The following is a 61,542-nucleotide window of genomic DNA, read 5'->3' as shown; positions in this document are numbered from 1 at the left end:
GTTGGCTCCGGTGATCCAGCGAGGAGAGATGCTTCTGTCCTTCCTGCCAGAACCTGGGCCAAGCCCTGGTCACGGATTGTCCACACAAGTGCCGTGAAAAAGCAAAAGATCTTAAAGAAGCTCTGCCACGCACAAGTGCTGTCACTATCGTTAGTGTAATGCTATGGTACAACTCTCACATTCCCTTTTCTCTGGACCAGACATCATCAGACCTAAAGAATGTTTGCCCGGCAATTCTAGCAGGGGTGTTGAGAATCGCTTGGGCACCTTTGGGCAAATTAGAAAAAGGCACCCCCTCTGGGTGGGTCCAGGGCAGCTGGGCCTCGCGTGGCCTGCTGGGAGCACTGGTTCCATCTGTCAGGCCATACCTGGTGTTGCTGACACAGGGGGCATGACCCCAAGGCCTGGAAGATTCCAGAGGGGAAACGGCCTCTAGTACCCATGATGTGGTTAGTCATCTGGAACATCTTTCACCACCACTGGGCAGGGGGAGCAGACAGAGGCGGCCAGGTCTTCAGCTGGCACGGCACCGGCATGGGAAGATTTGTTGTGTTGATTGTGCAGTTTCCAGCCCGAAGGAGGCCCAGCATCCTCTGGAGGTGACCTCAGAAGTGACTGGCTTTGTAGCCCAAAGACACGGCTCCATGTAGTCTCTCTTGCCCCCTTTTTAAAGTAAACTTTTTGCTGAAGTAGAACATATACACAGAAAAATGTCCACGTCATAAATGTATATAGGCTGATGCTCTCACTCAGCCAACGGCTCTGTGAACTAGCTTGAGATCAGCTAATAAAGCAGTAACGGTCACTCGTTTCCCATGAGAAACAAACCACTCTCCCCAAGGGAAACCACTTTCCTGAAGTCTATCCCCTCTGGTTACTTTCACCTGTTTCTTGAACTTTACGGAAGTGATTGCAAATAGTCCCTAGTCTTCTATGTCTGACCTCTTTTGCTCAACAGGTATATGTTTTGGGGATGTATCCACGCTGTTACATGGAATTGTATAGCATCCCATTGTAGAAATATACCACAGTTTATTTATCCATTATACTGTTGATGGGCATTTGGGTTACTTTTCTTTTTAATTGCTTTTTTCCCTTATTACAAAGATAAACAAATAGTATAAAAATATCCCCATTTTCAATCTCGTAGAGAGGCCCCAGGTCCTGGGCGTCCCCCTGGGGGTCCCGGCATCTGGGTTTCACTCCCTTCCTTCGATGTGTAGACCCTCTCTCACCAGCATTCACACCTCTGGGCTCTTGCCCACCTGTCCCAGCCTCCATTCAATCCCCCAACCTGGAAACAGTCCCCACCACACCCACTTCCCTCCCAAGGCCTCCAGGAGTGAGAGTGGAGGCAGGGTGGGAGGTGGAGCCTTCCAGCGCCCAAGACCCCCTCCCTGGCCCGCTCGGGACTCACGCCTCCAGTCTTCCCCCTCTCTGAGGGTGTCTTCCTCCCAGCTGCTAACTGGCAGCCCCTTCCTTCCCCGCACCCACCGCACAAGCAGCTTCAGTGAGGTCCACGGGAGATGGCACCGCCCTTCAGAAGGCAACCTCCGTTGGCGGTGGCGTTTGATATCGTCTCCTGGGCTCCCTCTGCTGACACGATTCCCGTGACTTCCTGGTTCTCTCCCCATCCCCACCTTTCCTAGACCTCCCCACTGTTCTCTCCCTGGGCCTGCCCCTGAAGTGTCAACTTTCCCCTAACTTCTGGGTTCATTTCTTTTGCTGGACCTCTCCTCTCAGCAACCCCAACTATGGGACCACCTCCCATCTCTGGTGCGTCCTCTTACCTCACCCCCCACCCCCGAGTTCAGGCTTCCAGTTGGGTCATTCCATCTGGAGTTCCCAGAAGAGCCTCAGCATCGCAGGGAGATGCCTTTTGAATAACAAGCATGTTCGAGTTCAGCTTTTGCATGTGGAGATGAAGCCATCCACTGTTTTCATAAGCTAACGAGACCAATTATTTTCACAATCCTAACCATGCAGAGCCCGGCAGAACCTTGTGGGCGGGCTGCCGAGTGACGGCACCCATTCAGCCCAGCCGTGCGGAGTGGGAGGCCCCCTCCCTACCCAAGAGGGGCATCAGAAAGCCTGGCTGGGCGCCGGGCTTGTGTGTTCCCTGAAAGGGAACATGGGTTTGAGAAGCTGAGAAGACACACTGGAGAGAAGGACCGCCTGGTCGGGGAGCGTGAGCAGAGCTCAACCATCCTGCTCTCTACACCATGATGACTGGGGGGATTTGGGACATGCTTCAGGAAGAAATAGAAAAGCTAAAGCAGGGGCACACGCAGCTCTGCTGGGGAGGGCAGCTGGGCCAGAGCGATGGCCTCCCCCCGAGGGACCGGCCAGTGCCCACTCTCTGTAAACTTCATTCCTTCCTGATGGTGGCACCTTCCCCTGGACTGCAGCAATGGGAGATGTGGCCGTAGTCCAATCACCCCGCCTCCTGTGATGAGGCCCAGGAGCCTCAGAGGGGCTGGAGCGTGGCTCTGGAGAAGACCATGAGGAGGAGGAGCGGGGTGATGACGCATCACCTTCACTGAGTCACAAAGTCACAAAGGCGGACTGTCACTGACACTGCCATTGAGACCAGGAAGTAAAACCAGGAGGACCCAGTGCCATTCCCGGAGCCGTCCCAGCTCCTCCTTATCCATCCTGTCTAGTCAACAGTCACCAATCACTCGCTTCCTCAAGAGGGTCTGTGCGCCAGTGTGGGGAGAGCCAGGGCAAGGCTGCGGTAGCCAGATCACCATTCCCCTCCCTCTTGGATAAAACGTGTGGGCCCAAGCAAGAAGGCCAGAAGGTCCAGAGAGGCAGATGGGAAAAGATGAAATAGGCAAGCCCTTGGGGATTGGGTTTGAGGAGGAAGAAATCTGAGACAGAAAGATGTATCAATACTTGCACAGGTAAGAGGAACTTTGGTGGGCCCTGTCTTCCGTAAGCGGTGGGGGGAGGGGCGGGAGATGGAGAAGAAAAAGAGAATAACTAAATTCCCGGCTGCAGGAGGGGGAGGGGCTGCGGAGCCACTCAGGGACAGGGGAGTGAACGGCAGACCTGAACTTCAAGGCAGACAGAATTATGGCCTCCAGCATGGCCTTGAGATAAGGACTGGGGTCTGGGCACCCGACCACAAGACGCTGATGAAAAGGTGGAAAGCAGAATAGAACCTCATCTGAACCTGACACAAAGAAGCGGCTCCCACACGTAAGGCTTGGTTCACTTGACCTCAAGCAACAGATCACAATGCCTTTTCTAAGAGAAGGGTGCCAGGAAGCTCAAGGGGCTCAAGAAAGAGGGCTGAACTAGGCTGGGCGCGGTGTCTTCCAGTCTCTAAGGATATGTCTCAGCAGGATTGTAGTTTCCAAATCCTAGAAAACTGATTAAGACCAGGACCTGCCTTGGGGCTGGAAGAACCCGTTTAGCAAAGCAAGTACTTTCAGCAAGAGTTTTCTAAGCTGAAAAGAAACTTAAAGTAGGATTTAGATACATTGAGAGCAGGAAAGAGCTCCATGAAAGTGATGGGGAGGGCTCAGGGCGCCCAGCGCTGGGGCCACCAGGCAGTCTTGGCAGGGGGCGGCTGGGTGTGGCAGGCGTTCCAGGCCACTGTGGAGTGTGCGTGGCACTGTCGCCTAGGAGCTGTTCTGGGTGTGGGGAGGAAAAGGCAGGGGAAGAGCTTTGGTCTGTAAGAAACCAGAGTGGTTTCCCAGCATCCGTTGGCCTGATGGTCAAGAGGATGTGGCGGGGCAGGGGTGGGTGGTCCAGCAGGAGAGTGGGGAGAGTTCTGGTCCAGGCCTGAGGCCCCGAGGGGAGACCCGATGCCAGTTGGAGGCCATTCTGAGCACTGTGATGTGTGCACCCGCCCGTGCACACACGGGGCTGCAGTGCAGAGAGGCGGAGAGAGGTGCCTGAAGGGGCCGCTTCCCATCACCGTGCCCCCGCAAGGGGTCCTCCAGCAGGTTTAACTGCAGGTGGTGAGTATATGTCCTTGTCCTACGCCACCAGCCCCAGAAGCAGATCTGTTTCCAGCACCTCTTTCCACACTTCCACATGGGACCCTCTTCTAAGCAGCTTCAAGCTTTTTTGGCTTTTCCTGTTCTTCTCGCCTAGCTGCTGCACGCACATGGTCATCTGCAGATGGAAAGGCAGGCCAAGTCCTTTGCCTACCCCTCTTTACCCTGGGCCGACAAGTGTCCCAGCCCTGGGGCTGGCTCTGGCTTTCGGTCCTCACTTCTGCCGCCTTCTCTTCCCTTTCTGCCCATCTCAGCTGTTGCAGTTTTCCTTCCCCAGAAGCTGCAGTTGCTGAGATGAGAACCAGGAGAAGGAAGAGTGGCCTGACTGTTGCAGGAAGAGGGACCCCTTCCAGGGCCCAAAACTGGGCTCTTGTCTGACACTCAGAAATGAATTGTCCGAGGAGACACATGTGCTGACAAGGCAAGAGATTTTATTGGGAAAGGGCACCCAGGTGGAGAGCAGGAGGGTGAGGGAACCCAGGAGAACTGCTCTGCCACATGGCTCGCAGTCTCAGGTTTTATGGTGATGGGATTAGTTTCCGGGTGGCTTTGGCCAATCATTCTAATTCAGAGTCTTTGCTGGTGGCGCATGCATCGCTCAGCCAAGATGGATGCTGGCGAGAGGGATTCTGGGAAGTGGACGGACAGGCAGGGTCTCCTCTCGACCTTTCCCAAACTCTTCCAGCTGGTGGTGGGTTATTAGTTCCGTATTCCTTATCAGGATCTCCTGTCATAAAACAACTCATGCAAATGGTTACTATGAGTAACCGCCAGATTACTGGCCAGGGTGGGCGGTTTCAATCAGTGTGCTTCCCCTAACATGACCACCTGCTGGTGAGCGGATGAGGCCCCAAACCTCTCTGGCCTCCCCAAGACTTGGAGGGCAAAAGGAGGAAAAAGACTTCCATCCATCTGGAGTTCAACTTCCCTCCCACCTTAAGCTGGCAACTCCAGCTCTTCTGGAGTGGCCCTCCTCCAAGAGCAGAGCCTTCCTAGCCTGCAGGGGAAGCCGAAGTCCCTGTCATCCTGCCAGGAATCTTCATCTGGAGCCTTAAAAAGCCCAACTTGATAGTATCGGGCAGACGGGCAGGTCACCAGTGCCTGGGGGGAGCCCTACACCCACTCCCCAGGAGGGGGGATGAAGACCAGGATGTTCAAGTCAAATGATAAGGTCAGTAGTGTAGGGGGTGGGGCAGAGTGACAGCAGGTGACCCTAGAAAGTGGAGCTCAACCTGGAAGGTGACAGGGAGTGCGCCAGGGTGTTCAGGTGGAAGGAAAGGCGCTCTTGAGATCCCTGCAGTCCCAGGTCATCACCACCCACCTCCCTCCTGGCCTTTCTGCACCCTTGGCCCCACCGCTGCCCCCAGACCTCTTTCTCCCAGCCCCCTGCCCCCTGTGTCTTCAAGGTGGCCCAAAGGACAGGAAGCAGCCATCAGAGGGAGCTTTGGAAACCCTCAAGCTATGGCTGAACCAGATATGCCTGGTGTCACCCCACTCGTGTGAGTGTCCCCCCCCTGCTTCTCTCAGGAGCATCGTGGTTGTCCCTCCATGGCTCTTCACTTCCACACAATGGCTAAGGGCCAGAATCCAGAGCTGAATCCAGGGTAGAGTGTCACCGTCCTGGGTGTGGAGGAAGATCTTGCCTCTCCCCACAGGTCAGCCCCCAGATGCCCTCTGTGAGGCCCGAGGCGTGGGGAAAGGTGGCTGCGATGGGGTTGTTTGGGGGAGGTGTGCAACGAGGAAGCCGTGAAACACACAGGTTCCCACCACCCCTCATCTGGAGCCTGCCAGTCCCTGCCAGTTCTCCTCGTCCAACTCTTCTAGAAGACCAAGGCTGCTCTTCTTCCCATCCATCCCAAGTCCACCAGTGTGCTCTGCTGCCACTGGCTCCTGCCCCATCTTCCTGGCCATTCTAAGTCCTTCCTTGGTGATGCTTCCTCTTCCTCTTGGAAAACCCACCCCCCTCCCACCACATCCCACCCCATCATCACCTGACCCTCTTCCTCCCATCTTCATCTATCAGCAGTCCCAGGGCCTCCCGAGTCCACCACACCCCACCCACCTCAAGGCTTGAACGGGTGCCTGGCACATAGTAAGTGCTCAATAAATATTGTTGAATGAATGAATTGAAGCTCTGGTCTCAGGTTTTATCTTTGCCCCTATACTGCGCCCCCCGCCCCCGCCCCCGACAGCTCAGTTGGTAAAGAATCCATCTGCAGTGCAGGAGACCCCAGTTCGATTCCTGGGTTGGAAAGATCCGCTGGAGAAGGGAAAGGCTACCCACTCCAGTATTCTTGGGCTTCCCTGGTGGCTCAGCTGGTAAAGAATCTGCCTGCAAAGTGGGAGACCTGGGTTCAACCTCTGGGTTGGGAAGATTCCCTGGAGAAGGGAACAGCTATCCACTCCAGGGTTCTGACCTATATTATAGACTATATATATAGCCCGTGGGGTCGCAAACAGTTGGACACAACTGAGCAACTTTCGCTTTCATGCTGCCCCCGCCTTGACGATTTTAACAGCTCCTGAGGGACTTGGTCCTCACTCTTATCCACTTGGGCAACCCATCCCACAGCCACACCTTGAGCCCAGACATCCCTTAAGGGGCCACCCCAGGTTGTAGAGAAGCCCTTCTAAGCCCAGCTGTAGAAGCCGTTCTCTCCAGGGCTCATCTCTACAGCTACCCTTCCCAGCTCCCAGGTCTCCAGTTCTGTTCTTGTTGTTTCTCTACCTTGTGGTCAGTCCATCGAAAGCCCTCCCCTTCCCTTCCCTCTGGGCCAGTGCCTAGCCTGGGAACCATGTGAAATTTCATTTTCTCTAGTCTTGCACTTGGGTTCCAACGAGAGAAAAACACAGAACTGCCAGGTTTTCCCATCACAGAGGTGTAATCCACCAGGCAGCTGGGCCCCCCTCCACCACCAGGGAGCAGTCCATTCAGGAACACTTTTTCCCAGACCCTTGCCCTTAGAACATTGTCCGCAGCCCCAGCTGTGTCCCTTTCCATGACATAGCCACTCAGTTTCCTGATAAGAACCGGGGTCATCAACTCTGAATTCCCTTCCCTGGCCCTCCCACCTCAGGTTATCCACACCAATCCCCTCCCCTCACCCCCAGAACCCTTCTCACCCTTTTAGGACAATTCCTCCGCTTGGGCTCTTGGGTTCACCTCCAGCTGAGTCTCCCTCTCCCCAGTGTCCCAAGAAATTATTTCTGATCTTACCTCCCTCCCTTCTTCCCACCAACTTGCCACCTCCCTCCAATTAGCTCTAAGACCTTACCTCCACCATGCCTCTTAGCTAGCATCCTCTTTCAAAAAAGCCACTCTCCAGAAAACTTCTGGAAAGATCTTCGCCATCCGTAGATGTCTTGCCCACCCACCCCCACCCTGTCTCCTCCACTCAGGCCATTGGCCTTTGCTCCCTAGAGGCGAATGAATCTGAGCTCCCATAGTACAACATTCCCTCATCCTTCCATATTCTACAACCTTTCCTCTTCCTTTTTATCACAGAATACATATGTATTCAAATCATACCCCAGAGAGTCAAATAGTGTGACTCCCCTCTGAGCCCACCCTGAATCCCATTCTCCAGAAGAAAGTGCTCGAGCACGTGTGGGTCCTTCCAGACTTTTTTCCAAGCACAAACACGTGTAGTTTCATGTACACAAATGGAAGTTTGTTGTAAAAACAGAAATGAGGTCCAGGTGCACACACCAAAGGAGCAGATCAGATTCAATGAATGGACCGCAGTTTCCTCGTCAGTGACGCGCCACCCTCCCTCTCGGTGAAGCTGCCTTATGTCTTATCCTGTGGAGGGACTGTGGATTGAACGACGTTTTTAACATTGCAGCAGCTGTCCCTGCACGTAGATCCTCAAGAACTTAAGCATTTCTGTTGGAGAGAGTCCCCACAGGGGAACCGCTTTTTATGCTTCAAACGGCCCAGCAAACAGGTTGTGTCCCAGCTTCCCTGCCCACCCACCTGCAGCACAGGGGGTGGAGTTGGGGGGCTGGCTTTTGCAGCAAAGGCCCCACCTCCCACTTCCACCTTCAAAGCCTGTGGTTGGATTACTTCTTACCTCCTCCTTCTCAAGCCTCCTCTACCACTTCACACTGAGCCATCCTCCTCTGCCAACCTCTTGAAAGTTGTTTCCTGACTTTTCCCTGTGTTTTCCGAGTGGCTTCTTATATAATCTTTATGCTAATGGGCCTTAGATGGGTCTTTTTAAAACCCCTCCCTGCAGCCTCCAGACCCACTTCTTTCTAGGTGCCCCCAGGAACTGCACAGCCAAGCCATTCAAGTGAGCGGCCCAATGAACGAGGGTTGCACAGGTGAGTGTGAGGAAGAGGAGAGCCCAGACGGCCCCTTCCATTCACACATTCTACAAATATTTATTGAGTACCTATTAAGTGCCAGGGCGTGGCAAAAGAGGCAGGGGGTAATGGTAAACCCAGCTGGGCAAGACCAGTCTTGGAGCAGAGAGAGACATTAATCAGATAATCACACAATTTCAAAGTGTGCTAAACGCCATGAGGCAGTGGCTCGTGGAGATATCCCTGACAGCTGCCAGGTCCAAGGGGCCTGGGAAGATGGGCCTCAGGGAGGACACTGGAACTGAGATCTGAATGATGGGCAGGCTTTGAGCAGATGAGGCAGGTGGGGGACGAGCTCTCCATAATGGAACAGAAGGCCTGGCCAAAGGGAAATAAGACCCACTCCAGGGAACAGAAGGAGAGAGGACAGAGTCTGATATTTACCTGAGGGCACGGGAAGGCTTGTGGGTAAAGAGGCAGGCAGTGGGCTAAATCAGATGTGAGTTTTGCGAGATTCCTGCTCTTGACCTTGCCTGCCTTTCTAGCCACAGGAAATAACAAAAAAACACTTGTTTCCCCTGCTTGCCCTCTCAGACCACGGGACCTTGGATTCAGGAGGCACTGATGGGGGCGCAGCAGGAAGCAGGGTCTTCCTCCTGCCTTTCAGCGGTTACCGTGGTTCCAGCCCTGTACTCTGCCTTTGCAGATGACACCCGCCCCTTGACCGGACGCTCCAAATCCTCCCACAAGTCACTGGGGACAGAGAGTTAGCATCTGGGCTGCCGCGAGGGTGGGCAGGCTGGGCTGGCTTTTGACCAATCAATCTACTCTTCTGTTCTGCCAAGCCCACCTCTGGCCACCAGAACATGCTCTTCTCATCTCTAGGGATCTGTGCCAGGCAATGCTCTCTCCCTGGTATATATTTTTCATTCACTGGTATATATTCTGCTCTTGGAATCTGAGCACCTCTCAGTAGAGGCTAAGAAATGCTGATCCCTGCAGAGTAAAGAAAGTCACTTAACTTGGCCATGGGTCCCATTATCCATCTAACTTAAATCTCTCCAAATGGTGGTCTGACCACAGGCCACTCAGGGTCTTCCAGGGGCACCATCCTAAACAACAGAATGGGGACATGGGTCTGGAGCCCCCCGCCCCAGCCACCTCTCGGCCTCTTGGCCTTTTTGCCCAAGAACCACCCATTATCTACCCCAAGAGGCCAAGAGACGCCTTCCTTGTCTCCATAGGCCTCTACCCTTGAGAGATCAATCCTCCTCCCCCACACTGCCACTGAATTTTGAAATACATCAGGTGGCCGGTCTCCCTTTCATAGCACCTGGGCAATCCTGTATTTGATGCCTCAACCCCCCTCGACTAGCACAAGAAATGCCAAGGCCCAGCCAAGGCCACCTCTCTGGCCATCTCATCCCCCTGTCTGCAGCCCTCTCAGGCCCATGATGTAAGGACGGAAAGAAACAGGCCCCCCTAATCCACAGCAGCCCTGCATGCATTAGTCAGCCTCCCGTGACACATCACTTGAGTTCACCCTCAAGCTGTCCACACTGATTACCAACCACTAACCCGTGCCTTCAGAGTCGAAGGCAGCTGCTGAGAGCTGGGTCTCTAACTTTGACCTGGGAGTAAAGAGGGGAATCCCCAAGAGGGATGCAACTGTCTGGGAGACAACCCTCCTTTCTGGATTTTGGTTCTAAAAGTGTGGAAATAAGAGCCAGTTCCATTCCATTTCAAACACCTCCAATGAGAAGGCAAATGCTTCCTGCAATAACAGTACTAAGAAGTTTAGGGACAAAAATGGAGCTGAGAGCCCTTGAGGAGACTGAAGCTTTCAGGAATTAAACACTCAGTTGATTCACAGAGCAAAATGTGCGGGTGATTTCTGGAGTCCTTTCACCTGGGCAGCCACGCAGCTCTCACCTGAGTTCTCCCACCTGCACTTTGGGCCCCCAGCCAGGGGTTGCTGCTTCCTGGGTCAAAATGGGCTGAAGCGCTAGTGGCGACAAACCCTCACTGACCCCACTTCACCCACAGAACCTTGAGAATACTCTTCTCCCACCAGGGTAGCACCTGCGGATGGCTGCAGGGCCCGGGACACCTCCAGCAGCTCCTGGAGTCCAGACTTCAAGAAACACTTCCAATATTTGATGGAGAGTAGACATCACAGGGTGGAAGTACTTTTCCTGGGCATCTTGTCCACCCCCAGCTGTTCTCAGGGAGCTGTACACTACTCAGAGAAGGTAGGATGGACTTGCTTCCTCCCACACACTGACCAGGACTGGTGGGAGCAATGCCCCCTCCTACTCCATGGGAACAGGAGCTGGGCTGCCTGGCCCAGAGAAGTCAGCCACCCACCTCTGCCCAGGAATGTAAATACAAGGCCTCTGATGGGCTCCCCAGAAGCCCTGCTCCTTCCAAAGTTGAAAGCAATGATGATCTGCAAAAGAAATTGTTGAGAAACTGCTGAGAAAGTTTCTCCAAAGGACACTGCTAAGAAAAGGAGCCAAGGGACTTAGAACACTAGGAAAACCAAGTGGAAAGAGGGGTTTTTGGGGGGTTGGTCTCAGATCTTCTGATCGCTGACCCCTGACTTCTGCCCATTATCGAAGGTGTGTGTGTGTCTCTCTGAGGGCCCAGGTAAGGAGGACTTGGGCCTCCAGGCTGCATTTGGGACATGATATTTTCCAGGCCCCAGTGAATGCCTGAGCAAAGGGTCGTGTGCTCACTGGCAGGGTCAGGCGCTTGTGGGAGGGGATGGCTGGGGCTAGGGGCTGCCTTCCACAACTTACAGTTCTAGGACTTCACAGACACCCTTATCGTGGCTATGGGCAGCCACCAGCTGTGCTGGGGCAGCTATCCCCAGGGGCTTTTCTGTGCCATAGGTACAAAGGCAGTGTCAAGGAGGCAGTCAAGCTGCCTGCCTGCTGGGGGCGGGGGTGCCCACGCCTTGTGACTGAGGGAAGGAGAAGGGAGGCAGTGCCGTCACAGGACTTTGTCCTCCACGTTGGGGTGCGGGTTTTAGCACGCATTTCTGGGCAAAAAGATACCTCAAGTGTGCTTTTTAAGCTGCCACCCCCTCTTCACAAGCCTTCTAATTAATGTCTACTATGTGAATTATTTATTGGGAACAGATGTTAGTGGTTTAGAGTGTTGAGTGAAGATCAACTAATCAATTGATCAATAAGATCAATTGCTAATCAATTTATTTGAACAGGTTTAAGAACTTACTACAAACCGAACGGGAGATTTCCATGGCCCTGGAAGCCCATGCTCCCACCAATCTGTGCTGTATTTCCAGCTCACCACCCCCGCCCTCTCTAGCCTGCTGCCTGATCATTCACTTTCCCCATCCCCACCAAGGAGTCTACTCTTACTGGGATTCTAATTTGATCTGAAGAAAGAATTGTTGTCTTTCTCCAACCAGAAAAGATGAATCTCAGGCTAGGCCATTAAAATGTCCATCAAGAAGTAGCCTTAAAACCTAAACGAGCAGGGCTGCAGAGTTACAGAACCCCACGTGTACCTCCCTGAAGGGCTCTTCTCATGCGGGCAGTCGGGGGAAGCTGGGGTATGCTTGTCCCTCCAGCCCTAAATCCACAGCAAACTCAGGGGTGGGCTGGCTAAGTGCCGGGGAAGCTTAAAGCATTTGGGGGTCAGGGTGTGGGCTATAAATGATCCAAACAGGCAAAAGCCCCGTTCTCCCCCAAGAACGTATAGCCCAGGAGGTGGTCAAGTCTGCATCTCAGGTTTTCCTGCCCAATCGTGGTGAAGGAAAGAAAGGCAAGTTCTCCCCAGCGACCTGCTCTTCCCTGACTGCCTGCCCCCAGTTTGGGGGGCTACCCTGGATCTGGAATTACTCCTGGCAGGTGAGAGACTGAGGTGTTTTGGAAGTTCACAGAGATTTCCAGTCTGCTACAGCCCCATTGCATCCGCCAGCAGCTGCCCTCTGGCCTCAGTGGCTCTGCAGCGGCAGAGAAACAGTCTAAAAGGCAGACGCAGTGGGCAGGAGCAGGTAAATCCTGGCCGGACGAGCCCCTCTACCCCATGACTAATCTTCCTATCGCCCCAGCACCAATCCCACCTAGAGCCATGATCCAGAATTCTCTGATGGGTCCATAGTCTAAGGTTTTGTGGTCTCAGGGTGAGAGCATCTCCTCCTGTGAGTCCACCTTTACTTGAGAGGCCTGAGCAAGGAGGGGCCCCAGAGAAGGGTAGCTTTACTTCTATCCAGACCCCCAGGGGTAATCACTGTCTCGGGACTATGTTTTGAGGTGAGTTTCTCACTGTCTCGTATTTGTGGCTAATGTTTATCTGTGGGCCCCGCTGTAAATATTACAGACATGCATCCAGGGAAGGAGGAAGACTCTGCAGTAACAGGAGATGTGGGGGCCAAGGGAGGGATGGATGGATGGATGTCTTGGGCACAGAGGACATACAAGGACCACAAAAACAAAAGTCATCATTTCAAATAGCTGACACCCAGGTTCCATTTGACCTCATGCACAGGTAAGGAGCCTTTTTTGCTTCCCCAAAAGGCGATTTGTGGTCCTGGAGTTGAGGAGAGAAATGATCATCCCCACTTCTTCCCAGGCAGAGCTGTGAGGGGCTCGAGGGCTGGGGGCTCTGCCTCTGGCTGAAGTCTAGAAGGAATCATGACTATGACCCCAGATGAGACAGTCTCCCTTGGCCTTGTCTAGTGTTTGATTAGTTGTCACTCTCACCAATTGCAGGGGTCCCTGCAAGATGAGCTCCTGCTCCCAGGCCCCAACATAGATCGCGACAGGGACCACTGTCCAGAATTCTCTGATAATTCTCAGTTTTTTGGGGGTTGTCTAATCTTGCTTCTTATCTGCCTTTGGAAAACCACTGTCCCTGTGGGATGGGGTGCGCTGAGCTGGGAGAACCCTCTTCAGTCTCCACATCCGCACAGTGAACTCTGCAGGGCAGGTGAGGTAGTTTGCCTCAGAAGAAGGTCTAGAAAGCGCACAGGTTAACATGATCTCTATAGAAGGCTTGTCATGACACCGGGGCATGCAGCTGTCATCCACGTCCGAGAAGATCCTACTTCATAGCTTTTAAAGCCCTCACAGTACACATGAGTCCCTATGTTCCTGGAGCAGCAAGCTGTCTCAGGACATTTCGGGGATGGTCTTGTGGGAACCAGCAATGTGTGCAAGACAAAGGTTCGGCCACGCCAATGAAAACAAGACAAAGCAGAGAAGGGCACAGCATCCGGGGGAGAGGGGCCTGCCACCCCTGGAGAGGGGACAGCTACAGAGAGCACCGCGGGGTGGACACTGAAGCTGGAGGCTCAAGTCACCAGCAAGGGTACAAGACCTTCACTTTCTTTCCAGCTCTTAGATTCCGCCCAATGTCAGGACCATTTGTCACCCCCCTCAAAGACATTTCCCTTTCAATCCTGATTTCTTTGGGCCAGGCAAGCAGGCCCAGGGCTTCCTTGGCTCCTGTCTATAGGAAGCTAGCCCAGGCTGATCGGGCAGATAAGAATATGTAATCTCTATGCAATTTTTAGGGACTAGGAAGGCACCTTGGGGCAAGGGGGATTTGCTGCCAAGGCTCGTAGATAACCCAGTGTCAACCCAGAAATCCTTCACAGTCCAGCAGGAAGGGAACTTCCTACTGGCTCTTACATTCCTGAAAGGCACATCCAAGTTATCTACAAGTGTGAGCAAATGAGGCCCACTCAGGCTCCTTTTCCAGTAGTTAAATCTCATGCTGAGCCAACTCCTCGGGTACATCACGTGATTTCAATCAGCTCCCCAGTGCCTCCCCATCCAGCTGCTGATGTGGATCTTATACATGGGCCTACGGCTTGGGCCTTCAAGATACTGTAAAGATGCACTGCCAGTACCAACCAGGTGCCAGCTCAGTGCTGGGCTGCAGAGGGCCAGAGATGAAAGAGGCCATCAGGGAATCTCTCACAAGTTGGAAAATCAGGTATTGACTACAAGGGGACAGTGTCACCTTGGTGACCTTGTATGTTTCCACAGAAGCCACACAGGCAAAGTCTTGAACCACAGCTAAGCTGAGTCCTGGCCTGATGCCTTGTGATCCTCCCAGAACCAGAGGATGGAAGCCTACTTCAAAAGACCACCCCCATGCCCCTCACTTTCTCCCCAGGAAGGCTGTCATGAGGCAGTTTCTTATCACCTCTGGGTTCTAGCCAAAAGAGAGAATATTGGGGTGAAGAGAGCTCCTTTCTGGAGGCTTGTGATGAAAAAACTAATATGCAAACACTCATGTCTGGGTCAGACACAAAGATTTTCCTTCACTCTGGTTTAATCTGTGAAAGAAAGATTATTTCTCTGAGACACTTAATAGGGAACCTGCTAAGGCCCAAACTTCCCCTCTTTCTCCATTTGGCTGACAAACAAGATCCCATGGTCAGAAATGTTTTCTCAAAGGATAGCTGAGGACTCTTAGCAAAAAGCTAAGGAGATGACCGGTGCTGGGTGACCTGGAGCACTGCCCTACCCTCTTGCCTTCAAGCCCTCCCCCAAGCCTGCTACACCACAACACCCTCCCTGGTCCTCATGTAATATAACCTTGGAGTTTGTCCGTGTTAGCTGATTGAAGTTCATCGCATTTCCACCTTTCCCACCCCCAGAGCCTCTCTGTTGGAGCTGCCACTGATTCTGCTCTGTAAGCGCTCCCTCCAGCCCATTCCCTGAAAATGGGCTCCTTCCTGCCTCTTCCTCAAGCCCTCCATGCCAGCAATTCTTCAAGATGCCCACAGCTGCCCCTGCAGAGCAAGCTCACTTTACAGGAATCAAGTGGTAGGCTGGGTCATATAGACGCTTAAGAGCAATTTTAAAAGTGATATAGAGTTGGCAGGTCCCAGCCCCGAGCTCCGGTAATGTTACTGCTTGTTTTCCTTTTCAGCCCCAGATCCTGCACCTCTGTGGCGAACAGCCTCCACCCCAACAACGTATTCCATCTAACTTGATGCCTCCCCTCCATTCAGAAGCCCACAAACCCCGGCTTTAGTCCCAGTATCGCCCTTCGCCTTTGCTTTGGGACCAGGCAGTGACCAAGAACAGAGGCTCCCGGCAGCAGCAGGTCTGACAGCCCGGGAGTCGCCGAGAACACAGCCGACGGGTGGGGTGGCCCTCTCCCTTTGTGGGGACCGCGAGCCGAGAAGCGTGGGCGCCTCTCCTCCCACCGCCCAGCCTTCAAGGAAGACCCCGCGCCCCACTCCCACTTCCTCCCGCTTCCCGTCCTCGGACCCGTCTGCTAGTCAAGACCCGCTTTCGCCCCGTGGGAGCTCTGCGTGGCCCTGCCGCGCGGAGGGACTGAGGGAGAAGTTGAGGTTGACAGTTACTCCCGGGCGGGGTGAGGAGGGGGCGAACCTCGACGCCCCGCCCCTGCCCGCCTCCAACGGCCAGCACCGCCCAGAACTCCCCCGCCCGGGGGTGGAGCCGGTAGCGCCCCGCCCCGCGCCCCGCCTCCGCGCCTCGCCCAGCGCTTCGCCCCGCCCAGCGCCCCGCCCCGTGCCACGCCCAGCGCCACACTCTCCGGCCTGCCCCGCGCCCCGCCCCTCACCCTGCCACGCCCCGCGCCACGCCCCGGCGCCACGCCCCGCGCCCCGCTCCCCCCTCCCCCCGCCTGCCCCACCACCCGACTCTGGCTGCGAGTCCCCTATTTACCACTGCTGGGTCTGTACGGACCTCTGACTATCTGAACTCCTGGGCCCGGGGCTGAGGACCAACTGAGAGGGTTTCCCAAGACATCCCTGATTTCAAATATCCTGTCCCGTCGTCAGAGTCAGCTGTTCTCCCTGCGCTTCGGAGAACGGCGCCTTTCATGCACTTTCTAAAGGGCTTCAGATTAAGCTCCATAGAAGCGGTTGAGCGTCGCTGCGGGAAGGTCTCAGCTAATCCAGATATCTTGATCCACCAGATTTGTCCCTGCGTCAGAAACGTCTGGGGCAGGGAGGAAGGGGAGGGGGCTATAGAGGCCGGCCCAAGTCTTTGGCCTTGAGAAGGAATGGACAGTGCCAAGGCCGAGGCCGTGGAGTGAGCAGGAGAGAAGAGTGGGGTTGCCCCAGCCCTGCTTTTGCACCTCGCCCAGTTAGACTGAGAACCCTGCCCAGAAATTTGGGGCACCTTCCAGCCCCGCTCCGCTCTGAACGCTTTCGTTTCTCTCCATTCACCTTGAAGTCAGAGATCTCCTTAGCTCCCTCGAGGAAAAAAAAGACGCGGACCGTCGCGTTTCTCCACCAGCCCCCTCCTCCCTCAGGGTGCGGGCTGACTGTATTTCCCTCCATGTTCTGTTAAAGACAGAGCCTCCGAGAATGCGCTGCCCCCCACCCCCACCACCCCTTCCCTCTCTGGCCTTCTTCCTCACTTATCTCTTCTTCCTCAGCTGAGGAGACAGAGCAGCTGAGTGAAAAAACAAAATAATTTCCTTTCCGTCTAACCGCTTCTAATAGGAATCTGGAGGAAACGGAATTTAATAAACTGAGAGTGGTCGCAACCAACCTCTGCCGTACTTGCCCACACCCCACCCCACTCCATCATTACTTTATAATTACTGAAGACCTTTTACAAAATGTAAAGCAAATTGACTGCAGCAATTGAGGCAAGCTAAAGATGGCTCTGAAATTATACCATTGTCAGTGTAGACCCATTAAAACAAAGTTTATAACTGTCCAATGTTTTCATTGATGACCCCAATCCATCCACTTGCAGTAATCGCCTTCCTCCCCTCCCATCGAATCCATCTACGACAGTTATTACTCTCATAGAAAGTCGTGATAAATTGCGAGGGAGTGTGCCCCCAAAAAGGGAAGGAAGGTGAAATCCGTTTTTAGTTAGAGCTTGGACTTTAAAGTAGCGTGAGTTAGAGGGACTTACCTTTAAAATGCAGATGTGTGTTGTGATGGTCTGAAGGGGGGAGAGGCAAAGAGATATAGAGAAAAGGTGGGGAGTTTTCTCCAAGGCTTGTGGCGATTAAGTGAACGTGGTCCCTCCACACAGAAACCAGAAGGGCAGGGCCCCAGGAAAGAGGAGATCTCAGACTAGGATGGAAGTGCATTGCTCTTGTGTGTGGGTGAGTTAAGTGAGTGGGTTTGAATGGAGCTGCAAGGGGGAATTAGGCTGGGGCTTGAGAGGGGGAAATTCACAGCCTCCCAGATTCTTTCCTTGAAAGAGTCCATTTCAGATCACCTGAAGACAGGCTCTCGACTCCCTTATGTCACTTAAGGGAGTGTCCTCAGGGATCTTGGTAATGATAGAAAGGGGAAGATGCCTGGTGGAGGGCTTAGCCAAGTATTAGTACTGGATAATCAGGCTCGGGGGGTCCAGATAGCAAGGCCCCAGCAGGAGGACTTCAGAATGCAGGGAGCATTTGCAGTATACCAGGGTTTCCTCCAAAGCTCTTTGCCAGCTTCCTGGAGGGACCGGGTCAGGAAAGCTCATGTTGAGGGGCAGCTTCGTTTCCTGGCTGGTATACACTTGGCATTAAAAACAGAGGACAAGGAGCGTCCGTGGTGCTTCCGGAAGGGAATCAGAAGCTATAAACTAGAGACCAGAACTGATGGGATCTTTGAAGAGCCTGTATCTTAACACTTCTGAATGTTTCTATTTTGGTCAACACTTTTCTTTAAAAAACCCTGTAGATATGTTGCAGGAAGGGGGACCCCTTCCAGGCCCGAAACCGGGCTCTTGTCTAACACTCGGAAATGAATTGTCCGAGGAGACACATGTGCTGACAAAGCAAGAGATTTTGTTGGGAAGGGCACCCAGGTGGAGAGCAGTAGGTAAGGGAACCCAGGAGAACTGCTCTGCCGCGTGGCTCGCAGTCTCGGGTTTTGTGGTGATGGGATTAGTTTCCGGGTGGTCTTTGGCCAATCATTCTAATTCAGAGTCTTTCCTTCTAATTCAGAGTCTTTCCTGGTGGCGCATGCATCGCTCAGCCAAGATGGATGCTAGCGAGAGGGATTCTGGGAAGTGGACGGACAGGCAGGGTCTCCTCTCGACCTTTCCCGAACTCTTCCAGCTGGTGGTGGGTTATTAGTTCCGTATTCCTTATCAGGATCTCCTGTCATAAAACAACTCATGCAAATGGTTACTACGGTGCCTGGCCAGGGTGGGCGGTTTCAATCAGTGTGCTTCCCCTAACAGATAGACCTTGAAAGTGAAAGTCGCTCAGTCGTGTCGGACTCTGCAACCCCATGGATTCTCTATAGTCCAGGGAATCCCCGGCCAGAATACTGGAGTGGGTAGCCTTTTCCTTCTTCAGGGGATCTTCCCAACCCAGGGATTGAACCCAGGTCTCCCGCATAGCAGGCGGATTCTTTACCAGCTGAGCCACAAGGGAAGCCCAAAATGGACAGCAAGGAAGTGGGGAGCAGAAAGACCGTCCCGTCCTTCTGGTCACTAGTCTTTGAGTAGAGTTAGATTCCTCTCAAAATGGGAGGGACTGAACCTTGGGGGCCCACTGTATAAAGAAAGAAAGCTGGGTTGGAGGAACTGGGCAGCAATGGGTGGTCTGCCCCTGTTGATATCACTGGTGGCCGGCCACTGATCACAATGGAGAAACCCAGGAACAGAGGATTTTGCAAAGAGGTCTGGGCACCAGGAGTGACAAGGGAAGGAATGAGGGGATCGGAGCAAGTGAAAAGCAAGGTTGTGATGGAGTAAGTTTAATCTCTCCCTTTGATTCGTTCTGTGAATTTGCAAGAAAGGCTCCTCAGGAGTTGCCGCTTGGTCTTAATTTCCATTCCTGGTAACCCTCAGCCAGGTGCCTGCAGCACTAAGTTAAATTTTACTTAAACTATTAAATGTGCCTTCAGCGGTATATTTGCAAGCTCATTCTTCCAGATCTCAGCTTATTCTTTTTTTTTCCAGTCATTTTAAAGGGATTCTCTCAGACTCTCTGTTGGCTATGGGAATTGATCTCACAGTCCTTGAAACTTCCTTCCAGAATTCTCAGGAAATGGAGCTCAATGCCTTGTGAGCTGCTTAATTCTCTCCAGAATTAGCGTTGTCTCATAATATGCATGTTTGTCCTCTGAGCGTGGGTGAAATGCTCTGCGTGTGAAAGATGGTATATAAAATTCCACAAAATGGCTTTGATTATAATAATTATTCTCTGCCAAACCTAGAAGGGTTAAATCAAGGCAGGTAGCTGGAAGGCGAGGTCCAAATCAGAGAGAGTTTCACCAGAAGTTTACAACTGGGCTTATAGCATGGCAATAGGAAACTCACCTCCTGAGTTGGGGACTGACTGGGGCAAAGATTTGCCAAGACTTCTGACACGCTACCCCAATCTCTCTCCTGGCCCCTACCACACCGCCGGCATGCTGTCTGTCTAGAAGCTGCATCCCTGGGGTGGCTCAAACCTCAGGCTCCACCAGCACTGGAGCCACCTGGGCCTGCTTTCTGTTAATCATTCAGATTGCTCTTTCCCGGCCGCAGTCTTGCCTCAGGGTGGCCATTAAGAACGTTACTTCCTAATTTAAGCTCAAAATACAGTTCTGTGGGGGTTTAAACACAGAGGGACCTGTACTTATATCTTGATAAATTGTAAAATATCTCCCCCACATCTCCCTGTCTCACTCCTCCCGCTTCCTTGTTACCATTGCAAGTCTGGCACATAGTCTTTCAAAGAAAAAATAGAATTAAAAAAAGGAAGAAAAAAAATGAAAAGCTTATTCTTTCTAATGTCCCCTAACATTTAAACACACACACACATACACATGCACAATTATACACTTAGTGTATTTTTTCAGGGGATATGGCATCCTTAAGGATCAACGTATGATCCTAAGGGGTCATATGTTGGCCTGATTTTGTTGTCTACCCTTGAAATGGGAATATGGATTTATTTGAACAGACTTTGAACGTGACCCTGAGAAGAACTGCTCTAGCATTTGACTGGTCGGAGCGTGGAATAGAGGGCTCTCTGTAGCCGGATGACTCACTCCAGAAATTGTACCTGCTGTTTGTGGGGGATGGGGAGTTATTTTTTATAAACAGAAATCCAGAGAGCAGTTTCAACATTTATCAGTGTATCAACAAGGTTGAATACAAATTGTACCAAACTTGCCATCACTGGAGACACTCTCTGAGATGCAGCTGAGCCAGGAGGAGCCCGTTCCAGAGCACCCTGGTCTCCTTTTCCCACAACCTGACTTCCCTCCTCCCTCCTCTCCTCTCTGAGCTGGACGATGGGGTAAAGCCCAGAGCCTGTCTGGTACAACCCTGTTATTTTACAGATGAGGAAACTGAGGCCCAGAGAGGGATTGCCCTTGCCCAATCCTGCGTCCTTGACACTTTTCTCTTCTGCCTTCACTCTCTGTACTTTTCGGTATGAATAACACCAACTTTAGCTCTCTCTGGTGCCGTGGTAAAAAAAGCAGGTCTCTTTCCCTCCTCTCAAGCCCCTCCCCATCACTCCACCACTGTGAGTACTGAGGTACTGGTCCCCACCTGTGTCCTTCCATTTATCACAAACTCAGCACATGCTGCTCTTTTACCAACTCGTATCCACAAAATCATGGCATGAGAAGGTCATGTCAGCAAAATGGATCAAGAAAATGGTACTTGATAATCTACTGTAAGAATCACCTCAAACAAAAATTCTCTTCTGTTGGGATGGTGACAGGAGAGACACATTGCCACTGTTCTGCCTTCCCTTTAATCAGGATACAAAAAACTCAGTAAACATGTTATATCAAAGGCTCATATCATTCAAATCTTCCCTAATCCACTGCCTTCATTTGAAGAGCCAGCATTTTGTTAAAAAACAGTAGTGTTGTCCGTGACACTGACAGTGTATTAATTTGTCGTGTGAACCTGTCACTTTGCAAACGCTCGGTGTCCTGTGTGTGAGCAGTGAACTCTGTTGAGTTATATAGCTTGGCCGCAACTGGAAAGAACTCAGGAAAGTATATGCTTTGTCCCCTTGACTTACATACAGATGAGGAAACTGGCCCCTAACGAGAGCGCGGGACTTGCCTAGGGCCACTAACCCATAGAAGATCTGGGACTAGTTCCACGAAGTCAAACGCTAAGTCAGGATCAGCCCCCACCTCACCCCAGTTTCTGACAATGGTAGGAATGCAGGATGTTGACAACAGAAAGGAGACGTCGAGGTCTTTATACCTTTTCTTCTAAATACAAAAGGGCTGGACCATCTGCATTGAGAGGAAGCTGAAGAGTTTTTCACCACTTGACAGCTACGTGAGTTAGAGACCCAGGTCCCAGGAGGACAGCCTCTCTTTTCTGGAAGTGGGCCTGACCAGAGCTAGCACATGCGTGGAATCTGAGTTATTTTCCTCTGGCTCATCCAGACTACTCTAGGGCAGGCAGTAGGTGGTCCAACTTTGATGTCACCCATAGCAGCCAATGCCGACGCTTTCCTGGCCAACTAACAGGTGGTCACATAAGTCCCCCCAGTTGCTGGGTCAGTTGCCAGGAATTTGAGGTGTCGACAGAGAAAGATAAAGACCAGGAAAGTGTTTCTAACACAGTTGGCCCAGAGCAGAGAGTAAATTGCCAGCAACGACCTGGAAGAGGCTATAAAATGAGAATAAAACAGGATGATAATTTATGATGCACAATAAAAAGAGCAGGGGAAGCTGAGGAGCCGGTGACGGTTCATTTCCTTCCACGCCCCAGCTTTTTAACCGTGCTGAGCATTTCCTGCCCAGCCTGGTGCCCCTGCACTTTGGAGAGGCCCCCCTGTCCCTCACCCATAGCATCCAATCCCACCCGCAGGGCTCCCAAATCCTGACAATGAAACTCTGTGAGGGCCTTCTACGCAGACCTCCCAGGACTGGCTCAAGGTCACGCAGCTAGTCAGTGGCAAATCCAAGGCCTGGACCCGGGACTACCTATTTCAAGATCAAAGTCTTTCTCAAATCCCATTTTCCTTGCCAGGAATAGAAGACTTGAATTTCAAGATCTAAGTAAAATCTCTTCTCTATATCCGACGTTCACCACCCCCACGCCACCCCCAGAAAGCCCCGGGAGGCCAGAGCCCAGACCTGGCTGGGGGGGCACCCACTCTTAACTGGCCATCGAGCCTCATGGTGGACTGGGGCAGCTCCAGGGGGAGGACGCTAATCTCGCTGACGGCAGATCCTATGGGCGACACGGGGGACAGGCTGCCTCTCTGCCTTGCCCACCTCTCCCACCCCTCCGTGGATTTGGGTCACCTGCAAGTCCTTGAGCCTGTGGGGCGCCTGGGCTGCCCCTGTTCCTAGAGGCTCCGTGGGCTCTCCACAAGGGCGAGCCAGGGGCCCCAAGGGGCTTGGGCAGTCCTCTCCCCATTTAGCGCTGGTTGTGAATTGTTCCAAGTATCCCGATGCGTGGGGACTTCTCTTGTCCCGTGTAGCAACCAGCCACAGAGCACCTTCTTGGTGGGGAAGGTGGAGGGAGGTGACTGGAAGCGGAGAGGGTGCTGCCCCCACCTCATTCTGGTGACTCTTTCTGGGGGTGATTTTGGAGACTCCCCTTGGGACCAGTCCTTTGCAGCTGGGTTAGAGGTGGGGTGTGCAGGAGGGCAAAGGGCCAGAGACAAGAACTCTGGGGCTAGCATCTAGCTCCGGCTGGACCACTAATCCATCACATGACATCTCTTCAGAGAAGTCACCTCTCAGAGACCCACTTGCCTTTCCTTGCCCATCTCAAAATACCCTTGGAAAGCTCCCAGGAGATAACGGATGTGCTGGGACTTTGAAAGTCTCCCAGCCCTTGGGTTTGGGGTGCGGCAACTCTCACTGGCTGAGCAAAGAGGTCACCGACAGGCCTGAGCCAGCCACCGTGAGTCTTGAGGCTGTTTATGGTCAGTCCCCAGACTTGCTGCTGTCGCCATATCCTGGCCACACCAGGGACCTGCACCTTCTAGTATATCTCCCACCAAGGCAAGCGTAAAACTCAGGGAAAGCAAAGTACATCAGGCCAGTGTGGAGAACCTGAGGTCACTGATGCTGAATATCCCCCCGAGACCTCCTTTCCCCATATAATCCTTTCTTTTTACTCTTCCTTTTCCCCATGGTCCCTCAGAGGAGGGAGGAGGACGTCAGCTTCGAGCCCTGCTGTCCACCCGGCCTCCCTACCTTAAGCTCAAATTGTCCTGATCCCCACTCGTTCGTAAGAATGGGAGTCTCCAGGACTCCCTGCCTCCTCAGTGAGGGGCCTGTTGGCTCTCATTGAGGCTCTTCAGCCCAGCAGCTGCCCAGAGACCCATCCCAGAATTCCTGAAGACTATCTGGGTACCAGATTTGGGCAACAACAGCTGTGCTAATCCATCCCAGGAATTCCAGACTCTTCTGCCTGGCTGATCCCCCTTGTTTAACCTAGTGAACCCTTGAATCAGTTGGCATTTAAGGCTACAATTCTGTATTAACCCAGAGCACAGAAATTCCCAAAGTGATTTTACGATTGCCACCGCCAGGGCCTTGGCCAGTAGCCTCCCCTTGCTCTGCAGACACACAAGCGCCCCTCGTGCCGAACGCGTGAGTGTCCAACTCTGCTCTGCTGGTCTCTAAGAATTGTTTCTCTTTCCTCTCTCTTACTCTTCAACTACCACCCCTCTGCCACCCTGCTCCCTCACAGAGCTTCAGTTCCTTGGGTAGGTTGCCATAAACAAGGTGACAGCTATGAAGGAATCAAGTTTTAAAGTAATTGTACTCAAGGAATTTGGGGACCAGGGGAATTTCCCAGAGGAATGAAAATTAGCAGTGTGGTGACCTCTTTGGAAAAGCGCTGCTGTGTTTAATAAACCCTAGTTCACCAGGCCTGCCAGCTTCTGTTTCCATTCAAAAACATGATCAGAGGATGCATGAGGGGGGAATCCCCCAAACCCAATTATTCACCTCCACAGAGGAGCCATGCTATAAGAAACCCCCAAACCATTTCTCCTTGGCCTGGGCATATTTTTCCAAACTCTCCAAGGGAAAGGACAGGGTTTCTGTGGCCAAATCCAGAAATGAGCTTCCTGACTTTCCCTGTCTGGTTATTTGGCGTACTGACAAGCTGCCTGTTCCTTCCCATCCTCTGAAGCTCTGCAAACAGGACTATCCGGGGTCCTCCAGGTGCTGCTCCTGGTGGTGTGGGCAGTGGGGGGACGCCCCTCCAGGCGGATACCTTTGGAGATGGGTCGTGGGTGCTTCAAGCCACAGGTGGTTCCTGTCACTCATCTCCATGCAAACCGCTGGCCTCCTGCTCAAAGCCAAGGAGCTCCAGCTGGTCCCTTTTCTGCCCGCTTGCCGCCTGGCTGGGCTGCTCTGAGTCAGCACAGGCAGAGCCTGGCCGCACAAAGGCGCAGTGTGCTTGGCCGAGAGTGGGCGTGGGGCTGGTCCCCAGTCTCTGTCCTCATGGAGCTTACAATCTGGTAAGGGACACAAGACAAGGATGGCCCCAAGAAGGGAAGGGCTCAAAATCACACGCAGGGGGCCTGCGGGGACCCAGCCCAGCAGGCTCTGCAGACCCTTCTCCCCAGACCTAGAAATTTGAGACCAACTTGCCTCTGGGCTGGATCTCAAGCACTACAGGTTCCTCATTAGTGGGGCCTGAGATATGAGTCTTTCTCTCTTCGTTGACAAGGCAGGTGAGGGGCTTACTAGATGGAGTTGGCTGTTCCCCAGACAGAGTTGTCTGGCTGTTTGTCTCCCAGAGCCCACTCAGCCCTCTGTCCTCCACAACCTCCCTCTGCTATGTGCGGCCTGACAATTCTATTAATGCATTAATCCCTGCTGGGCCCGAGGAGCATTCCCGCCGAACACGCTTACGGTTCTGTCTGGGGTCCTCCAGGGGCAGGCTCTGGTGGAAGGTGGGGGGCGCGGCACGCGGCCTCCTGTCTGGGGCTGGGGTGAGGCTGGGATTGGAATTGGGTTGGAGATTTCGGTGGGAAGCAGAGTGATTACTTGGAGGGACGAAAGTGGGCAAAGCAGCTTCCTTTGTATGTCAGGCTGTGGCTGTTCTGAGGGGAAAAGGGGGTGGAGGGTGGCGCGGAGATGCAGGGCCACCTGGCATCTTTCTGCCCTACCCCGAAACTGAGTGCGCATGCATCCATCTTGCTATCTGCTTAGGGAGGCTTGTTTTTTCCTTGCTCATCATCCATGGTAAAGAGGAAGCTTAACAGAACATGGGAATGTGCTGTAGACTGCCAGAGGAATGACTAGGATTCCTTGTTGCCACCCCTCGGGGGCCTATGAGGTGTTTAGCCGAGCATGGTGTTGAGCACACAGGTCTCTCGGTGGCACCCCGTCAGGCTGGCAGCCACAGGTTTGCAGAGTGGGTCCTCCGGGTGGTCAGACAGGATGTGCTGTCTCAGTTCCCTAACTGACCAAGCATTTCCAGAACCCTCTCCTTCGAGCTGCCAGGGTTGCCTCCTACCCTCCATCTGGTGGAATTTGGAAGTCCTCCTGGCGAATCTGTCATTTGTGCAGAAATCCCAAATAGGCATCGAACCAAAGGCAACATTCAGGCTGAGGGCAGAGCCCAGAAAAGGGAGCTGCTTCTTGGTATTTGTCTTCACTCCCTTGAAACCTTCCCTTTCTTTCGCTTTTTCCAGCTCTAGACCCCTGCTCGAATGGCCCCAGGCTTTCCACTCAAGGGGACCTCGGCTGGCCTCAGTGGGAAAGTGTGAGACATTCCTTGGTCCTTATGTATCATAGAGGGAGGCATTAAGTGAATTCTGGAGTGGCACATTCATGCCACAGCCCAGCAAGGTATTAGGAGACTGTGGGTCAGGAAATGCATGTTCTCATCTTAGTGGGGTGGGAAGGAGGCAGGGCCTAGATCCTACTTCCAACTCTGCCATCGCTGAGTGGGTGTGCAGTTACTGATTGCATCCATGCCTTGGTTTCCTTCATGGTTGGATTCCAGAGCTTTTCCAGAGCCTCTTCTTTGGTTCTAACAGTCTAGGCTGTAAATAGAGTGGGATTCAGCCATTAACTTTCAAGTCAGTTCCATAAAGAATCATCTAGTTGGAATTATCCACAGAGGCCCCACCTTAGCCCCCAAGTGGGCAGGGTCAGAAAGAAATTTGAGTACCTACACTGCCTCATCCTCTTCACCAGAGTCCCCCCTGTCCGATGAGACTACACACGCATTACCGAGTTTGGTTCGCCAACGAATATGATCACTGGGACCTCCTTTTGGTCTACACCCAGCTTTACATAAAGAGCTATGGCTTTTTATATGGCATGCACTGGCATCCACTGGGCACATCTTCACACACTGCAACCCCCCCAACCCCTTCTCCATGAGGAATGTCATTAGGTTAACCCAGTCCAGTCACCCGGGAAGGAGACCGCCCTAGTTGGCACCACTGCAAGCCCCATATCAGGGTGTTAATTTCTCTGAACACTTACTTCCTGGTGGGCCTAGTGTAAAGCTGCAGGAGAAGACCCAAGGCCGGTGCCTCTGGTCAGCAAGGGGGCAGGGACGCCATCCGCCCCTCACTTATCCCCCTGCCTACCACCTACCCTGGCACCCAAGCCGCCGTTTTCCGGGCCTGGCCCAGTAACCCATCTGGGCCTCTCACACCCCACCTCATCCCACCCCAAGTTAAACTCATCATCAAGAGGGAAGCCCTTATTAGACATACATGTTGTCACCACAGAGGTGAATAGGACTAAGATTTCTGTAAAGGACAGATCTGAAAACAATTTAAAATGAGAGCATGTGATATGGTTTCTTAGGGGGACACAGAGTATTCTGTAGACAAGAAGAAGCCAGTGGGTTCACAAGATGCTTCAGGGAGCTGGGCTGCAGCCCAAGTGTGGCCTGGCCAGAGGGGTCGGGCAGGGTGGGAGAGGGGCAGGGTGTGGACCACCGAGTTTGCTATTTAGATGACTGTGAGGTTCTCCCTGCAGCCCTTTTTCCTTTCTTGGTGTCCTGAAGTCACAAGACTCCCCTGCGGTGGGCCGGAGATCAGCTGTGTGGGCTGGCAGAGGTGCGGAGGGCAGGCTTCCGTGAGCTCAGGGTGGGCCACCACCCCAGAGGAGATGACAGTGTGGGGGGGAGGGCCTGGGAGAGACTGGATAAGAGAGGGCAAACTGGCCCTGCGTGGGTGGGGCGGGGGCAGGGAGGCTGAAGGAGTGCGCGTCCAGTCCGGGTAGGAGGGATAGAAATGATAAGCACTCACAAGAGTAAGCACAAAGGGGGGCTTCCTCCCTGCTCTGCGTCCCAGAACCTGATACAGAGAATACCACAGTGAGCGTGCTTAGGAGCAACGGGGAACTCAGTCTAGAGACCCCGGCCTGGCCCCACCTGCACCTACGGTACGGACTTCTCCCTGTCGCCTGTGCCTCTGCAGGGAGGCCAGAACGCCAGCCCTTTCCAGTGTTCCCCACGTGGGCACTGACCCTCTCTGCGCCGGGGCTTCCTCCTGCCCCTCCCACCGTCCCCTGCCCCCGGGGAGGCGTCCCAACGTCCCAGCATCCCGGTGCAGCAGAGTCTGGTCCTCTTGAGGTTCTTCTTCTGACCCTGAGTGTAGCTGCGGTGCAGGTTGGGGAGGGGGCTAGTCCATTCCACGAACGGCCATTAGCCACGTGGCAGCTTCCTCTCCACGCTGCCCCTCCCCGGGGAGGACTAGAGTGGGGGCATGGCTTCTGGTGACAGAGGCTGTATCCATGGCTGAAAGCCACCCAGAAGAGGGCCCTGCTGCCTTGGGCCCCTGGCCCTGAGGTGAGGTCAGCAGAAGAGCCTGCCCTCCCTCCTGTTTTCTCTGCTTTCCATTCTCCCCAGCCTCCCTGGCCATGTGTTTGAAGAGCTTTTTTCTCTAATGGGTAACAAGCCAGGCAGGCAGCTCCTATCCCATGGAGGTGAGAGAGACCCAGTGTTTCCTTCAGTGTTTCCTTGTTCAGCAAAAATCTCAAGAAGTTGTGTTGTCCCACACGTGGGCATGGAGTCACCTCCGAACTCCCCGCCTGACTGTCCACCATCCCAGCAGTGGGGAAAACGTGACCTGCTAATTATCTTTTCAGTCTCCTGCTGAAGTCCTAAAAGCAATTCTCAGAGCTTCTCCCTGCATCCTGGCTCGGGTGAAACGAGCCCACACCTGTCCCGATGACCTGTGTGCTTTCGGAGATGCTCAGGTTCTGGTATCTTGGTCCTGGTTTTGACGCGTCATATCCACATCCTGCCTTGACCTTTCCTGAAGTGAGGGGGAGTCACAGGGGAAGGCTGAACAGATGCACAGGAGGCCATGAGTGACACCGGGCGGGATGGGGATTGGGGGCCTTGGGCGGAAGCCCCCTCCTCACCTCTGGATGACCACACACCCCTGGTTCCTCCCCAGCAATTCTTCCTAATCCCCTCCTGTCTTAGCGCCTCCCAGATCAGCTTTCTGAGATGCAGAATCCCTTTGCCCTACATTCTCTCTTCACCCCGCCCCCAGCCACATCTCAAGCTGACGTGCCCCCTCAGGTCAGCTGGGACAGGGCATGGTACACACAGCGACGACTCTCTCTCTCTGGGGCAGGGCGGTTGTCTTTACAAGAACCACGAGCCCGGCATAGCAGCCACTGGAAGGTCTAGTCAACTTTGATTGACATGACCAATGTCTGCTGAGCACTCACCATGGGCCAGGAACTGTCCCGGCTTAGGTACGCTGCGAGGTCTGGGGGCTCAGGCTGGCCTCTGCCTTTCTTTCTCTGGCCCAGTCCTCTCTGGAGTCCAGCAGACGCTTCTCTAACAGACGGGAGACGGGAGTGTCTGCAGCACAGAGAACCTACTCCCCCCACCTGATACAGTCAAGGACATGGATGTCCTGGGACAGGGCACCGCCACGGGGGTTCAGCCTGGTGCTGGCTGTGGCCTCTGTTTGTCTTCTTTTCAGGGAAGTGTCCATCAGCTTTCTCCCCCAGCTTGGAAGGACAAAAAGGAAGCCCTGATACCCTGATTCTGCAATTCTTCTGCCCTTGCATCTTGTCCTTTCCTCCCACCCGACCTCCCCAGGCCTCGCCAGACAGCACCCCGTCTCAGCTAACGCGGGTGGGTGTGGTGGGGAGGGTGCTCAAGGACCAGGGGCCCTGGGCCCCCTTTGCTTGCTGGCTGAGGAGCCTAGAGCCAGCCCTGGCCCCCAGGGAAGTCGGACGAGTTGGGCAGATGCTTCCAAAAGACACCTGCACGAGAGACGGGGCTTCCTGCCCTCAGGTCACTGGGACTGTAAGTGGAAATGCTCCCCGGGGAGGCAGTCTCTCCTTTCAGGGGTCTGGCTTCGGCCTACTGAATGCCCTGCAACTTGCTACTTTTTTGTGCTCTGTTGGAAGTCGCCTTGCTCCTTTTGTGCTCCACTCCCGAAGCTGTCCCTGTCCTCACCCTGAGGCAGAAGGGTGCCCTGTCTGCCCCCAGCACCCTGTTCTTCTTACCGCCCTGGCCCAGCTGCACCCCTGTGCTCAGGATTGACCAACAGGGCGTGATGGAAAAGAACGAGGTGAGGCTGCACCTTGACGGCCCCCACAGCGCGGGGGAGGCCCAGGCCTGGGCTTCCAGCCTGGACTGCTGGTCAGCACCACGGGAAACGCTTTCTAGAAGCACAGGCACCCGAGCCACCTCCCAGAGCTTCCAGCCAGCAAGTCTGGAGTGGGCTTTGTTGGGCTTGGGGACAAGAAGCAGGTTCCTCACTCAGACAAGAGAAAGTTCTCCTCTTTATCCCACCGACAGTCTGCAAATGGGGGGTGGGTAGGGAAAAGAGGTGCAAAAACCGTGGTTGGGAACAGTTGTCTGTAACAGTTACCAAACTTCTGAAAAAACAAGAAGCAACAAAGAAATAAAAGCAGGAGATAATTAAGTACATCATTGTACACACCACTTGTTAATTAAGCTTTTACTCCGAGAACCTGACAGAATCTGCTTATAAGGTGAGAGCGTGCGGGCAACTGGCATATGGCAAGCCATCTGCAATGCGAACGCGCTGTCAGAACTTCCCTGTCCCGCAAAGAGCAAGAGATGCTAAATGTGGTTTTCCGGAGCGAAGCGATTTATCTTCATTCTCTGCAGAAGAGGAGTTGACGGTTGGGAGGGACAATGAAAGAAAGGCAGGAAGGGGGGCGGGGGTGCAGGGTTGGGGTGGTGGTGGTTCGCTCCTCTGTATGGCTCTGACACCACGTCCTCCACACAGACCACACATCTCAGCCAGGAGAGGCCAGGAGTGTTCTGGGGACCCCTTGGATTGTTTATCTGTCTGAGAGCCAGTCCTTAAAGGCGCATGACACGCCCACGAGAGGAGGCACGGCTGAGGGCTCTGATTAGCTCCTCTCTAAAACGTTCCTGTGCTGCGGGTGCAGGGGCATCGCAGGCCTGTGGAAGGTCCTGAGAAAGGTGGATGGATGGGTGGGGGCGTTGAGAGGCCCCTTATTTCTCGACCGTCAGCTCTCCGCCTGCCATTTCATCATTAGAGTTTCCGCTGTCAGAAGTCCTTCACCTTCTCAAGCCTGGTTCCTCAGCTGTAAAATGGAGATAAATTAGCTACCCAACCGCCACCCTGGGTTGATGTAAGACGTGATGAGGTGATGTAAATAGGGTGAGGTTTACCTGTGAATGGAAGTATCATTAAATGACTGTCAGCCTGGAGTCCTGCAAGCTCACACCTCTGCTTTCAGTTAACCCCTGACCTGCAGAGTCCCGAGCGGAGTCAAGAGCTCAGCAGGCCCAGGGCCGTGGACCCAACCCCGCCCCCAGCCCCCTTCATTCTAAGGGCTTTCCCAGTTCTGCTGCTTTGGCTCTAAGACTCTGCACGTCCAGGCTTCTGGAAGAAGGTGGGCAACGTGGGAGATGGGTTCTTTTACAATCATGGGAAGCTGATCTCTAGGAGACAGGCTTGGTGGCAACAGAGCAGGGCTGGGGTGTGGACACCGCCCTGCCAGGCCCCCACCCCAGGCCACACTGCCAACTCGGACTCACTCCCCAGCCTCCTGTACTCAGAATATGGCAACCCCCCCCACCCCCGCGGAGGAGGGCACTGCCTTGGCCTCACATCCCCGGGGCCCTGTCGCGACCCCCTCCACCCCGCAGAGCGGGGAATGCTCTGGCCCCGCACCCCCCGCCCTGGGCCCTGACCTGGCCCTGCACCCCACCGGGCCCTGCCCTGGCCCCACGCCCCCCCGGGCCCTGCTCTGGCCCCGTGCCCCCCTGGCCCTGTCGCGACCCCCCCACCCCGCAGAGGGGGGACTGCCCTGGCCCCGCGCCCCTCTGGGCCCTACCCTGGCCCCGCGCCCCCCGGACCTGTCGCGGTGTGGTCACACAGCACAAAGCACGGTGACCTGTGTGTGCCAGCCCCCAGCCTTCCCCTGTGGACCCCCGAGTTTGGAATTGCTCTCTGCCCAGATTCAGGCCAGAACCCCAGCCTTTTGCTTCTCTACCCCCAAAGTTGTGTGTGGGGGGGCCTCCACCTCTGTTGGTGGGCATCCATCCACTCTATACTTGTGGGAGACTTTCCCTCCCCACACGTGTTCCAGGGAAGCCCCTGTTGGGCTGTGGAGATGAGGCTGCCTTGCTTCCGGGCTCCCCTCACCTGCCACCTCTAGCTGCCGTTCCAGCAGGGCCCACTGCCCCTGTGCTCCATGGTGGGCTCACGGTCCCCTTCCTGCCACTGCTCTGGCCCTTTCACCAGGAGCTCATTCTCCCACACAGGGAGCCCCGGGAGACCCCTGCTACCGTCACACGAGAAGGACCCTGTGCGGACCCCAGTCGGCTCCCTAGAGGGAAGGGCCGTGTCGGGTCGTCATGACCGGATGGAACGGACACTAAGCTCTGCAAAGCTGTCCGGGCCTTTGCTTCTGGGGCACCTGGGCACAGACCTTCTCATTCTTTTCTTCCCTGAGGGGGTGGCCAGCAGCTGAGATGGGGGAAGTGGGGGGGCATGGGGCGCCCAGGGTTCCAGGCTGGGCTGACACACCCACTGATCTGGCCCTCCCCTTCTTTGAAAGTAGATGACAATGTTGATCCCAGGAAAGACACAGGTCCCTTGAAGACAAAAACCCTTCACACTCCCTGTCTCTATGGATTTATTACTCTCTGCATCTTATTAACAAAGGAAACCCCATCACAGAAACAGACTCTTGGCGGCAGGGAATCTCAGAGGCGGTGAAGTTTGCACCCCCTTGCTTTACAGATAAGGAGAATCAGCCCCTCTGGGCAGGGGTGACTTGCCCAAGGGCACCGAGGTGACAGGAGAACACCCTGCCCCAAGACCCCAGTGTGCATCAAGCAGGTGGAGAAGGTGGCTTCAGTACGGAGGTGGCGAGCGAGGAAAAGAAGAGAAGCCACTTTGTGGCCACCACTGGGAAGGTGGTTCTTCAGGACAGAACAGAAGGGTGTCCCAGGGACGGGCAATGGCTGCTGTGTTTCTGAGAATGAACCCCTGTTTGTATCACTAAGGGCCAGAGCTCCCATAACTTTTTCTGACTAGCTGGGATATCTTGGGGGAGAATAAAGGTGGAACTGGGGCTTGGGGCGGGGTAGAAAGTGAAGGCCAGAGAGACGAGCCAGGAGGGAAGCTCGTGTCCAGGCCCAGATCCAGACGGCAGTCTGTGGCCCAGGATAGGTGAGAGCCGTCTAGGCACCCTCTGGCTTGGGTAGGGTCTGCCCCGCTGCGGGGAGCGCTGAGTCAACACAGAGCTTGGCTGAAGCAGACAGGGCACCCACAGGAGGGCCTAAGGAACCATGGGCCCTTGTTGTCTCTGGAAGCTTGGCACCTCTGGGCTGGAGAGGTGAGGATGCCCAGCATGGGGAAAGGAGCCCTTCTGCTGGCTTTATACTGAGGGCGGGGGTGGTTGGAGAGGTGAGGATGGCAGTGGGGGTTAGTTGGGAAGGGTGGGGCAGCTTTCTGGGAATGTGCCCTCCTTCAGCGAGCAAGGGAGTGAGGGGTCGACAGGTGAGGGCCCTTGCTCCAGGCAGGGGACCCTCTCTTCCTGCCTCACCCTGCAGACAGTTTCAGAGGCCCTCCACAGAGGACGGGGTGCCTGGGTGGCAAAGAGTAACACAGACTCCACTGACCCACCCAGCACCCCATCTCCTCCCCAGCCCCGCAGTCCCCCAGGGACCTCTCTCTAGCCAGTCCTAGGATCACTGGAAGGCTTCGAGAGCTGGCCAGAGTCCCCTTTGGAGCCTTCACGGTCCTGTGGGGGCCAGCCTCCAGAGAGACCACCCTCCCCCAGGAGCTCCAGGGGGCCAGACCCCTCTCCTTAGGGCCAGCACCCGCTAGACTCCTCTTTCTGCACTTGCCTTAGAGGTCCTCCAAGCCAGGCCTGGTGGATGAGGAGTTCTGTCCCTGGCAGGGTCCCCTGGTTGTCCAATGGGCTTCCTCTGCTCAGCCGACGGGAAGGCCCAGGTGGGATCCCAAGGGCTGGTCCCCAAAACCTAGTCCAAGCACCCCCTGCCTGGCCAGCCCTCCCCAGTTTCCTCCTCCTCTCCCAGATGGCTGCTTTGTCAGGGCAGCCCCGGAAGACAGAAGCACACGTGTAGCAGTCCTGCTCCCTCTGAGCCTCCAAAAGCCTGCGGACCCTTGCTGGCTAAGGCCCTGGCTCGCATCTCTGACTCCCCTTGCCTCTGCTGAAGCTACAGTGCCGCCTCACTGCCCTTTTTCATGGGGCAAGGAATTCCTGTTCAGGGCCTCTCTCTTGCGGACCCTTCTTATTTGCAGCTGCTTGTCATGGAAAATCTGGACAGGTGGGAAGCAAGGGGAAACGAGGTGCTTCAGTCGTGTCTGGCTCTGTGTGACCCCACGGACTGCAGCCTGCCAGGCTCCTCTATCCATGGGATTCTCCAGGCAAGAATACTGGAGGGGGTTGCCATTCCCTTCTCCAGGGGATCTTCCCCACCCCGAGTCTCTTACGTCTCCTGCATTGGCAGGCAGGTTCTTTACCACTAGCACCACCTGGGAAGCCTGAGGAAAGGGTGGTATGGAACAAAGGAGGTGAAGCTTTAAACAGTGCAGCCATTGAGAAGAGACTTCTCAGGAGAATATACCGAGGTGACCCCTGGAGATAAATAGCCTACGGGAGGTAGAGTGACTCTCCGGACATCTTGCCCGGGAATCATGTGGATTGGTCATCCTGGGTATAGCACTCAAACGCACAGCTCTACAGTATGGACACTTGTGTTCTTTCTTTATTATAAGAAACACAGTTTGAAAGAAGAGATTTCAAACTTCCCTCCTTGCTCTCCATGCATGAAGGGAAGATATTTTGATGTTTTTTTTGGTGGATTCCTGAAAACAATGTGCGCATGGATGACAATCCTGTCACCTTCTGCTTGTCTATTGCTTTTTATCAGGTCTTGACTCTTTGGTCATCTTCTGAGAAAATTCCCAGAAAGGGACCCAGGAAATCATCCTACCCACCCCCCTACCTCTGGTTCGACCCCAACTCACCCCCTCAACCATCCAAAACAAAGGAGGAATAATCTCATGCTCATAGATTTTCACAGCTGAGACTCACGTATTCCCATTCCTCCCTGATGTCTTAGCATAGGAAAGCATGCTCTCCATCCATCCATCCATCCATCCTTCCATCCATTCTTTTATCTATCCCACAGCTTGGAACTTGGAATTTCCAAGAGAGTCCTAGTTGAATATAATTTCATTTTTTAAGGGAAGGTGATATTTCAACAAACCCCTTATGGGCTTGATCTTTCTTAAACCTTTGTGTGAGTGATTTCACAAAGGCTACAGGTATAATGGCTGCTTCCAAAGGTTTCATGACCAAGAAAGGGCACCGCCCAGCACTCATGTGAATTGGGAAGACACTGCTGGGTGCAGGTCATGGGGGGTGGGGTGGGGCGTGGTAGTCCAGACAGACCCATCCTATTGCCAGGAACCAGGGCCAGGTTTCCAGCCTCAGAAAAAGGGGACCCTCAATGACTCAGAAGGGACCGGGCCTGGGGCACTGGTTCATGGGCTGTAATCTCACAAAGGGCCAGTTCGCAAAGAACAAACGCCAATTATTTATTTACATTGAGAATATAACCGTCACAGGGACCAGAGCCTCCTGTTGGACCCATCAGCACACTTGCTCAGAGAACAGTCGCTAAGAGAAGGTAAATGATAAGTGAATGTCTGGGGCAGAAGTCAGACTGGAGGCGAGGCCCTTAGGCATGCATTTGTATAGTTCTCTGCTGAGAAAATGTCAGCATCAAACAAAACAGCTATGGGGGAGCTTCAGCCATGGGACAGAGGAAGGCCTGTGGACCCAGTGTGGGAGTTTGCCCTACTTCTTAGCTTCTCAGCCTCTTTTGATGCCTGGGGGCCACTCTCCCCCTCCGAAGAAGAAAGTTTGCCTCCTTTTACAGAAAGGCAAACTACCAGATGCTCACTTTTCATGCTCCTTTGCAGCTTGGCTCTGGGGTGAGCCCCAAGCCCATCAGAGGTGCTGTGCAGGCCTCGAGTAGATGCTGGGGGCGGAGAAGCCTCCATTCTGGGGACAGTGGTGATTGGGCCATTCCAGTTTCTAAGACCAGCTGTTCTTCCAAGAGCCTCCGGCAGCCCCCAGCCTCCAGGCCTGTCTGTCTGCTATGCAAACCGCAGGGGCCAGGGCCTTGAGGGTGACAGTGCGGGCCTCTGGACCAGCTCCAGGGCTGAATTTCAGATGCTGTTCCTAGTCAACTGCCTAGCAGAGTCTGAGCTGCCCGGGGTCTTTTTAATAAGTTCCACTTCTGCTCACATCCACCGGTGTCGTCCTCTGCGACCTGAAGATAAGAAGCCTGCCAGATAGATGACTCCTTGGCAATGCCACCTGTCAGCTGTCCAGAGTCACACCGCTGGCATGGCGCACCTGGGACAAGTCCCGAGCTCCCGGGGCCGCCTTGCCTGCCTTGCTGTCAGCCCAGGAGCTGCGGGGAGCCACAAAGGCCACGTGTGTGCCAGAGACCTGTCCCTCCCGGCCTGGCGTGGTGGCAAGAGCAGACTTTGTGGAGACGGTGGGTCGGAAAGGTGAGTAAATGGGCCGAGAGGAAAGGGGATGGTTTTCTGCAGAAAAAACATTAAACTAAGCCTGACTCTTTGGACAGTAGAGCTAGGAACTGACTCAGGATTGAGGACATGGCCCCTGTGCCAACATGTCACTCCCCTCCCCCGACCCCAGCCCTGGCTCTGAGCTGACAGCAATGGGGAAAACAGAAAAACGAGCACTTGGCAACAATTAATTGCTGAGATGCAAAGAAAAATTGTTTTGAATATTAGAATTATAGCTATAAAGCTATTAGGAGCATGATTCAGAGTTTATGAAAACATTATTTATATTGATTTATTCCCAGAGCCGTCAAGACTCCTTGAAAATAATTAAAGTTGACATTTCCATTGCTGAAGCTAAATGTTGATATCATGTAATGAAAATTATGTGCTTGGGATGGGCTGCGCGTCTAGAAAGCATTAAAACAAATATATCAGCATCGGGGGAATCTCGGTCTACCCCCACCCTCTTATTAAGTACCCAGCCACCCATGGACAGGCCTCTGAGGCTCTTCACACACCAGCCCCTGACCCAGCCCCCAGCCGTCAGTCACCCCAGGGGCTCCCACAAATGATGAGCGGGGTGAGGGGCACATCCAGGGCCTTGAGCAAGGAAGGGGCCAGGCCATAGGGGCTCCAGGGTGCAGAGTGCAGGGTGGTGTAGGAGCAGGCCCTGAAGGAGGAAAGGAGGCTAGGGAAGAGAAGGGAGGGAGTGTGGGGCCAGAAGTGGGGAGTGAGGACGGCAGGGAGGCTGCAGGAAAGGGAGGGCGGGGAGGTCTCCCTCCCAGCCTTGGGAAATTGCCTGACCTCCAGGCTGGCAGCTGAGTGCCAGTCTCCACCTCTCCTGAGCCCCCGTAGCCCCTGGGGTCTTCATCCGCTGATGGCTGTATGAGAGCCGGTGGTGGTCTCTCAGGAGCCACTGCCCGTGTCATCGCCTCATCCTCCAAGAGCCACTGTGCTGTTCTCTGCCCTCTTCTCGCCACCAGCCGAGCAGGGCGGCTGGCCTCTCGTGTCCACCTTTACCAAACCCGAGAGTTGGGGGGGTGCCCTAAGATGATGGATTTCACACAGCAGGATGGGGATCCTTTGCTGAGTAGTGGAGTCAATTTCATGGGCTGTGACCAGCATTACCACACACACTACGCACACACACGTGCATGCACACGCACACATACACACACGGTAGAATATACCAGTGGATGTGGCAAGCAGTGAAGAGGAAGGTTCTGTGAAGCTTTAAGTAAATTATGTGCATGCATATATGGGTCCTGTTTATTTTTTCTTTTTATTTTTCAAAACAATGTGAAGCTGTTTGATACTCTAGGATTTTGTCCAGATTTTAATGTTTCTGTATGAATGTGGGTGAACTTCTATTTTGATTCTAGGATATGTTCCTGGGGGTTAGGATGGGGTGGGGAGGGGGTTAGAATCAGTTTAAACTACACACACTCTCCCACACACTCAACCACACTCAAATACACATACATGGACACACGACAGACCAGCAGAGACTCAGTATTCATGGTCTGTCTGCACAGCCCCCTCAGGAAAAGTTAGTCAAAGGCACCAGCCAGTCACCTGGGTTCTGGGCTCACTAAAAGCCCACAGACCTGCTGATTTGCTCTCATTGGTAATTTCCATATACAGGCAAGTGCCGCAGCAGGAACTCCGTATTGCTGCCAGACCCGTGGCTCTTAGAGGCTCATCACCTGGAGGGCTTTGGGGTCAACTGAACCCAATACTGTGCAATATTGTGTGCATTCACTCATTTTTTGCAACTAACTTTCCTGAATCATCTGTGTCCCATGCTCCATGTTAAGAGTTGGCAATTTTGAGACATTGGAACCGAGTCCCGGCCTTGAATTGCCTCCTCTGATGGGTGACGGAGCCAGACCACCACAACAACGCAGGGTCCTGTGGGCTCTGGCAGCCATGAGCACCAAGGAGGGGCAGGCGGGCACCAGGACAGTCCTGCAAAGGACAGCACCCCAGACAGAAAGGCGCAGGAGCCTCAGAGGCCCCAAGGGAGAGGCCGGCCAGCTGGTAGAGGCCTTGGGCACCCAGGGCAGACGTGACGCTCTTGGAAAAGCTGGACGGCCCCAAGGGTGGGGGGCAGGGAGGAGGCTCCAGACGGGGCAGGGGCTCCCCAGCATTTGGGGGGAGGTTCAGGTCAGGTCTGAGGAGAACGGCTATCCGTTAGATGCCCAGACTGTGGTCAAGTCACTGCCCTGACTTTATAGTGGGGAAACTGCATGAGTGAAGGCACCCCTCCTCTGGGGATGAGGCTCCAGGGAGGGAAAAGACCCACCAGCATGGGGAGAGGTGTACCCCCTCAGATTCTGGGTGTCTCCCTCGAGCCTCCTTACCTCCAAGTGCTCAGGCCTGCCCTCCCCCACCCCCGCCCCCCAACTCAGACCCAAGGGTCCTGGATGGAGCCACAGGGGGGCTGATGGAGGGGAGGGGGCTCAGTGGGTGTGGAGACAGCACAGGTGGCCTGAAGGACGTTTCCCCTCAGATTCTGGGCCCCTCCCTTTACCCATCTGCCCCCCACCCCCGTCCCCATCCTTGCCCCACAGAAAGAAAGGCCCAGAGAGGGGAGACACCTAGGGAGTGGCCTCTGGGTGTCCATGGGGAACCCTGGCTCTCCCCTCAACTTGTCCCCTCCCTCTTTCCCTCAAGAGCCTCCGCTCTCTTTGGGGGGATCCTAGGGTTCTGGGGGGCACATGCTGCCCCAGGGCTAGACCACATGACCTGGGCTGAGCCGACTGAATGCCTTCTGGTCAGGTGACCTGCATAGCTATCTAGTCCCGCTGGAATGCAGCTTGGGACACTGGCTGTTCTTTCTCACTTTCTTTCCTGCATAAATGAACTCAAAGCACACAGCCCCTAGAGCTTCTGGAAGACATCTGGCTAACTATTGAGTGGTAGTAGCATTGGAAGCCTAACTGCGGAGGACAGGGGAGCCGTGGAAAGGAGCCTGCCTGCTGGGCCCCTCACAGTCCAGAAGAGGCTCCCTGGTCCCGTGGGTTCCATTCCCAGTTTTCCATTCACTGGATGTATGACCCTAGGCAACGCAGAGGAGACAATAATGATGGAACTTAACAACACAGGTGTGAGGCTTAAAGGCCCCAGTGCAAGCTCCTACCACTGCCTGGGGGACACAGAACAGGAGCTACCATCCTCTTGTGCCTGGCCCTGCTCTGCAGGCTTTTCCGGCACTAATGTTACGTCTCATACACCAGGCAGTCACTCTGGTCAAACTTTAAAAGATGAGTAGGAGGGAAATGAGTAGGAACTGAGAGAGGTGGCAAAGGCCCAGAGAAGTATAAGGTCACGTGATTATGGGAAGCCATGAGCAGCTCATTATTCCTGGATTCCAGGAGAAACCCAGGAGCAGCAGGTGACGGAGCAGAGCCGTGAGGAGGGGCCCCTCATGTGTGATGGTGTGCTTGGAGCTGAGATCATTCTCTGAACCAAGGATCACAGACCCAAATGTCAAAAACCAAACGTGAGAGCGGACGGAGAAAAGCCGGGCACATGCGAGACAAGAGCAGAGAAAGTCCAGTGGCGCCAAAGGGCAGCAGGGGCTGGTGAGGACTGCGGCTAGCGAGCACAGGTTCTCATGGGAGCCTCCCCGCTTGACCCCTTTGCACTGTTGCCTGCAGAGATTTGGACTCGATGGGGCCACATCTGGTTTTGTTTTTTTCAAGCAAAGCCAGCACCCCAGATTCGTGTATGAAATCTCCTGATTTTTAAAAGATGAGTTTAAATTTCTCAGAAATACTAAGGAGGCCAGTGCCAAGAAGGTCCCAATAAATCATGACTGCAGGTTGTGTTTAACCCACAGGCCACCAGTTTGAGGCTCTGGTGTGGGTGGTGGAGGTACCCTGACCAGGACAGCAGCACCTACTGTTTGTCTTTCATTACAGGGACTCTGGCAGTGTGGGAATAACTTATTTAAGGGCAGCTGCCTGGGGGGTGGGAGGGATGTTGGAACACTCCAGATGGGGATAATAAAGACATGGACAGGGGTAAGGAAATGGATCTGAATTTGAGGACGGTATAAAAAGTACAGTCACCCCTCTCTCCAGCCCACAGGATCCTGCATCCTCCGTGAGCCCTGGTTTGGGTACTGTTCCCCTGGCACGTGACCTGCCAGGTCATCTATGGCTCACAGGCACGGATGCACCAAGCAGAATGCAGTGCCTGGAGGGCAAGCGCCGTGCTTTCCTCCCTGCTTCTCCAGACCCCGACACACCCCATACAGCACCAGACCCATGGTGGACCCTCGCCAAACATTTAACTCCCTTGATAAACCTATCCCAAGAGAGCCATGCCATCAGCTAGTCAAACACACGTGCACAGACCACCTCCTCTGTGCCAGGCTCTGGGACAGCCGGGAACGTGTCATCTCGGCTAGGTAAGTGGCTTGGTCACTCCACCCTCCTGGAGCAGTGCAGGAGAGGTGGGCAAGGAGCCGGTGATTTGTCAAACCCAGGAGAAAGAGATGGCAATCAGCCCTGGGGGAACAAAGCAGGTGCGGTGGGGATGAAGATGGAGTGACCAGGGATGCAGGGAGGCCCCTCCTGAGGAGGTGACTTGAAGGCACCAAGTGGGGGGAACGCTGGGCGGGGACAGGTCTCCACCTCAAAGAGGCAGAGGTGGGATGTAGTTGGTGTGGCTGGACCAGAGTGAGCGAGGAGGGGGAGGCAGGAGGTGAACCAGAGGGCTGAGGGTGGAGGTCTCGGGGGGCCCCACGGGCCATCGGGAGATCTTGGACTCCTGAGTGAAGACTGGAGGAACCGCAGTGGTTAGAGCAGAGGAAGGGCACGGTGCAACTTGGGGCTAACAAGATGGCCCGGCCGCTGCACGGAGCATGGAGTAAGGGCAGGAGCAGAGAGGCCAGGCTGTCTGCCATCCATCTGGAGGAGCAGGCAGCCTCCAGACCAGAGGGGGAAGGTGTGAGACCTGGCTAGAATCTGGAGGCGGAGCTGGCGGCCAGTTAATGGATTGGGTGCGGGGTGTGAGAGAGGAGTGAAGGACAGCTCCCAGGACGGGGTCTGACCGGAAGGATGGGGCTGCCGTTCAGCGAGAGGAGAGGAAGCTTCAGGAGGAGCAGGTGGGGTTTTTTCCTCATGGGGGAGGTGGGTGGGTGGCAGGGGGAGGGGGTTGCAGATTGGACAGCAACACAGATATGATAGTTGCCGGCCGGAGCAGAGCACAGCAGGCGTGAGGCTCCGGCCCAAGCACTCTGAAGGCATAATCTCATTTAATCCAACAACCCAGGGAGGGAGGTGCCACTTTTGCACTCTCTGGCTGGACAGTCGGTTAAGCTATGACTCTGCATTCCTTCTGCTCCTTCTTGCCTCCCTGTGCCCTCTCCCCACAACAAACCAAGACAAAATGTGCGCAGCCAGGTAGTGAAGGCAGAGAACAGAAACTGCTTGAAGGGGCTTTTCTTGCCTTTTGTCAGAGCCTGAGCTCAAAGCGAGCCAGTGAATGGTGGGGCTTGGGAAGGGGAGGCAGAGCCTCTGACCAGGCTGTGGAGGGTTTCCGAGGGGCTCTCTGCCTCCTCCAGAGCCCCGAGCAGCAGAGCACAGTTCAGAGAACCCCCATGTCTTAGTGATTGGAGACAGCAGGTACTTGCAGGACCCTAATGGGGAGCCCAGGCGTCACTGAGAAGTTCCCTCCCAGAACAGCAAGACTGGGTGTTCAGGTCAGATTATTCTGGTGATAAATGACAGAAAACCTGGCCAGCGTCGCTTACACCCTCGTTGTGTGCAGAAGCTGGTCTGCAGGGACTTGCAGGAGCCAATTACGTGCCTCCCTTCCCAAGTCCACATTCAGTGTCATCCAGTGGTAGTATGAACCAGCTACAGTGTGAGTATTTACACCGTGGGAATTGGCAAACACCACACATTAGGACCTTCCTCCCGAATGCTGGTTGCTAAACGTTGACTAGCTCATTTCTGCTGAACCCTTTCCCTCAGAGTGTATTGTGACTTTTACTGGCTGACACCACTGGGACACCGACGGCTAGGACTGACGGCCACTCAAATGTCATCCCTCGGGCTCAGACTTTCTCTCCTCGTCTGTACCTCCCAGGGTGGCGAAACGGAGCTGGGGTCTAGCTTCAGATCCTGTAAGAACCAGCTGAGAGACCCCAGAGGAGGAGGCGAAAGCTTCTCTGCACCCTCGCCCCCGCCAAGTCCCAGCAGAAGCCCCATAATAACTGAGCCTCGTGGGTCCCACAGGCCGCACGCTCACCCTGAGCCAACGACAGTGAGCAGGCGCTGGTGGGCCCGGCCTGGCTCAGGAGTCGTGTGTGAGCGAAGCAAAGAGCTGCTTCCTCAGCGGCAAGCCCAGGAGGAGTTCTTGGTGGAGGAAGGAACGGATGTTGGGCGGGCAACCACCAACGGGGTCTCCCACGCCTGCCCAAGTGAGCGGCTCAAGGTCACTCCGCTGGCTGGGGATTCGTGTCGCCAGGACCCGAGCTCCTCCTCTCGTCCTGCCGTGTCGTCCTCAGGGTCAACCAGGAGGGCTGAAAACCTGAGCCATCATCCACCCGTCTGGAGAGCCAAAGTCAGACTCAGGGGCCCAAGGCTCCGCCCTGGAGCTTCTCCTTGTCAGGGGAAACCTCTCCGGGAGCGCCCACAGGCTTCCTTCACACCCCATTGGCCAGGACTGGTCACATGGCCTCCCCTGCACCAATCACTGTTCACCTGTGGGGCTGGCGCTTTAAAACCCACCCCGCACTGGAGAGGAGGGTGATGGACAAGGAGGCCTGGTGCGTGCCGCAGTCCATGGGGTTGCGAAGAGTCCGACGCGCCTGAGCAGCTGAACTGAACTGAACATTGGAGGTTGGCCACACAGGAGGAGGGAACAGGGGCCAGCAGAATCTGCCAGGGGAGAGAGGTTGCAACGGGGTCAGCCACCCCGAAATAGGAAATCCAGGAAGACGCATCTGTGCTAAGCCTCATGCCAAGAGCAAGCCTCCAGCCTGGTTCCGGGGGCTGCCCGCAGGGCCACAGCACTTCCTGGTTTGCCCAGACACCCTAGTTTAGGCCTGTTGTCCCAGTGTAATTCTGATTGCACCCCCTTCCCCTCTTGGAGCGGTCCTGGGCAGGTGGAGGGCAGCCCCTGGAGTCCTGGCAAGACGGGGCAAGGGAGGGCTGAGGTATCGCCAGGCGGGAACCCACGAAAGGAGGTGGAGTTTTCCAGAGGCCTCTTCACTGGGCTCCCAACCAGGCTGCGGACAGGAGCACAGGGTTTGCGGTGGGATTTCCCCAGCCTGCTCTGGGAGCCCGGCAGAGGTTCCTTTATTGTGAACTGAGGCCCTCGGCCACACCTTGGCTGAAATCTCCCCCGGACAGTTGGGAACTACGCCCTGGTCCCTTAAGCCTCATTCCTGAGAAAGAAGCATACAGTTCCAGCCTTCAGGCCGGGTGGGATGCCTCAGCCAGGACAAGGCTGGAGACAGGGAACGCTAGTGGCATAAACATGCTGCTGCCCCCGGCTCTTTGTTGGGGGCATTAGGAAAGCTTTGGGGGAGCACTTAACCATCAGGGAGTGTTTTCCAGCTGTACATTGCCACCCATGAGTGGGAGAGTCAGTTCATGGTTTGCAACCAGCCTTTTTTTAGGGGTGGGGGATAGGGAAAGGAAAGAGAACATAAAATATCAGAGGATAACGGGGATAGGGAAAGGAAAAAGAACATAAAATATCAGAGGATGAAGTACAGTAAGAGAAAACATGGGTTCATAAAATTTTGTATCAGTTCACAAAGTTTTGTGCCAGTTCACAAAATTTTGTCTCAGGTTTTGTAGATACATATATTGTATATATTTTGTCCTGATATGAAATGTATTTCAAAAAAATTGCTATCTCAGTAAAACTGGAAAAATTTAAAAACAAACCCCAAAAAGTTTAGAAAACCGTAGTAGCTCAGTCCAACCTTAAACAGGCAAAATGATCTGTCCAAGGTCACACAGCAAACCAGTATGAGAACCATATTGTGGTTTTCTAGTCACCCATAGACTCAGTGGCTGATCTTTGGAGCAACTGCTGTATGCCAGGCACCACGCTAGATCCTGGGAGAGGGCTGCTTGGATGACGAAGACGCATGAGCCGTCTTAATGCAGAACTGTGTTGGGAGCCCAAAGGAGATATCTGGGCCAGTCCCCAGGCAGGGACCAGGAGTGGAGAAGAGAAAGGGTGGGAACCAGGAAAGAATTCCTAGAAGAGAGGCCTGGATGGTCAGCTGTGCCTTTGTTGAGAGTGCAGAAAGAGCTGTCTGGAGGCCCTTTTCTAGAGGGCATAGCTCCAACAGGGACAGGGTGCGATGTACCTTTAGGGGAGCTGATGAGATGCTCCTCTGAGCCTGGACATCATTTGGAGGTTCACTGCATACTCTAAACTCCATTTCAAGGCTCTGCCCTCCCACACACCTCTCTGGCTCCAGCAGAGGAGGGGATCCCACTAACAGCCAACAAGTCCAGGCTGGCGTGGGCCCTCCGCCAGGCTGGGAGATGTGGGTGAAGCATCCGGCCTGGGCCTGACCTCTGGCTCCTTCAGGCCCCTGTGTTCCCTCTGTCCTCGTTCTGGGCCTCTGAACTGCCCAGCCTGCCCAGGCCCTGCCAGCCTGAGTGCTCTGGAGGACAAGGATGGGGCTATAGAAGCAGGGAGGTGAGTCATAAATGCTGAGTGGGTGGGACTAGGCCTGGAGGCATCTATGCCTCCCTGCACCCCTGGCTCCTCACTCCTGGGTCAGACTGATCCCCTCCCGGGCACCTTAGAGGTGGGCAGGGTGGACTGGGTCAGGATTCACACTCCATGGAGGGGTGTCTCTGATTTCTCTCATTGTCCCATTGGAGACATTTCTGGCTTGGGGCAAGGCATGGGGGAGGCCAAAAGCCTAATTAATGCAAAAGGCACCAGACTGGGCTTCCCAGTCTGCCACCAGCAAGCCGTGAGGTTGAGGGCCAGCAATTCCCCCATGCTGGTCCCTGGGCCCCAGCCACAATAGAAGAAAGATACCCAAGGTCCCCACCAGCCCCAGAGGCTGAAGGCCCGCCTCTGGCTCAGCCTCTTCCTCTGGAAATCCTAAGCATCTCACCGGCAACCCAATAGCTTGTGGCAAATAGTTGTCTCTAGGCTGAGAACCCAAGTGCTTGAACCCAAGCTCACCCAGCCTGGGGTCCACTCGGCAACCCAGCCACCACTGTCTCCCAGGAAGCTCTGTCCGAGCGGGCAGGTTGTGGAGGAGCCGAGGACAGGGTGCTCACGGGCTGCTGCAGAAGCTCCACTGTGCTGGTGTGAGTTCTGGCCTCCAGGGGCAGAGGGATCCTTCACAAAGCTAGAGCTACCTGTGAATTATTCACTCATCCTCTTGTCCTAAGACAGAACCACAAGCAGACTTCCCTGGTGGTCCAGTGGCTAAGACTCCTGCTCCCGATGCCAGGGGCGGGGTTTGGTCCCTGGTTAGGGAACTAGATCCCACATGCCACAACTAAGAGTTCACTTTCTGCAACTAAAGATCCTGTAACACAGAACCCGCATGCTGCAACTAAGACCTGCACAGCTGAATAAGCAAGAGCGAGCCTTGAGGGCCCCCAGACCAGGGTGGGGGTGGGTGGGTGTTCCAGGTGCTGCCTCTCACCCAGAAGGAACTGCTACTCTGCTCCCACCCCCAGCTCTGGCCCAGGGGGGACTTGGCTGGGCTCACTGGGGGACTCTGGGCCCCTCCTTCACAATCTCTCGTCCTGGCAACACTTTTGGATTCGGTGACCTGCTCTGACATGCCCCGGGCCATGTAACCCCAGGAGTGCAGCAGAGATCAAGACCTCGGCCTGCTGCGGGAGGCACTAGCCTGGGAGAGGGACTGACCACAGGCTCGACAGACTCCCAACCAGACATGAGCAGGCTGGCCACTGTGGGCTGGAGAAGGAGGCACTGAGTGCCGCCCTGTGACGTTTGCCCGACTGTCACACACACTATCTCTCTCTCTTTCTCTCTCACACACACACACAAACACAGATGGTTGCAAGGGGTGAGAGTAGGTATCAGATGCTCCTGAGATCTTCCCCCACCCCCCACCCCCTAGCACTTGTCCTCGGCAATTCCAGGGCACCCTGAGGGAGGGCTTGGTCGGAGCAGAGGGAAGGGATGACTTAAGCCTTGTCTTGAAAGCCAGTGTCATGCCCACAACCCGGGCATCCTCCATGTCCTCCTCTAACTCCTGAGCCCTGAGAACGTCCCATTCATCCACCTGAACGAACACCTCCGTTGCTGCTTCCTAACGAAGCCATGCAGGTGGGGGCAGCCTGCCCCGTCCCCGTACGGGCACACCCTGGGCCCCTCGAGCTGCCCCTGTGTGTTCTGACCTGCACAGGGTACTGAGGCAGGAGTCACCCTTGGGAATGCCAGGGCCCAGGGGCCCAGAGCAGACCTGCCTCTTGGGGAGGGTTGCTTAGGGCTCTCTGGCCCAGGCTCAGCCAGGGGGGCAGTCTGCAGCCAGGCCTGTCCTGCTCCACAACCCATACAGCTCAGCCCTAGCCCCAGAGGACCCTCCCTCACACACAAAGCCACAGCACCCCAGCCTGCCCTGGGGGTGCCTTAGATAGACGGAGGTGGGGGACCAGGAGCGAGATGCCAGCAGCACATGAAACAACCAGCCTAGGGTGGGGGGTGGGTGCCAGGGAGGGAGGGGAGGATGTCCCAGGGAGGGTTTCCCACGCCTCCCTCCCCTCCCACCTGGGCTACTGCCACTTCCGTTTATATAGTCTTCCTAGACTCTACCAGCAACCTTCATTTATAGGAACTTAGGTCCCAAAGTGGGGACACTTGGAGGTGGGGGGTGGTGGGCAGGCATCCACCCTCAGGCCTCCTGCCTGGGACCTCATCCTCATCTTCACCACTGTCCTTTCCCTGGGCCACTCTCTAACCTTCTCAGGACCTCAGTATCATCATCTGTAAAATGGGTACTCTGGGTTTGGTCATCTCTAGGGCCCCTTCCCTCTGGGTGAGCTGCATCATCCCAGGCCCTGGCCGGGATTCCCTTTGGTTGCTAGCCAGCTGTGCTGCCTCAGGCAGGATTTTAGCCTCTCTTGGGCTCATTTACTTCTTTGTACACTGGGCTCAAAGCCGTTGTTCTGCTGACCTCAGAGCCTGTGGTGGGGGTCAAACATTATCAAGGATAGGAATGTAATTCTTTTTTAAAATTTTTTATTAAAATATAGTTGACTTACAATATGTTAATGTATGCTGTACAATAAAGTGCTTCAGTTATGAATATATACACATTCTTTTTTATATTCTTTTCCATTATGGTTTATTTCAGGGTATTATAATTTTCTGTGCTATACAGTAGTACCTTTTTACCCATCCTATATATAATACTTTGCATCTGCTAATCCCCAAATTCCAATACTTCCCTCTGCAACCCTCCTTCCCCTTGTCAATCACAAGTCTGTTTGTTCTCTCTGTGAGCCTGTTTCTGTTTTGTAGATAGGTTTATTTATGTCATATTTAAGATCCAACATATGGAGGTGATATCACATGGTATTTATATTTCTCTTTCTGACTTAGTTCACTTAATATGATAATCTCTAGTTCCATCCACGTTGTTGCAAATGGCATTATTTCCTTCTTTTTTTTTTTTTTTTGGCCACACCACACGGCATGGGGAATCCCAGTTCCCCAACCAGGGATCAAACCTGCACCCCTGGCAGTGGAAGTTCAGATTCTTAACCACCGGACCACCAGGGAAGCCCCTGTTTCATTCTTTTTTATGACTGAATAGTATTCCATTGTGGGGATTCCCAGGTGGCTCAGTGGTAAAGAATCCGCCTGCCAACACAGGAGACGCGGGCTCAATCCCTGGATTGGGAAGACTGCCTAGAGAAGGAAATGGCAACCCCCTCCAGTATTCTTGCCTGTGAAATCCCATGGACAGAGGAGCCTGGTGGGCTGCAGTCCATGGGGCCACAAAGAGTCAGACACGACTGAGGGATTGAGCACGCATACACACACAGTATTCCATTGTACATACAGACACATCTTCTTTATCCGTTCCTCTGTCAATAGACATTTAGGTTGTTTCTGTGTCTTGGCTGTGTGGATGGCACTGCTGTGAACATAGGGGTACATGTATCTTTTAGAATTATAGTTTTGTTCAGGTATATGCCTGGGAGTGGGATTGCGGGGTCACTGTCAGCTCTATTTTTAGTTTTTGAGGAACCTCCATAGTGTTTTTCACATTGGCTGCACCAACTTACATTCCCACCAACAGTATAGGAGGGTTTCTCTTCCTCCACAAAGAATGGGGATGTACTTTGAAACCATGAAAGCCGCTCCAGATGTGCGGTAGCGGGATTGCCTGACTCTGGGGTCTCCAGGTGCCAGCTAGGCTCTGTTTTGCTTGGCTGGCCGGCTGTCATGTATTTGGATGCCATTAGGCAGAGCACAGACGGTCCGGTCTGCGCCAGGGCTCCCCTCCGCCTACTCTCTCAGAGCAGCCAGCAGCATCATAGCCTGCCTTTGTCATGTTAGTATCAAGTCCTCACTCCCAACTGCAAGCTTCTGGGGTCCTGTGGGTACCTCCCAACAGGAAGATCATACGCCGGAAACACATGGCTTGTGGAGGGCCCAGCCCTTGCCCTCAAACCCACGCCCCCAGACCCCCCAGCCTCCTGGGCCTGAGGGCAGGAAGGGGCCCACAGGTACTGCCTCCAGTCATAGCTTATGACGAACGACTCCCACGGGTTCTGAAATGACCACATCGTTTTCAATTTTTCCGGTTAGAAATTTGTCAAGTCTCCTCCAGTCTGGCCCCCACCCAATCCCCTTCCATCTACACCCTGCCTGTGCTCCTCAGACCTTAAAGAATATTTAACCACCTGTTAAATGATTTATCCCATTGAGGCTGCAGAGCTCAGGGCATCTCACAGGCCTCCTGGAGAATTAACTAGAGCCATAAATCAAAGCGACATTTGAGAAATTTCCAGCCGCCCCAGACAGTAGGCAGTGGCTCGGGCCCAGACAGGGGAAATGGCATTTAGATGGGGGGGAAATGGCATTTAGGGTGGAGAGGCAGGAGCGCCGGCGGGGAGCGGCCTCTAGGCCGGCTCTGGAGGAGGCGGTGGGCCAAGGACGTTCCGCTCCCACAGGGCTCTGTGGGGACCGCGGGCTTATCCCCTTGGCTCCTTGTGTCAAGTGCAGGCAGCAACTTAACCCCTCGCACGTCCAGAGCCTGCAGAGGGCTTTCCCACCTGGTGTGTCATCTGATTTCAGAACAGCCCAGGGAGACTGGCGTGGGAACGAGGGCAGTTAGCCTAACGGTGGGGTTCTGGCATCAGCCGTCCTGTGGGGCAGGCCTGACTTTGGCAGCCCAAGAGGGACAAGTGTGGTGGGACGCAGGGACCAGACAGCTTGGGTTGAGGGCTGGTGGCTAGTGAGGCTTGTTCAGATTCGGGTCCAGGGTCCAAGGGCAACAGAGGGAAGGAAGGTCAGAGAAGCTAATCATGAACTGAGCCAGTTCAGTCGTGTCCGACTCTGCGGCCCCATGGACTGCAGCACGCCAGGCCTCCCTGTCCATCACCAGCTTCTGAGCTTGCTCAGACTCATATCCATCGAGTCGGTGATGCCATCCAACCGTCTCATCCTCTGTCATCCCCTTCTCCTCCTGCCTTCAATCTTTCCCCGCATCAGGGTCTCTTCCAGTGAGTCAGTTCTTAGCATCAGGTGGACAAAGTATTGGAGTTTCAGCTTCAGCATCAGTCTTTCCAGTGAATATTCAGGGTTGATTTGCTTCAGGATTGACTGGTTTGATCTCCTTGCAGTCCAAGGGGCTCTCAAGAGTCTTCTCCAACACACAAATGCCAACTATGTGCTAAACCCAGGACCAAGTTGCAGAGACGAACCCCTCAAATCCCACAATAACCTAAGGAGGAAGGAAGGGAGGGAGTCCTTTAAATCTCATTTTACAGATGGGTAAACTGAAGCTAGCAAGAATCAGAGCTAAGGATTGAACCCAGATTGGTCAGACTTCAAATTAGGTGATTTTTCTCCCCCACTATGAGGTCTTCTAAAAAATAAAATATAAAATATACCGGCCATGGTACTTCCCTGGTGGTCCAGTGGCTAAGAATCTGCTTTGCAGTGCAGGGGACATGGGCTCGATCCATGGTCCAGGAGCAAAGATCCCACATGCCTCGGAGCCACTAAGGCCATGTGGGGAAACTACCGACGCCTGAGCGCTCCAGAGCCCTCACACCTCAAGGAGTCTGCGCGCCACGACTACCGAGGCTGCGCGCCGCAACTGACGCTGACACAGCCAAGTAGATAAATATATGCATACTTTTTAAAAATAATAAAAAATAACATTTAAAAATTTTAAAAATGTACCAGTCACTTGACTGTGCCTGGCCCTCCACCTGGCCCATGTTATCACCTAGAGTCCTTACAACAACCCTAGAGGCTTGTTTTAACTCTTACTCTTTCTATTTTACAAATGGGGGAAGCTGAGGCCCCGAAGCCCCCAGCTCTAAGACCCCCAGCCAGTCTGACCCCAGAGCCCCTAGTCCAGCAGACACACCACACAGACGACCGCCTGGGTTTGGAGTCTCCATGTGGGAGGCTTGGCAGTACTTTCCAGGCAAGAACAAGCCAACAGGACCATCAGGCCCTGTCTTGGATGGAGAGGAGGGAGTCCCACAGTGAGAGGGGCTCAAGCCAGATGCTCAAAGAGCAGGCTGGAGCCAGCAGAGAGCTGACTACGGAGGCTGCAAGGACTCTTGGGGGGTTTCCTGGGCTACCCCAGTGCCAGAGCTCTTGGCAGCTGGCCTTAGTTGGCTCCAGGCGCCCAGCCATCAACAGCTCTAAGGCAGAGGGGCAGGGTAAGGCCTGGGTTCATCTCTATCCGGGCAGGCACCCTCAGGGAGGTGTCTGCATCCTGGTGTCCTCTGGGGTGGGTAGGACTTACCCTGAGCCATCGTCTCTTCCACCCCTGGAGAGTGAAGGCTGGGTGGGGAGGCCCTCACTCCTGGGGCCAGGGCCGGCAAGGCATTTGACCATGGTCACTGGGGCTCAGACAGACTGAGTAACTCGCCCGAGGTCAACCGCTGGTGTGAAGTAGAGCTCGGAGGAGCCCACGCCTGCTGCAGATATGGCAGCAGGGTCAAGCTGTCCCAGGGTGCTGAGAACTCTATCCAGATACTCCGGCGTCATCACAGCAGGCAGCAGGCTCTGGAACCGGCCACTGGCCTCCCCTTGCTCAGCCCGGCTCATTGCCCCTGCCCCCCTCCCCCGCCGAAACACAGCCCTCCCCCATCCACCACTTGTAAAGTCAGCCAGGTGTTCAAAGAGACCAGCGCCCCCTCGTGCCTGCCCAGGGCACAGCCCGGGGGCTCCCAGCCACTCACCTTGTGGGCAAAAGGATGCAAGACCCCAACAGTGGTGAGGACAGCAGAGGACATCCCTGACCCCCCTGCACTCTGCGTGGGCCTCATGCTGCCCACTAACCAACCCGAGCCCCCAGGCCCCCAGCCATCCCCTGAACAACCCTCTCCCCTTCACCGCCAGATCCTTCCCATTCTCTGCCTTCTGTTTCTCGGGCCAGATCTCAGGGACCCATCGTCATCGCAGACGAGAAGGCTGCTCGGGAAAGCTGAAGCAACAGGGACAAATGAGCTCTGCATCCCCAGCAGTGCGAACACGCCCTCCGCCGGGCCTGATGCTGCCGGGCCTGATGCCGCCGGCTTGCTCACTCCTCCAGGACCAGCTCCAGCCCCGCCCCAGCCACCTCCCGGTCCACAGGCCACAGGCCGGGGGGGCTTCGTGGGTTTAGGGAGGCCCACTTGTCTGAGGGAGCACACAGTCCGTTCCAGGACCACAGCAGGGCCACTTGGCTGGAGTGGGAAGAGGGCTGGGCCCCAGAGAGTGGACCCTGAGAGCTGCCACCCTGAGTGACAATGTCAAAACACCCCCGGAGGATGCAATCAATTCAGGAGCTTGCAGACAAGGGGAGGGGAGGCTCCTTTGCACATGTGCTCCGTCATCTGTCCCCAACAGGAGGCCGGCAAGTCTGAAGCCTTGTATAGAAGGGGGTCTGGGGGGCTGGGGGGTAGGCATGATACACCTCAGACCTCGGACTCAGAGAGAAAGGCCCTGCGCCTCTTCATGGCTCTGTGAGCGGCGCCCCAGGGTTGCCTGCCCCCAAGAGTGGCTTTAAGAGGCTGACAGGCTCTGACACACACAGATCATTGGGCCTCCGAGTAACACGCCCTTGTTGTTCGTCGTCAGGGGCTGGGGAGGGGGAATGGGCAGCCCCTCCCTCACGTCGGGGGTCCAAGGCCCTGCGGCTGGAAGCTGCTCCAGTGAAGGGGCTGGAGAGGTGGGAGTTGTCCACTGAGCACTTCTGGGTTCGAGCCACACAATCTGAGCGGGATGCCAGTAAGTTCCCGTTCAACAGCTCCCACTGCTGTGATCGGAAGGTTCTCCGGGGCCCTGGAAGGGGCCGGGGGAGCAGGGAGCTGCTGGGGGTGGTTGAGGGGCGTTGCCCACGCTTCTCCTTGCAAGATTTAGAGGGAGCTCCGTTTCCCTCTTTCCAGCCTCAGGGCTTCAGGAACGGAGACAAAGGATCTCATGAGGACAAACTTCTGTCCTTTAGGGCTGTCATTTAAGGGGGCCGATCTCCGGAGCAGCCAGCCCTGGAGACCCCATGTTGACCAAATGAGCTAACAGCCTGAACCCGTGTGTCCCCATCTGTACAATGGGACCTAGAGGTACCCCAAGATGCTGAGCATTAGGACCGGATAAAGACCGGTTCATGCTTGGCTTGTTGTATGAGGTCCCTGGCCTTAGTTCTCGCCTCTGTCTCCACCGCATCTCTGGGGAGTCACCTCTGGGCAACGCTTCTCTCCCCCACCAGCCTCTGTAGCCAGTAAACCCCTCCCGGTCACCCACTGACTTCTTGAGTCTTGCCTGAGGGAGTGCCTTGTTGATGTAAACAGTGGTGGGGGGTGAAGATGGAGACCCTGCGTCCTCAAGGATAACCCGGAGGCAAAGGGGAAAGTGCTCACCCTGCCCGCCTCTGGAACATTCCGGCCGGCCACGCAGATGTGGCTGGCAAGGCCCCAGGGCCTGGGTAAAAATTCCCAAAGCTCAGGGTAAGCCTGAAAGCGAAAGAAAGAGGAGGACCAGGGGCCATGGGACCCGGCAGAGGAGCCAAGGAATGAGCCCCCTGGAGCAGAGACCCCAGCTGGAAGCCCGCCATGCTTGGGGCCCAGAGCGGGGAGCAGACAGTGGTCCCCAGACAGGCAGAGGGGGTTCCCACCAGAAGACAAACGGCCAGATGGCAGAGAGAAGGCACCGGCTGCAGCCTCCGCTGGGAAAATTAATTAAGCCTTCAATTAGCTCAGGCCTGCCCCTGTCGGCTCCAAGGGGCACCCAGGGCCCGGGCTGCCCTGCCCAAGCCAGGAGTTAATAACTCAGCCTCTAAGTGAACTCAGCAGAGCCAGTCAGAAGCACCCACCCTCTGTGTGCCTGTCTGCCTGCCCACCTCCAGGCAGGAGGGAGAGGTGGGCATGCCTCTTTGCATCCCCTTTGCCACCAGGAGTCAACAAGTCACCTCATAGGCCAGCTGGAGGTGAGACGGCGTGGCGGATCCTCTTACCCCTGGGACCTGGGTGTCCTGGTACGACTCCCAGAAAGGAAGGAACCAGAGCCCCAGCATGTCAGGGAAGGAAGTTTCACTGCAACATTCCCTGTATCTGATAAGGTGTGAGGTACTGGTAACAAGATGAAGGAGTCCAGCCCTACCTTTTAGGAGCTCACGGCCCGCCAGAGGGGTGGGGCTGCAGAGTAAACAGATATGAAACTGACCTGCTCCCGACCACGCTCGGCCAGGGCTGCCAGCAGCAGCACCCTCCGAGAGATATCCGGGGAGGGGTCTCCGCAAGCCTCGCAGGTGGCCAGGTGAACACATGGTCCCACCCTTTCTTTTACAGGTGAACAACCTAAGGCCCAGAGAGGGCGGCAACTGGCCCAAGGTCACACAGCGATTCCAGGGCAGGACCAGAATCGGAACTCAAGCTAGAACCCACCACGGAGGCTATAAAGAGTTTGCCTGCTCAGGTCGCACACGGCAAACTGAGGCTCAGAGGACACTGCACGGAGCCCTCCTGGCACCCATGTCCCGTCCTGAGACAGGCTGGCCCTCCCAGGGTCATGCCCGGGAATCCACTCGCTGTCTTTTCTACTGGTGCAGCCAAAAAAAACCCTCCTGCCCTCTTCCCACCAGCCTCCCCAGAGGGTGCCGCTACCCTGACTTTTAACACCTTAGACCCGTCTTGCCTGCTTTTGAACTTCACGTGCTCACATATATGGAATTCTACATACACTTGGGTCTGCTTTCCTGCCCAGCATTGTTTGCGAGGCTTGCTGAAATTGTTGCGTGCAGTGGTGGTTTATTTCCTCTCACTGCCGAGTAGCGTTCCAGCCTATGATTATACCATAATTTTTCTGCGTTCTGCTGGTGGTGGGCATCATTGTTTCCAAACTTCAGGATAGTAAAAGAGGATTGCTATGAAAATTCTACTGCGTGTATCTCTGTGGACATTTGTATGCATTTCCAAAGGGAACGCATCTACGAGTAGAATGTTGCATCCTGGAGTCTGCTTGTGAGCACGTGCAACAGATACCTCAAATGATTTTCCAAAGGAGCTGTACGGAGTTAGACCCCACCCGCCTGTCTGGGAGTTTCGGGTCATCACATACTCCCCGACAGTTGGTACACGTCTCTCTTCCTTTGAGCCACTCTGGTGGGTATGTAGTAGGCTCATTTTATGCTTCCGCTTGCACTTCGCTGATGACTAATGATGTTGAGCACATTTCTTCTGTTTATTGGTCATTTAAGCATCCTCTTTTGCAAAGTGCCTGTTCAGATCTTGTGCCAATTTTTTAATCAGATTGTCTGTCTTTTCCTTATCAATTTATAGGAGTTCTACATATATTTGGAATTCCAGTCCTTTGTTGGAGATGTGTATTGTAAATATCTTCTCAACTTGGCTTCTTGCCTTTCTACTGTTAATAATATCTATATTTTTAAAATTGAGGTATAATTGCTTTACTGCATTGCATTAGCTTCTGTTGTACAATAGAACTAATCAGCTATCTGTATACATATATCCCCTCCCTCTCGGACCTCCATCCAACCCTCCTCATCCCACCCATCTGAGCTACATATACACAGTGGAATATTACTTAGCCATAAAAAGGAATGAAAGTGGGTCATTTGGACAGATGTGGATGGACCTAGAGTCTGTCACACAGAGTGAAGTAAGTCAGAAAGAGAAAAACAAATATCATATTAACCCATATATGTGGAATCAGGAAAAATGATATTTTTTGATGAACAGAGTTTTTCATTTGAATATAATCCAAATTATTCTTGGAGGTTTTTGTTTGTTTTTTTTTTCTTTGCAGAGGGAGAGTTCCATTTCTTGTATCCTGTGACAAGGTGATTTTACCCACATGGAAGTTTGAGGTGTGTGAGTGGAACTTTCCTAGGTGGGTGACTGTCCTTGTTATTGCTAACCCCCGCTTCCTTTCTCAGCCAGAGACAGAATTTGCTTAATCATGCCAGCTACACTTACTGAGTATTTATCCTGCTTTCAAGCACTTTATTTTTTATTTTTATTATTATTATTTTTCTATTATGGAGTGATCCTGCATCTAGGTGCCTATGTTGTGCCCTGTGGTAAAAAAACACCTTGTTACTGTGAGCTGTTCACACAGTCTGGGGCATACCCAAGTAAGCACCTGAACTTAAATGGCAGATTTAAGGTAGTCTGTGAATACACCTTATCAAAAGTTAGTAAGCTCATGAAGCCCAAGACCGGGAGCCAGTTCCAATGGAGTGCACCTTAACTGTTAAAGGCCACAGCCGGTTTCTCGTCTCCCCTCCCTGCAGATGGCCACCCACACCTCGGTCAAATGAACCTGCGCATCTCACAGATCCCCACAGAAGTGACACTCGGACTCACAGGAAAGGCACAAGAAATAAGCAGAGACTGCAGGACCCCGACATCTTCCCCAGGACCCGCAACCCCAGGCCGGCCGCCCAGGGCGGGCGTGTCGCTCGCGGTGGCTCAAAGGCAGCGCCCAAGCACTTGTGTTGTGGAACACACAGCATCTGCTGTTACACGTGTGCTAAAAGCCACTCCTGAGACAGAAGGGCAAGGACTGTAGCACCAGGGTGACCCCAGCACCGTGGCCACAGATGATTGGATGGGAGCGGACACTTACCAGGCTGAGCCTCTGAGGTTCTCTCTCCAGGGAGAGAATTTGTCTGGGGGGCAGTCCTCTAGTCCAGACCCCTGCAAGGAAGAGATGACAGGATCTGAGACTGCTGTGAGAGCTGCCGGTGGGCACAGCTGGCCCCACCCCCTGGAAGCCATCAACACAGTCTGCAGAGGAAGGCAGAGGAAGCAGGTGTGCAGACAGGAGCAGGGATGAAGGGTGGAGTGTGCACACCGCCAAGGTCACCACTCACCTTCTGGGTCTCCATCCTCCTGCTGCACTCCCACCCGGGGGAACCCAGAAGACACTCAGCATCTTTCCAATAAGTCCCCCTTTCTGATTAACGAATCATGTCTTGCAACCTAGGGATGATTATCACCTTGAATCCTCAGAGCTCTAGATTCTCCCTTTTTTAGAAATGAAGAAACTGAGACTTAAAGATGGCATTTAAGTGCTTTTTCTGAAACCCAGCTGCCACTAAAAACCAGAGCCAGGACGCTAGCCTCTTCTGTACGGCTCGAGTTCAGTTCAGTCACTCAGTCGTGTCCGACTCTTTGTGACACCATGGACTGCAGCACGCCAGGCTTCCTGTCCTTCACCAACTCCTGAAGCTTGAGCAAACGCATGTCCATCGAGCAGGTGATGCCATCCAACCATCTCATCCTCTGTCGTCCCCTTCTCCTCCTGCCCTCAATCTTTCCCAGCATCAGGGTCTTTTCCAATGAGTCAGTTCTTCAAATCAAGTGGCCAAAGTATTGGAGTTTCAACTTCAGCATCAGTCCTTCCGATGAATATTCAGGACTGATTTCCTTTAGGATTGACTGGTTGGATCTCCTTGCAGTCCAAGGCATTCTCAAGAGTCTTCTCCAATACCACAGTTCAAGAGCATCAATTCTTCAGCGCTCAGCTTTCTTTATAGTCCAACTGTCATATCCATACATGACTACTGGAAAAACCATAGCTTTAACTAGATGGACCTTTGTTGGCAATGTAATGTCTCTGCTTTTTAATATGCTGCCTAGGCGGGTCATAGCTTTTCTTCCAAGGAGCAAGCGTCTTCTAATTTCATGGCTGCAGTCACCATCTGCAGTGATTTCAGAGCCAAAAAAATTAAGTCTCTCACTATTTCCACTGTTTCCCCATCTATTTGCCATGAGGTGATGGGACCGGATGCCATGATCTTAGTTTTCTGAATGTTGAGTTTTAAGCCAACTTTTTCACTCTCCTCTTTCACTTTCATCAAGAGGCTCTTTAGTTCTTCCCTTTCTGCCATAAGGTGGTATCATCTGCATATCTGAGGTTATTGATATTTCTCCCAGCAGTCTTGCTTCCAGCTTGTGCTTCATCCAGCCCGGCATTTCAAATAATATACTCTGCATATAAGTTAAATAAACAGGGTGACAATATACAGCCTTGATGTAATCCTTTCCCGATTACATGGAACCAGTCTGTTGTTCCATGTCCAGTTCTAACTGTTGCTTCTTGACCTGCATACAGATTTCTCAGGAGGCAGGTAAGATGGTCTGGTATTCCCATCTTTCTAAGAATTTTCCACAGTTTGTTGTGATCCACACAGTCAAAGGGTTTGGCATAGTCAATAAAGAAGAATTAGATGTTTTTCAGGAACTCTCTTGCTTTTTCGATGATCCAACAGGTTGTTGGCAATTTGATCTCTGGTTCCTCTGCCTTTTCTAAGGCTCAAAGCCTGCTCTAAATAAGAAACACTCTATAGGACGGAGCCATGAATGCTGGGCCTGAGATCAAGGTTTCCCAAAGTGTGTTCTGTAGAACCTAGGGCTCAGGAAATGAGTCACTGGGGCAAAAAAGAAAGAAAGAAAGGATTTTGGTTTCCTGATCCAACTTTGGGGACAGGAGGCCAAACATACATTGAACAAGCTACTCTTCACTTCAGGGCACTGCAGAGCCTTTGCTAGAAGGAAACATATGGGAAATTTATAGAATGCAGAGTTTCTCTAACAAATTTGACCATGGAACCTCCTTTTGCAAAAAGCATTTCATGAGATTAATGTTTTCTGGAAAATGATGCAAGGATCAAATTTCTCCTCCCCACCCTGGAATCCCCCTGGAAGGGTGTGTTCTGTGCAAATAATTGGAAATATCCATCCCACTGGGTATGTGACCCCGAGTTAGATACATTGAGGGAAGGGGTCTGTTTTCTAAATCTGCTTCCTAAGGGTTTGATTAACCTGAAGTCGATCCCCCAGGGGCTTATGCACGGTGGATGTGTCAGTTATAACTGAATTTCGGAATCTTTCAAGTGACTGAAGGGCCTCACGATGCCTGGCCAGGACTCGAGGTCCCACTGGGCCATCAGCCTCTTCCCAGCAGGAATGAGGTCCACGAGGGGAAAAAGAAAAGATGAGGAAGGGAAACGGACCAAAGAAAGACGGGAGGATCAGGGAGGAAAGAAGCAGTCCCTCAATGGCGGTGATCTGCGAGGGGGCACACCCGGCTCAGAAACCAGCAAGGGGGTGCGCGCCTGGGCGCTGGCGGCAGTGGGGAGCGGTGACCACCCCAGACCAGAAAGGGCAGGGGGGAAGAGAGCCCCCAGACGCCCTGGAAAGGGTGGGCGGAGCAGGAGCTCGCAAGTTCTGGGTCTGTCGGCTGCGAACGCCCCTCCCTCTCGCTCTCTGAGCTCCTGCCCCGCGCACGTGGAGAGGGCGAAGCGCAGGGCTGAGGGGTGGACCAGACAGCCTGCACAGCGGAGGGATTGAGAGGAGCCGGTGGGAAGCCGAGGAACCAGACGGGAGATGAAAACCCCGCCCCAGCAAAACGTGGGGCCTTGGAACGAACAGGAGAGGAGAGAGGCCAGGCGGGTGGAAGCAGCTTGGCTCTGCCCCTCCTAGAAACACTGGCTTGTTGCCAGGATCCAAACCCCCGATCTCTGTATCAGAACAGCCTACTCTAGGAGGCAGATAGCTGAGCGCGTGGAGTGGAGCGGGGGGAGCTGCTGAGGGACGCGCTCAGCTCAGCCCCCTCCCCACCCCACCCGCTCCCATGTATCCGGTGGGCGGACGGATCTCGGCTGAGATCAGCTCAGCAGACCCGCCTCTGATGTGCACCGTCCTCCCTCTATACAAGCCACGAGTGCCTGAAAGGTTGGGAGCATAAATCAATGCCAGGCGGAAAAACCCTCGTTGAAATTCAACAGGAAAACGCATCGCAGAGGATCCTGGAGTGAGTTCCTCTCCACCGAGAGCAGTTGTCCCCTGGTCGGTTTTTGTCTGAAAGCAGATGTTCAGACATTGGAGGGGCTGAAAGCGGGCCGCCTCTGTCTGTAAGATTTTCACCCCTGGAACGTTCTAGCCCCACGAGATGGGTGACGGCCCCCTCTGCCTCCCAGACCCCCGGGTTCTCTCTCTCTCTCTACTTCACCCCTGCAAGACTCAGTCCCTCCGAGAAGTGCCTCTCCCCATTCTGCAGAGAGGTACGCTGATGGGCCAGCACTGAGACGCCCCTCCCGCCTGCCAGCACCCAGCCCTGCCATCAGCACGGGCCTGACTCCCTCACCACCTGCGGCCTCCCAGGACCTGGCAGGCTGGAGACACGGGGAGAGTCACCTTCCCGGTTTATTCCAAGCACAGCAGCGCCAGGCTTTTTCAGCAAGATGAAGCCAGGAACACTGTGACCAAGCTGGGAAAGTGATATGTGAGGCTGGGAAATCCATCATGGAGGGAGGCAGCGGCTGTAGATCAAAGCCTGCCCTCTCGGCCTCTATATCATCATTAGCAGAGGGCAGAGGTGGGGGAAGGCTGAGCGGCTAGGGGCAGGAGCAGAGCTGGAGGAGAGATCTTTGGAATCATAGAGTAAAGCTGGATGCCCGAGAGGTACCCAGTTGGAGGTGTGGTGGGCAGCTCCAGAGCCTCTGAGTCCAGGGTGTGGTGGGTTCAAGGCCCAAGCCGCTTGCTGAGCAAGGCTTCCTGGAGAAGGAGGCATTGGAACTGAGTCCTGATATCCAGACCCTGCTTAAGTAGGCAGACCCCTAACTAGGGAAGTCTTCACCCTTGGAGGCTTAACAGAAAGACAAGACACCACCTGAAGTCTTGAACCCAGAGACACGTCCTGTGGTGCTCATTAATGGGGGTGTATGAATGGGCAATCAAGGAAGGCTTCCTGGAGGAGGTGAGCCTGAGCGGAGCTTTAAAGGAAGAGTGTGGAGACAGATTGACACTGGGCAGACCCCCCCACCTCTGTGTCCTTCGCAGCTGCTGTCTCAGTTGGAGGCTGTATACACCTCTCTAACCGTTCAGTTAACGTCCGCCATCCATGGACTGGGCTCACAGTTTTGCTCATCATTGTGCTATAGTGAATGCTCAGTTAAGTGTTTTCAGAATGGATGAATGAGTGAACAAATTAATAGCCCTAAGTCCAATGGTTGCCTGAAGGTGGAGTCGGTCCGGCCTGTGCTGGGGCGGAAGGCAGCAGAAGGCCCTGGAGATGTCTAAGCATGATGCAGCCAGAATGGCTGAGCTGAGCGAGGGCCAGTTTGGGACAGGACGACAACAAGCACGGGGTTCACTGTACTTACTCCAGGAGAAGGAGGGGACACCTGGGCAGAGGACAGGGAAGCAGGGGATGGTTAGCACTGAATATGGAGCAGGACATCTGGAGCTACAGGGTGGCTGAGCTTGCAGGAAGCAGGCTTGGAGGGAAAAGGGGCCAGGATGCAGCCAAACCTCCCACCATCATCACCCCAACCCCGTGGCCCCTCTCCCCAGCCCAGGTTCCTCTGGGAGCCACTGTGCCCGCCTCCCGTCTCCACACCCCTCCCCCGCCCCCGCCTCCTTGGTCCGATTGCACGGAGTGATTTGTGGCCCTGACAAGTTGAATTGTGGGTAAAGCGTCTGTCCAAATGGGGAGCAAATTGGAACTGCGGCTCCAGCCGGCGGGCCATCCATCATGGGGGAAAGGCTCCGTCAGCACCTCACTGCCCCAGCCTGGCCCTCTCTGCGCTGCCTGGGGT

At 54.3% G+C, this 61,542-nt stretch overlaps 1 protein-coding gene across 1 annotated transcript; it reads left to right on the top strand.

The window, feature by feature from the left end:
• The first annotated feature begins 8,317 nt into the window (after positions 1-8,317).
• LOC122429286 (basic proline-rich protein-like) lies at positions 8,318-32,042 on the top strand. Its single transcript, XM_043449508.1, has 6 exons — positions 8,318-8,336; positions 15,375-15,772; positions 15,814-16,006; positions 29,617-29,747; positions 31,328-31,545; positions 31,946-32,042. Exons 1-6 carry the CDS (start codon positions 8,318-8,320, stop codon positions 32,040-32,042), a joined length of 1,056 nt encoding a protein of 351 aa, XP_043305443.1.
• Positions 32,043-61,542: the final 29,500 nt, after the last annotated feature.

This window comes from Cervus canadensis, chromosome 28 (genome assembly GCF_019320065.1).
Source record: "Cervus canadensis isolate Bull #8, Minnesota chromosome 28, ASM1932006v1, whole genome shotgun sequence".
NCBI classification, from domain to species: domain Eukaryota; kingdom Metazoa; phylum Chordata; class Mammalia; order Artiodactyla; family Cervidae; genus Cervus; species Cervus canadensis.
This window is presented reverse-complemented; position numbering and strand designations above follow the sequence as displayed.

What these genes read in the sequence shown, in the direction of transcription:
- LOC122429286 (XM_043449508.1), top strand. An exon ending in GCGTGATGGAAAAGAACGAG is followed by an intron (nt 29,748 to 31,327) that starts GTGAGGCTGCAC and finishes TCCACCCCGCAG; the next exon opens with AGCGGGGAATGCTCTGGCCC. An exon ending in CGCCCCCCGGACCTGTCGCG is followed by an intron (nt 31,546 to 31,945) that starts GTGTGGTCACAC and finishes TCTCCCACACAG; the next exon opens with GGAGCCCCGGGAGACCCCTG.